Here is a 52,610-nt window from a genome sequence, read left to right as displayed (position 1 = left end):
CTCTCTGTCTCTCTTTATTCTATTTCTCTCTCTTTATTCTATCTCTCTCTCTGTGTCTTTTCAATTACTTTAGCTTCAAACTTTCAGCTTTTCAGCCTCTGCTTAACCCCCATTTCCGTTTTGAACCTTGGTGTGTGTGTGTGTGTGTGTGTGTGCAGTGGCTCCGTGGTTGTCACCTCTTAGTCCTCAAACTCTAACTAAACACTGAGAACTTTTATCACGGAGTCGTGAGCCACCCTGGGCTCCAACGCGTAGACTGTGGGAACAGGACCAGGATCTGGGAAACAGGACCAGGCTCTGTGAACAGGCACAGGCTGTGGTAACAGGACCAGGATCTGGGAAACAGGACCAGGCAGAGGCTGGTTGAACAGGCACAGGCTGTGGTAACAGGACCAGGATCTGGGAAACAGGACCAGGCAGAGGCTGGTTGAACAGGCACGGGCTATGTGAACAGGGACAGGCTCAGTGAACAGGCTCAGGCGGTTTTTAGCAGGCACCAGGCTTTGGTAACAGGACCAGGATCTGGGGGGGAGGGGGGAGGACCAGGCTCTGTGAACAGGCACAGGTTCTCTGGACAGGCACAGCCAGGTCCAGGATCCAGGAACAGGACCAGATCCAGGACAAGTCTGTTTTGCTGCACCGAGACGGAGGAGACTCGCCGTCGACAGAGGGACGCTGCTGCGTAAAAAGGCACCAGGCTCAGTGACCAGGACCAGGCTCCGTGAACAGACACCAGGCTCCGTGACCAGGACCGACGACGATGAACGATGGCCCCGATTCAGGAATTTGCGTCTGACGAAGATATGCGAACACACACAAGCCGTGTAATGGTCGAGTCGCCTGTTATCGTGTTGTCCTGCTGCACAAACTAGAGTGAGAGTGAGAGAGAGCAGAGGAGGAGGACAGCGAGAGCGATAAAGAGAGAGAGATGAAGAGGAAGAGAGCGCTTGCTGTAGTGTCGTCCTTGGCCTTGCCTTCTGTTGCAATGTCATTCATTCTCTGAGACGACGGCCCCGATTCAGGAATTTGCGTCTGACGAAGATATGTGCACACACGCAAGCCGTGCAACGGTCGAGTCCTCTGTTATCGTGTCCTGCTGCACAAACTAGAGTGAGAGAGAGAGAGAGAGAGAGAGAGAGAGAGAGCAGAGGAGGAGGACAGTGAGAGCGATAAAGAGAGAGATGAAGAGCAAGAGAACGGTCCAATGGATGCACCGGAAGAGGTAATAACCAGAGGAAGGGAAGGCTGTGAGTATGTTGTTCAAGCTTGTGGAGACAGAAGTCTCTATTCTTCAGGTCTGACCAGATGTCCACTGCTTTTCTATCAAGGGTGACTACATGACAAATAAGGCTTTTTACTCTCTCTCTCTCTCTTTCTCTCTCTCTGTCTCTCTTTATTGTCTTTCTCTGTCTTTTCAATTACTTTAGCTTCAAACTTTCAGCTTTTCAGCCTCTGATAAACCCCGCTTTCCTGTTTGAACCTTGGTGTGTGTGTGCGTGCGTGTGTGTGTGTGCAGGGGCTCCGTGGTTGTCACCTCCTGGTCCTCAAACTCTAACTAAACACTGAGAACTTTTATCAGGGAGTCGTGAGCCACCGTGGGCTCCACCGTGTTTGTTTTTCACTTTTCAGTCTGGTTTTTTGTTTTTTTCGTATCGCTGTGTGTACTTCATGTCAATAATAAAAATTTTAAAAAAAAACAGCAAACAAACATTGCTTTCGTATGTCTTTATTTTCTCACAAATTTAGCCTAACTTGCAGGGAAGGGAGAATCTGTGGCCCGGGAGCATCGAGACACGTCGCCCCGATTAGAATAGACGCTCCCCAAAGGCCGGTTTATTTCGCGCACGTCGGGCAGGACGCCAGCGAGCAGCCCTTGCAGATGTACTTGTTGCACCCGTTGCACACGGTGTAGGTTTTGCAGTCCTTTTTGGGCGGGCAGATCTCACACCTCTTCCGCTTACTCGCGGCCCCGCGCGTCGCTGCGGCGAGCGCCGCGTCCTCGGGCCCGTCGCTCGCCCCGGCCACCCCGCCGCCCCGCACGGCTTTCAAGACGGCGGCGGACGCCTCCGTGCGGGGCCGACGCTCCCGTCTCTCCATGAACGGAGCCACGAGGGCCCTCCCCAGCCGCTCAAGAAACACCCTCCTCTTGTTCCGCTTGCCTGGCAGCCAGCCGGGGTTGAGCTCTCGCCACACGACGAAGGCGTTGTAGGCGGACACGTCGAGGACGTTGTGGAAGACGACCAGGGGCCAGCGCGCGGTCATCCTCCGGCAGCTGTACGTCCCGGTGACCTTGTCGAGGTTGTCCACGCCGCCCTTGTTGCGGTTGTAGTCGAGGACGACGACGGGCTTGGCGTCCGGGCGGTCGCTGGCGTCGCCCCACGCGTGCCGCGTGCTCAGGAGCAGCACGTTCCGGCCCTTCTTGGGCAGGTAGGAGACGAGCGTGGCGTCGGGCGCGAAGGCGAACCTCGACGACGGCACGGCTCTCCGCCGGGTCGCGAGCAGCTCGGCCGGGAGCTCTTGCCTGCTTTTTCTGACCGTGCCCACCACGGTGTTGCCCCGGAGCAAGAGCCGCCGTCCGAGTTCGTAGGTGGTGAAGAAATTGTCGCACGAGACGTTGCGCCCCATCAGTCCCTCGGTCACGTCGAGAGCAACCCGCAGCCCCAAGTCCTTCTCGGGGCGTCCGCTGCTCGGCTTTCCCGTGTAGACTTGCAACTTCCAGGCGTAGCTGGATTTGGCGTCGCAGGCGACCCAGGATTTGATCCCGTACTTGGCGGGCTTGCTGGGCATGTACTGGCGGAAAGGACAGCGGCCTGTTGTTTCGGGAGGCGGAAAGGAGGAGCAGAGAGCAGAGGTGACGAGAGGCGACGAGAAGCGAGCAGAGGACGGCGACGAGAGGAGACGAGAGGAGAGCGATAGCGCAGAGCAGAGCAGAGCAGCGCAGAGGAGAGCGGCAGAGGAGAGCGGCGGCGACGAGAGGAGAGGATGGCGCAGCAAAGCGCAGCAGAGCAGCGCAGAGCAGCGCAGCGCAGAGCGGCAGAGGAGAGCGGCGGCGACGAGAGGAGAGGATGGCGCAGAGCAGAGCGGCAGAGGAGAGCGGCAGAGCAGAGCGGCAGAGGAGAGCGGCGGCGCCGAGAGGAGAAGATAGCGCAGAGGAGAGCGGCGGCGGCGATGAGAGGAAAGCGTTTTATTATTATTGTCGTTATCGCCGCTGCCGTCGTCAAACGAAAAAAAAAGGCGTACGGCCCGGCGCACCTCACCTCTGAACGGAACCAGCTGCTCGTCCACCGTCACCTCGGGCCCGGGGTTGTAGAGGAGCGGCAGCCGGCGCACCCACGCGTCCCAGAGGTCTCGCACGGCGGCCAGTTTGTCCGTCTGGCGCCTCGCGCCTCTCGTCTCGCGGTCGTCGAAGCGCAGCAGCCCGGAATACTTGTAAAAGCGCTTGAGCGACATGGTGGCGCGGAACACGGCCCTGCCGCTCTCGGCGTCCCAAAGGCTGGCCGCGGCCTCGCCCCGAGACCTGTACACGCCCGCCAAAATCAGCAGCCCCACGTAGGCTCGCAGGTCCGTCTCGTCCATCCCTTTCCAGCCGTCGCCGTGTCTTCGCGAGCCCTCCAGGTTGGTCATGTCCAGGACGATCCTCTCTACGTCCGGCGAGACAAACATGCGGAACGTCGAGGCGATGTCGCGCGCGTGGCACTTTGCGTACTCGGTGGGCCCCGGCGCGGCGTCCGGCGACGGCCGCTGCTGCCGCTCCTCTCTCTAAACGCGGGTCACTTTGACCCCAGGGACGACGGCGAGGTGAGTTTTATGGAAAACAATGTTACGTTTGGCTGTGGTTCATCAGCTTCAGCTTTAATCAACAAAGTTCATGTTAACAGTAAAATATACTGTTAACATAAACAGTAGCAAATATTAGTATATTCAAATTGTGTTATTTGGTCTTGTTCGGAGATGTATACTTTTCTTATTGCATACCTTCATGGTGCCTTTAGTACTATTTGATAACCGGATCAGTGGGTATCAGGTTTTTGTGAAGATTTGAGAGAATATAGATTGCCATTCACAAATATATTTGCTTGCAAGATTGACTTCCCTGAGACAATAACCTGTCTATACAATGTTTTGTGGCTTGGATGGCCACTAACAACCATGTGTATAAACTGCAAAACGTGTGAAGTACATGTCCTCATTACGTGCCCTGTCTCTGCACCCTGAACAAAGATTTAATGTTTTCAATGTGGAACATGGACTCTTTAATATTGTGTCATGTAAACATGATTATTAGTGTAGTATTAGTCATATACAAATGAATAATAGTGTAGTATTAGCCATGTAAACACACACAAATATATATTATATATATATATATATATATATATATATATATATATATATATATATATATATATATATATATTTGTATGTGTGTGTGTCAACACTGTAGCCTTCACAAAATAATTAATGGCTTTTGTTGATATGAAATCTGAAACATAAGATGATAACTTTTCTGAATAAAATATTCATAAAAATACTTCACCACAAACAGAAAGGGAAGGACTCAAGTAAAAAATACAATAAACAGACAATATATGTTGTGGAAATATTTATTTTTTAACCACAAGTTTTAAAATGATAAAGATCAAATTTTTTGAACAATGTTCTCTCTTTTTGATAAAAGAAATTAATAAACAGGTATAAATTGACACAAAATCTCTCAAAAGTAAATCTGATTTTATAACGAAGGAACCTTACAGGTAGGTCAATTTTTTATTTAAAAAAAGGTAAAGAATATTTCTAAAATTAAATACAAATTTGCAAAACGTGTTGTATTTCTTGAATATTGTCGATGCAACAAATAGACTAGTTTTGTCCCTGAAAACAATTGGCAAACGCTAGATAAACCAATCTAATATTCCTCTCCTTCCTCATCCTCTTCAAAGGAGTCAATCCCAACCTCTTCATAATCCTTCTCCAGGGCAGCCATGTCTTCTCTGGCTTCTGAGAACTCTCCCTCCTCCATACCCTCTCCGACATACCAGTGAACGAAGGCTCTTTTGGCGTACATGAGGTCAAACTTGTGGTCGAGACGAGCCCAGGCCTCAGCGATGGCTGTGGTGTTGCTCAGCATGCACACAGCCCTCTGCACCTTGGCCAGGTCTCCTCCAGGAACTGCTGTTGGAGGCTGATAGTTGATGCCCACCTTGAAGCCTGTGGGGCACCAGTCCACAAACTGGATGGTGCGTTTGGTCTTGATGGCAGCAATGGCGGTGTTGACGTCTTTGGGCACCACATCGCCACGATACAGCAGACAGCAGGCCATGTATTTACCATGACGTGGATCACACTTCACCATCTGGTTGGCTGGCTCAAAGCAGGCGTTGGTAATGTCAGCGACAGACAGCTGCTCATGGTAGGCTTTCTCTGCAGAGATGACTGGAGCATAAGTGGCCAGAGGGAAGTGGATACGAGGGTAAGGCACCAAGTTGGTCTGGAACTCTGTCAGGTCAACATTCAGGGCTCCATCGAAGCGAAGTGAGGCTGTGATTGAAGACACAATCTGGCTTATGAGCCGGTTCAGGTTGGTGTATGATGGACGGTCAATATCGAGGTTCCTGCGGCAGATGTCATAGATGGCTTCATTGTCCACCATGAAGGCACAGTCGGAGTGCTCAAGGGTGGTGTGGGTGGTGAGGATGGAGTTGTAAGGTTCCACCACTGCGGTGGAGACCTGAGGGGCCGGGTAGACGGCAAACTCAAGTTTTGATTTCTTTCCGTAATCAACAGAGAGTCTCTCCATCAGCAGGGATGTGAAACCTGAGCCAGTACCTCCACCAAAGGAGTGGAAGATGAGGAATCCTTGAAGACCTGTGCACTGATCACCCTACAGATACAGAGAAACAATTACAACGACTAGAAAAGACAGGAATACGAAGCAAAGCATTGCTTTACACTGATGTAAATGATCATAAAGAAAAATAGACTAATTCTGTTTTCACGCTGCTGTATTACAAACACAGAGCTCACATGATGATGAAACAACTTTTCATTTTGGTAGCATTAGCCTCTTTACTGACATGATATTTAACTTTTGAAGACACGCAAGAAACATTTGAAACATTTGCACTAACAATGCAAATGTAACATGAAACATGAAACATTTGCACCTACAGTTTACAGATTGTTAAAACGTTTCGAAGAAAGTCAAAGCGATTGAGAATAAATGTAAAAGGGATGCTCAGACCCGTTCGGTCCCCACTTTTCTTCAGCACCCTGCAGTATGACCTTCCAAATTCTGCATACTGAGGTCTGAGTGCAAGTCTGTGTGCAGACTGTGTGTCCCTGTGACGATCTGACTGTTTTCAGTGACTATGAGCTGAGAGCAGTATGGAGCCCTGTTTGAGGGCAAAGCCATTGTGAATGAAAAATAAAACCTGAAAACAGTTTCTCACCAGTTTGCGGATTCTGTCCAGGACAGAGTCAATGATCTCTTTGCCGATGGTGTAGTGTCCACGGGCGTAGTTGTTGGCTGCATCTTCCTTGCCTGAGATCAACTGTTCCGGGTGAAATAGTTGACGGTAGGTTCCTGTGCGCACCTCATCTGGGAAATTGACAGACAAAAGTTGAAGAAACCATTTTCTCTGTTGTTCACACACAACAAAAATGTCATACCAATACTAACCGATAACAGTTGGTTCCAGGTCAATAAAGATTGCCCTTGGGACGTACTTCCCAGATCCAGTCTCACTGAAGAAGGTAGTGAAGGAGTCGTCGTGGCCTCCCACGGGCTTACGGTCGGGCATCTGGCCATCTGGCTGGATGCCGTGCTCCAGACAGTAGAGCTCCCAACAGGTGTTCCCCATCTGGACACCAGCCTGGCCCACGTGCACAGAGATGCATTCACGCTGGACGGGAAGAAGAAGAGAAGTTGAAAGAGGAGGCAGAGAAAAGGAGAGGGGGGAAATACAGAGGGAAAATAAAGTGCCAATGCAGGGAAAGATACGTTTTGCAAACAGTTTAAACATTGTGAAAAATGTTTATATTTACTGTGCAGACTATTCTGAATCGCAAACAGTACCATAATTGAATTGTACACAACAACACTGCAGTTGCAGTAATCCAAACAGGTCAATTAGAAAGTCAGCCGCTTGGTGGAAGCAAAGACACATATACAGTGGAAAGAATGTTGAAGTTAAAAGAACGAGCAAAACAGATTTGCTGCAGCTGTCACTGGGTTTCATGTGACTGTGAGCAAGACTCACGAGCTGAAATGGGGGTTGAGTTCAGAGAACAACTGCTGGTAACCTTCATACTACGAAGCTGTAAGAATGAATAACTCATCTAAACTAAATTTTTTTCTCCAATGTCATTTTCTGTATCACCCACCCTGAGTGGGTGATATGTTGTTGTTAGAAATATTCAAAGATGTCTATCCAAAGTTACAGATGCTGAGGTCTGGAAATTGCTGCTCTATTCAAAAATGTTCAAATTAACACCATGAAGCAGAAAAAAATCTAGCAAATCTGTGCATTCATACAGATGCAAGTTGGCCTCGTGAAACCTTCTTGTATTCCACTCCATACAACAGCAACAACCTTTGCCATAATCTATATCCCCCACCCTGTTCAAGTCAAGCTGCTATTTTTATTCTTTCCCCAACTTTCCAATGATCAGACAGACACAGGGGTGATTGCAGGGGGGGGACTCACTTTAGAGTCTGTGAAATCTAACTCTAATCTTTTACTCAATACTTCATCACTAGAAGCTTTCCAAAGCAAAGGTGACCCTGGAACCCGGGTTTCCAGGTTAGCAGAGCTCTGTGCAGCAGCTATTTTAGGTTTCTCATACTAACCTGATACCTAACAGCAAAGGCTTACTGTTGAGGTAAACACAGACTGGCAATCCCCAAAATACTGGTCACTGCCAGGATGAATATTACACTTGAACAGCTCAAAGTTTCCTCCATTGGGAACACACTTTCTTTAGTATCAAAGTTTAAAATATAAGCTTTTAAGGCCACATAAGTTTTTTTTGTCAAAAGTATGCTGTAGTTATTGTCATCAGCACACATGTGAACAAGTAATAGTAACAAATTGAAGACAAACTGGTCTCAAGCTTCTCCTGTCCCTAGAACCGGTCAGGGTGTGTCTGTATACGACATAAACAAGGACATGTCTGAGCCCACATGGACTTGAGATTCCAGTTTTGTTGATGACAAACTAACTAATTAAATAAATACACCACAGAGAGCATGAGAAATAGACTAAAAGTCAACATGGTAGAACAAGAGAGCAATCAATTTGGTGAAAGCTTTTTCATGTTAGCAGACACAGGAACAGAGATCCCTTAATACCCCATCGCCACAGCACAATCTGCCTCTATAACAGGAGAGTCGACATAATGTACCATAAACACAAGGTGAGGATCAATAATAACTTAATGAAATCTTGTCCAGACCCGAACTGCCATGCATTTAGTTTATTATGATACGTATGATGTTGTTTGAATGCTGATTTTCTAACATCTACATTGACATTATATTTGGAAAGGATGGCACTTTGAAGATGATCCACAGTGATTTTGGCGACACTAAACATTTGTCTAATGCCATCATCAGCAAGTGTGCTGGAGGCATCTATAGGTCAGACAATACAAGACTAGAACCTCCATTGAACGCAAAAGCAACCGCCATAACATATGATGCGCACATTAACATGGAATAACATGTTCTGACCCTTCATTCTGAAATATGCTTTTGTACGACACGCATGGATAATGCAAATCATAAAAGAAAAAGAAAAAACCTTGTTGGACAGACATGTGAATTCACCCATAAGCATTTCAATGTAAAACATTTGGTATTTAGATTCACTGATCAGGTTAAATAACTATAGCTCCATACCATGCAGAGTGTAGCTCCAAAGTGTAATTTTGAAATTTAAACTAATATGAATAAATATAAAAAGATAAAAATGTTAGAACATAGAAACATTAAGAGGAACTACATTTTATGGATCAGGAATATTTGATCAGGGCGGGCAGTGTATTCAGTCAATGACACTGTTGACTTTTTCTAATCAGCACTGACAATGCTAACAAGGTGTGTTTATACTGCACTGTGCAAATACAGCACAAATGTTGCCTGTACATGATAGATCAATTCCTGACGCAGATATAAGACAACCACGGTGTATGTCAAAAAGTGTCCAAAAGTTTTTTTTTTAAAAACAATCTTATAGTACCATTTTAATCAGAGACTGCAACATGTAATGTACTTTTTCATATTTATATTAGTATTGTATATCATATGTACATATGTACGACATGAACAAAGTGAAACCAGAGTCAAATTCCATGTATGTCACACACATGGCCTATAAAGCTGCTTCTGATTCTGGGGTCAGCTCTGTTTTATTTGTCTTCACTATGAATAACAGCGTCTGTGGAAGCTTATTTTAAACTGTTGTTGTAGTTGAAGAAACCCAAACCACAGTTACAACTTCACCAGAGGCTGCTTTCAAAGTTGGAGGGCAGGGATTCGTTCCTGCAGAAACACAATCTGAGCTGACTTGTTGATGAAGGCATGATGAGACACACCTACATTCCTCAGTGACGCGTTTGTGTATACAATCACCTCGACTGGAACAATACAGATCACACATATAATACATACATAACCTGTAACATACTGAGCAATTGATCAAATACATGGAAAATAAAAGCACATTCTATATATAGCATCAATGTTTAATCTGCGTGACCGATCATCAGCACCTGCTCATCCAGGCCAACAGCATTCTCAGCTTTACTGACAGCCATGGGGTCTATTTTTGACACAAGTCCTGCTTCAAGAGGACACACGGGGAGCAGTTCCGAGTTCCTACATCTCACCTTCAATCTGGCACATTTCTTTTTCAAGCATATTGAAATGCTGCAGATTTCAATGTCGCGCTGCGGCTAAGAGGAACTGCTGAAGACATTTTCCACTCAACGTGAGAAGATAAACACACTGAACTTTGGAGTAGAAGTTTCTCTCAAGCCAAACACTGAATATACACTTACCATGGTAGCTTCTTAGTAGAATGCCCTTTGACAGAAAAGCAACTTGCAGCTGACTTTTTTTAAAATTTGTTGTGTTATGTATGTATAGCTTCTCACAGCGGCCGTCTATGTGGTTCGAGTGAGTGAGTAATGCCAGGTGGACGAGGCGCTGCAAGGCTGTAGTCCTGCAGGCCCCTCCCACTTGTGTCTTTGACGAGCACGCGCACTGTGGCCACGTCATGTATTGCAAGAGAGTGATAGGATCATTCAAATATGGAGGCCATGAGGGCCAATGTTAAAATGATATCAATATGAGCATTTCAAACACAGTGACTGGGGAAGTTCATGAGGAAATAGTGTCAGAGCTTGAATTTGGGTACTGATGAGTAGCAACAATAAAATATTTCATTTTCAGAAGCAGAATCAGAACCATTCCTTGGCAGGAATTTGTCTTGGCGGGCGGTCCATAAATTAGACAGATAATAAAAAACAATCCTCACAGTGCAAGAAATGAAACATTTTAAATTTGCAATCAAATATAAAATAAAGTGCGCAGACAAACAGATAACAGTACTATATACAAGTGTACTATATGTATGTGAAAGGACAGTAACAAGTGTATTTCAATATTTAAGATGATAATTCTCACTTGAAAAAAAAATGTAATGAGAATTATTTTCGAATTGCTTAATTACTCATTCAAGTAATGCTTATGTTATGTTAATTACCACCTCACCGATTGTAGTGCCCTTGCAGCAGCATGTCTCAGAGTTTCCTTACTTAATTGTTGCCTAAATGCTTTTTAAAGATGTATACACACTAAGCAGAACCCTTGTTTTTTCTCTTTGCATTAATATCAATCATACTAGTATATGCATCCATTTGTTTTCCAAATTATGTATTAATTTTTTTTTTTTTGTAATTTCATAACTCCCATTCTATCAATTCAAACGCCTTGGCAGTTGTACGTATATGTGTAGGCTCTTTAAGGGCCACGCATAAGGTCAGTTATCTGGTGGGTGGGAAGAACACCCTGCAAACGGATCCATAACATCGCCCCCCCCCCCCCCTTCTGACTGCCATTTTACTGCACATGCTGTCATTGTTCCCACTTGAAAGCTAGAGGTCGTAGTAGCTTCACCGTCAGTCACTCAATGAGTAAACAGTGTAACAAAGGTACGTGCTAGAAGTATGTTTTTTCTCTCCACTACAGTGGGTCCCGCAAATTGTTTTTGCATCTCTTTCAACTTTTCTGTGAACATTGGGATTGTATCAAATCTTAGTTGATAATGTGATCTATGTGTCTCCTACAATACAATTGCAAACCCTTCTTTCAACTTATGAATTCATCATGAGCAAATTGTTTCTACATCACATTTTTTGGGGGGTCTACTCTGGGTCTCTTTCTTTCTTGCCAGCACTGACATTATTATTATGACTTTTAGTGAAAAGACTTTATTATGGGGCATTATATGAGTGTTACCTTCAAACAATGGAAGTGGGAAATGCCTTTATGACTTAAGGAACACCTACGAGGGTAAAGAAGTAAGACAACAACAAGGTTCAGGCCTCCCTTGTGATATTTAACAATACTTCAGCTCACAGAGCATGAACCAGACCAAAAGATTTGAAAAGTGTTCGTAGTTGCTATATTTTGAAAAATCATGACATAATAATTGTCAACAGCTTTGTCTTCCCTACAAGGTAATAAAACACGCTGCAGGTTTGTGTGTTGCCTTTTCATTTGACATTTCTATTTCCACCATAGCGCTTTTTGTTGAGCTCTGTTAAAAGATCGTGAAACCAACTTCAGTAGTCCCATTTGTTACACATCAGTCTCACAGCCTCGGGTGAGAAACTGACTCACTTGAAAACATGGTGGTACATTTGACGCTGTGGCATCACTATTGTGTCCCTTACTCTTGGCTGCCTGCCACACATATGTTCACAACCAACAGACTTTTGACTGACATTCGTTGCTTTTTTTTTTACACCATAGCTCATGCATCTTGTGACAGTAAAGAGGAAGTCAACATGATGTGTGTGAACAACGGTGTATCTCAAAATGGTAGATTATAATGAATCAACATTCTTCTATTACAGTGGACGCCCTTAGGTTTTGAAAGTGGCTTGACTTGTTTAAGAAATAACAAACTTGCCAACTGAAACAGGCAGTTACTGCCAACTGAAACTCATGTTGAGTAGAAATGTGGATATGGGAACTAAACAACGTTTCGGGTGCGAAACTGTGTGATATCCAGGTACCAGTGTGGACTTAAATAATCACTAGTTGACTTTTATGTTGCGTGTAGTGAAACCAATTTGGCAGCCAGTTGCCTAATGTAGTGTAGTCTGTCTACCTCTCGGGAGTCTACTCTATACTCCCAAGCGGTTGCAGAACAGAGAAGGAGGAACAGGTGTCATATGTATTGTTTAATAAGATCCCAGGGTTCATTTCAACTTAGGAAAAGAGTGTGGTAAACCGGTAGCGTTGACAGGCATTGCGGTTTTAGAGATTTTGTCTCCGCAGTTTCCATAAAATACAATAAGTTACAAATAATATTTTGAGCTGGCCTTGTGTGGCTGTTCCAAATATCTTGAAAGAAAAACAACAATAATGAAACTGCGAAAAGATCACAAATTTTTTAACATTCTGGCATATTATTATATTTGATTATACATTATTTGACAATGACACAATTGAGCAATGTTATTATTTCTCAGACTCTTTTACTTATCATCAATAGCATCCTAAAAAGCAACCTCAAAGGAACAGGAGTGTCGCTTTTCTATCATAAGCTACATCATAAAGTGATATATTAGAAACTGCAAGGTGAAACACCATCACGTTACCTTTTCTAATCTGGGGTTGTGTTTCTGATTTCTGAAATATGAGGTGCACATACACACCAGTAATCACAGACTCACACAATGAATAGAGTGGTGACCTCCTTTTGCATTGTGTGTTTGTCAAGCTGAAGAACTTATCCTGGTTTCGTCAGAGGATTCTCTGATTACAGCGCAGATCAAATCTCTGTTCACCTTAAGCTGCAAGTATAAAAAAGCAGAGCACAGCTGTGTCAAGCACTACATGTTCTTACCCACACTTGGACTTTGGAGAAGAGACATAAACTATGGTAAGTTGTGATTTTCCTGCCTGAAACTTACATACACCTGTATTTATTGATAACTGGATTCAAGCAGTTGAATAAAATCATGTGAAGCAGGTCAATTGTATGAATAAACCAACAATTCGGTTAAGAAAAGTGTTATTATTAGTTTCATTATTTTAAGCAGAGCAAAATTGTGAGTTAAAAAGTATCTCTTTGACTATGTTGCTTCTTGAGAAACTCAGTAGTATACTCTACATACCGTGACACGTGTTCACACAAACCTTAAACATGAGTATTACATTGTATGGTATCATAAGTCAAGGTGCTGTGTGAAATCATCCCATTTGCATTCAAAGCACAAATAAAAGTGATCAGACACATCTTATTTTTTTACATTTAAAGTTATTTTCTTTCTGCCAAATCTGTCTAAGATACACCAAACCCTCTCTTTTGTGCACCTCCCCCCACTATCCTCTCCACTGTGGAATGTAAGTTATGAAAGGCTCCTATGTCCGTTTCTATACCATTCAGCTGTGACTATGAGAGGAGGAGGGAGAGAAATAACTCACCAAGTCACTGACTGGTGTTGTTTGTGTAGCTCATACTCAGACAGTGGCCTGCAGCAACAATAGGATTCAGTAATGTATGAATCACAGCTCTGTGATCCTAAGAGGGCTGGTGAAAAGTTGTGCCAGGAAAGAAGACTTTCCTTGTTCTTTTCATTTTACATTTCAGTGCTAAGAATCCAAAGTGATGTTTCTCTGTGTATTCTAAATTAATGGATTAAACTGAAATACTGCATGTGGCCATTCTATTTGTGTCATCTCACATTTATTGTCAGGGCTTTTACCGCTCACCATCATCATTTATTTTTTTCAACCATTGAAGCGTTCGTCTTTTACATTTAATTTTTTTAGAATAAAGACCTTCATTGACTATTCCCTTTTTCCAGATCAAATTTTTGTAATTACTAATTCAATGATTATATACAAATGATATGTGTGTTGATGAGGGTGCAGACAAATGACTTTATTAAAGAAATCACAAGCCTGCAGTCCTTGTTAAATGCATATACTGTATTATAAGCTGAACATTCTCCATGCTACTGGCAAATTCCCAACATAATTAAAAGGTTAGACTCTCATGCACACAACATGATACAATAGGCGTGAATTGCTTATAAAGAAAATAGAAAAGGGTTATTTATCCAGACATAAGCGTCTAATCTAAAACTGACGGACAAAGCAAATGAATAAAAAGGCGGAGAACATGACAGGCCGTATTAGGGACTTCCCTCTTTTTTTTCTTTTTTCTTTTTTTTAACTATATGCTCCCTCCCGCCAATGAGCTATGCAGCTGCTTGCTGTGGTTTCCTGCCTGCCCCCTCCACATCCTTGCCTATATAAACCCTGACTCTCCCTCTACTCCACACTTCTGCCTTGTATCTGAATCCTCAACGTCAGTCGAAGGACGAACAGACAAAATGGTGAGTAACAGCTTGGCTGATGACGTAGCGTTGAAATTTCCACTCTCTCTTCCCTTCAGCCTCCCTTTGTCTGTACTTCTCAGCATTATATGGATTAACCAGTCATGACGCTTTAATTCTCAAAAGGCCTCTTGCTAGGGAGTTTAAGCTTACTGATCCAACAGCAGCTGTATCTTATTAAGTGATAGTAGCTTTGAGTGGTATTTATGTAATGACACTTTTTAGGGCATGTCTAGTGAGAATTCAGGAAGGGGCATGCCGTGTGATAGTAATTTATGACAACAAGACTCTATAACTCATCTCTACTCTTGACATATCTAGGTCAGATGACAGACACCACATGAGTTGGACTGCTTTGTAATTTTTGCTGTGATAAACTTCAGCTGGTCATACAAAAGAAAAGCATATGCAACTAAAGGAAATCAAAATAGCTGAGTCTAATGTATTTGTTGTAGAATTAAAGTAATTTTTTTACTAAGAATGAGTGATTTGTGTGATCTGCGTAATCGTGGCAGTGGGGGATGGATAGAAAGAACAGAGAAAAGAGGAGTGGTCTGGCCTTTACCATGAGGAAGTTGGCAGCCATTTTGCAGCTGTTAGGAGTTTTTAGTTGGAGAAAGATGTGGAGAGAGGGGGAGAGAGAGAGAGAGAGAGAGAGATCCCTGACTGTTACACAGCACTCTGCAGCTGGACAGGATGGGGGAGGAGAGAGACTCAAAAGGGGAGTGGGTAAGGGGAGGGAGGAGATACAGGATGGAGAAGTGGGGGAAGCTTTTTCCATCTTCTTGGGACATGGCCTTCCTGTCTACCAATTATAGCGCCTATGTTTATATGTTCTATTTTTTCTAGGAAACTACAAGGAATGTGTTTTCAGGGTTTTTAAAAGTGCATTTCATCTGTAGCTACATTACTTGCTGACGTTGGCTGTTTCTTCTTTAGCAACAACAAGTGCTGACTCTGGACAATCTAACAGCTGCTTGCTTTTAAACGCTTGCTCGCTCAAGCAGCTGAAAGCTTCAACATTCCAAAACCAGTTTTCAAGAGTCAACGTTTCTTTGTCAACCAAGCAAACTGAGTCCATATGTCATACCAAATATTGTCATTAGACATGAAGTTTAAATAAATAACATATGCACCATAGACCAATAATGAAATCTAATAGATTGTCTTTGTTTCTTTTGCATTTTTGTATTACAAATGTGAACCATGAAACCACTTAACTGTATGTTCTTGTGAGCTGACCCGAGCTGACATCCACTAAAAAGGTCCCAAGACATTTGTAAGCAGTTAGTGTTGAATCAGAAAACACTTAAAGCAATGCAGTGAAACTTGCATTTAGATAGTAAATGAACATCCCATAATGTACAAGTTTCCTTTAACCAACCTCTCTCCCTTCTTTTATTCAGCGTGAGTGTATTTCCATGCATGTCGGCCAAGCCGGAACCCAGATGGGCAATGCCTGCTGGGAGCTGTACTGTTTGGAACATGGGATCCAGCCTGACGGACAGATGCCCAGTGACAAGACCATTGGAGGAGGAGATGACTCCTTCAATACCTTCTTCAGTGAGACAGGGGCAGGAAAGCATGTTCCCAGAGCCATTTTTGTCGACCTGGAACCTACTGTCATCGGTGAGTAGTGTATAACTAGTGCCTGAATAAACATGAACTTACAAATAACTTTGCCTTTATAACTCCTAATTTATAAAAGATAAGATGTACTCTATGTCCACTCTTGACAATCTGTACTTAAAGCAAAGCATTGCCGATTACTTTTTTGAATTTAATGTTTATAACATTCATACCTCTTGATCATTAGCTCTTATTCTTGTTTGCAATTTCATAGATGAGGTGCGTACAGGAATCTACCGCCAGCTTTTCCACCCTGAGCAGCTGATTACAGGAAAGGAAGATGCTGCCAACAACTACGCCCGTGGACACTACACCATCGGCAAAGAGATTATTGATATGGTTCTAGACAGGACTCGTAAACTGGTGAGAAAAACTTAGTGCTGAGGGTGCAAGTTTCTCTACATAACACTTGTTTTTTTGCACAACTAATGTTTTGTCAAATGCTTTTTACATTCTATTACAGGCTGATCAGTGCACAGGTCTTCAAGGATTCCTCATCTTCCACTCCTTTGGTGGAGGTACTGGCTCAGGTTTCACATCCCTGCTGATGGAGAGACTCTCTGTTGATTACGGAAAGAAATCAAAACTTGAGTTTGCCGTCTACCCGGCCCCTCAGGTCTCCACCGCAGTGGTGGAACCTTACAACTCCATCCTCACCACCCACACCACCCTGGAGCACTCCGACTGTGCCTTCATGGTGGACAATGAAGCCATCTATGACATCTGCCGCAGGAACCTCGATATCGACAGGCCGAGTTACACCAACCTGAACCGGCTCATTGGCCAGATTGTGTCTTCAATCACAGCCTCACTTCGCTTCGATGGAGCCCTGAATGTTGACCTGACAGAGTTCCAGACCAACTTGGTGCCTTACCCTCGTATCCACTTCCCTCTGGCCACTTATGCTCCAGTCATCTCTGCAGAGAAAGCCTACCATGAGCAGCTGTCTGTCGCTGACATTACCAACGCCTGCTTTGAGCCAGCCAACCAGATGGTGAAGTGTGATCCACGTCATGGTAAATACATGGCCTGCTGTCTGCTGTATCGTGGCGATGTGGTGCCCAAAGACGTCAACACCGCCATTGCTGCCATCAAGACCAAACGCACCATCCAGTTTGTGGACTGGTGCCCCACAGGCTTCAAGGTGGGCATCAACTATCAGCCTCCAACAGCAGTTCCTGGAGGAGACCTGGCCAAGGTGCAGAGGGCTGTGTGCATGCTGAGCAACACCACAGCCATCGCTGAGGCCTGGGCTCGTCTCGACCACAAGTTTGACCTCATGTACGCCAAAAGAGCCTTCGTTCACTGGTATGTCGGAGAGGGCATGGAGGAGGGAGAGTTCTCAGAAGCCAGAGAAGACATGGCTGCCCTGGAGAAGGATTATGAAGAGGTTGGCACTGACAGCATGGGAGAGGAGGATGAAGAGGGAGAAGAATACTGAAGGGCAAAACATCATCCTGGCTTTATTATCACATATTTCAAAAGTTATCATGAATGCAACACATTCCCAACAATACTCTGATAACCTGTGGCCAGTTATCAATATCAGTATTATCAATAAAATGTTCTCATGAATCTTTTAAATGATGAATTGTGATCATTTATGAACTCATCCAGCCTATTAAGCACACAGTCTATTAAGCAAATATTTTGTTATAAGTTACCACAACAACAATCGCCCAATAGAGACAAATAAGCATTTCATACTGCATTATCTAAAGTGATCCAATACTGATGAATTAAGCATGGCACTGTTCTTGCAGATTATACCTTTTGTTACATTGAGAATTGATTTTTTTTGCAGCAGTGTAATGCTGGATTTCAGAATGTGTATTTAAATGCAGATTCTATTTATTTACAAATGCACTTTTTGCTGCTCGGTCTTTCCTGCCTTTTTGTACCGTGATGCTAATCAACAAAGTACACAATGGGCTAGGCCGGTCTTGTACCTGCAGTTGCTTCTCTCAGCCACTAGATGGGAGCAATGTGACCTGCTCGTGAAGTTCTGTGGGTTCAATATTTAGTCCTATTGATGTTTGTTTGGTCATTGAAACCTGGCTGACCAGACTGTGAGCCCTTGTGATCCCGATGAGTCACACGCTTAAAGCCCACTTCTTTTCACTCCTCTGTTCTACTGAATGTAAGTACTGAACTCAACAGTGAGTTTATGAAGGGCTTTTTATGTATTCAAGATCTTAATAGTTAGTAGTTAATAGTTCTGTTCTTATAAAAACATAACTATAATTAGTAAAATGTGCTAAAAGTATTATTACAGAATTATTATTCAGCATCGCCCCTGTGAACATTATATTATTATAGGCCTGAATATTATATTATTGGACAATACTTATCATACTCATAATACTAAATGCTTTAGAAGTATTTTACGATAAGTTGGTCATCCCCGATTTCGCTTTTTAATGTATTATTATTCATATTTTATATACTGGCCACGTGTTTGTAGGCCTATACTAATTCTAAATGTCAAAACGTTTGCTGTCAGATAAATGCAGCTAGTATAGTAAATATATTATTTACCTTAGCAGTTGGCCAACATTTCACCACTGCTGTGGTCACACAGTGACATAAAATAATTTAGAAGAACAATACGTGATCATTTGGTTTACATGTCTTGCTAAAAAGTATACAGCGACAGTATATGTCCGTGGCGACACCACCAGAAGTTGCTGGTTTCATTTGGTTGAGGCACATTACAGCACTGAGCAACAGGCAGGGCGGGTCCGGGGCGACGTTTCCAAACTCTCGCATGTTCCATACGCTCTATTTCTCTCTCTCAGCTGATAGTGACGTAGCGCGTGCGCGTGCGGCTTAGAACGGCACACGAGGCCAGCAGGGCCGAGCGTCCTCCTGTTTTTTTTTTTTTTTTTTCTTTCCCCCGGTGGGGACCGTAGAGTAGACCGCAGAGGCACAGCGGTGCACTGCAGACACACTAGTGGTCTTAGTGGACAGTATTTTTTTGTCGGGGCGGTGGAGAGAATTAAGGAGCCCGAGGTGAGGAGGCTATATGTGCGGCTGTCACGAAGATAGGAGCGGGGGAGCGAATACCACAGAGCCGCGCAAAGCGCAGAGCAAAGCGGCTGACAGACTTCCAAACCGCTCACTAATATCCCGAAAAACCGAGACGGTAGGTCCGTGTAGCTTTGGCTAATGGCTGGTTGTGAATGCGGCTGTACCCCACTGTCAATACACGGTGTAGTTGTTCACTTGGACAGTTATTCGTCGTCCAACGTACGTTACCATAGGAACTATTGTGTCAACCGGGAAAACAACATGTTCACGGGACCCTTTCATGTTAATTCTACATATCCACTTGAATATAGACTGCACATGCGCCCTCGAGGGCATCTGCCCGTGTATGCAAGTTTGTGTAGGCCTACTGTCATGTCAGCACCAGTTGTCAGATGCCATGACGCTAGAAATAACATAGTAATTATACTTGAGTGAGCGCATGGCTGTTTCCCGGGGGGGGCATAGAAAGTTAAGTTTAGTTGTTTTATCTCAGTCTGGAAGTCCCCTTCAGCGCTAAAACAGCCAAAGTCCACTAATGAGATTGGCATGAGTCTGACTGTGGCTATAATATATTCCTACTGACTGTACTGAGGTCTTATCATTTCTTAAGGCACACCTCCAAGTGAGTCGAAAATGTATGAATACATTTTATTTTGAAAAGGTTCACATTTTAACCTTTTGAATGAATGTCCTTTAGCCTCAATTGGAGTCTGTATTAGTCGTGTCATGCCATGGTCTTTTCATGAATAAACATTAAAACAGCTCTAGCCGCATTGACTAGTATTCTCATCCTTCATGGCCATGAATATGAGACTAATCACAGTATTGATTCTCATGTGAAAAGATGTGTCAGACAACTCATCATTTCTTATCGCTCTCATGATGCATGATGACTCATTCCTCAACCTAGTGAAGAACAGCAGCTTAAAAAAATAAATACAAGTCATGCCTGTCAATTCCCATCACATGCTGGCTGAAGTTGAAATGTTGACTTCTTTGGGAAAACATATTTGAGATAAAATGTAGTTTTTCATCAGGAAAATTATCAATTGAGGTGAATTTTACTGACTGTGAAACCAACATACAATATATTATTGTCTTGTAGACACTAACTAATAGCCAGCACACAGGTGTATAGAATTACTTTGGCAGATTAGTCAAAACTGGAAAGAGCATGCTGGGAATTTCATGACGCCGTCAAACAACATTTGCGAATAGTAAAAGGTATCCTTAGATAACAGATGTAGCAACACCAACAAGATAGTGAAGGAGATGTTAAATAACTTTTGCCTGCAGGTGGCCACACAGTCCTAAGAACAGGCCTAAACAAGCAACATAAGTGAAAAAAACCCTTGTGTGGGTGATTTAATTCCAAAAAAGGTTTCCACAATCTGTATTTGTCAACACTTTGGTGTACAGAATGATAAACAACTAGGTATACATTGCCTTTCTTAGCCATTGCTTCTACTCCCCCTGTTGAAAATGGCCCCTTGCCTTTAAAGTAAATAAATAATGAACATAGTTTCTTTTCCTTTTTGGGATTTTAGGAAATACCTTAGATACCAAGGATTTTCAAACGTTTTATTATTAGACAGGAATTTGGTAAATGCAGGATGTGCGTGTCCAATCAGAGTTGAGTATATTCTGTATTCAAAAGAATTTTTCTGTCAGGGGCAGTGTGGTGAGGAGTGACAGAAAGCAACATGGTGGATTACTATAACGTCCTGGGAGTGTCCAAAACAGCCTCTCAGGATGACATCAAGAAGGCGTGAGTATCCAGGGAGTCTATCTCTCTCTCTCTCTCTCTCTCTCTCTCTCTCTCTCTCTCTCTCTCTCTCTCTCTCTCTCTCTCTCTCTTTCTCTCTCTCTCTCTCTCTCTCTCTCTCTCTCTCTCTCTCTCTCTCTCTCTCTCTTAGCCCTCACTTTTATACTTTATAAACAATAAAGGTATATTTCACTTCAATCTAAAATACAGGTTCTGAAAATATATTTTGAGTTTACATTCTTAACATCGCCAGGTTATATAAGTCTTCTTTACCGCAAGATTAGCAGTTTCTTAGTTTTATGTGTCTGGATTTTATGAACTTCTGACCACAAAAACATTCCCATCAAGAGCACAAGGTATAAAATGTCAAAATACCCAAAATACAATATGTCATTATATATGCTAACTAAATCCATAAATAGAGGTTTGAGAAACACTGGTATGATAAATACAGACTTCTCAAAAGCGTATAATGGTCTCCCTTGTGTCTTATTTCTTCAAGACTCGCCATAGTGCATTGCTTGTTGTTGTAGAAGAGACCATAGTACTAATACATTTCTTTATCAATCTATATATATATATTTGTATGTATAAAACAATGTTTGTGCTGTGATTTTCAGTTACAGGAAACTGGCACTAAAATGGCATCCAGATAAAAATCCTGACAACAAAGAGGAAGCGGAAAGAAAGTTCAAAGAACTGTCGGAGGCCTATGAAGTCCTATCTGACAGTAAGGCATTGTGTATCTGTATGTATATGTATTCAGTGTGTGTGTGTGTGTGTGTGTGTGTGTGTACGCGTGTTGTGAAATGGCTGTTGGGACTTGATTTGTTTTGATGCTGTGAGTAATTCATCTGAATCTCTGTGTTAAGATGTCTGACTCTTTAGGGACACACTTAATTCACAAAACCCATAAATCAGTTTAAACATAGAATAGAAAATAAAGAGACGTGCAGTGTCTATTGTTTTTTATTCCATCGTTAAATTGCACTCTGTTCCTACAGCGAGTAAACGTGATGCATATAACAGATATGGAAACGACAGAATGCGACACACAGGTAAATGAAACCTTTCCTTCTTCTCCCCTTGCTCTCTTTGCTTATGCCTCTCCACTTATTTCCTTCCTTATGTTTCCTGCCCCCTCCATTTCATTCTCTTGACCCCTTATATGTTTTCTTCTATGTCTACTCTCCTACTCATTTGGTTGCTCGTCACCCACCTGACCCTGACACCTTCATTTTCCAGGTACCACTAGCTCAGACTTTTCATCAGATATCCCAGGATTCACCTTCACATTCCGCAACCCAGACGAGGTTTTCAAAGAGTTTTTTGGCAGCCAGGATCCTTTTGCAAACTTTTTTGGTAAGTTATACACAATAATCATTTGGACTTCTACTATTTACATTCGGGAGAAATTACTATTATTATTGAAGTAATTGTAATTTCCCTCTGGAATTTTTAACTTTGGGAGTCTGATTGTCTCCCTTTTTGTATTCCTTCATTTGTTGAGCAATAATAATAACTCACCCCAAAAACATACAATCCCATTGCTTTACGTGAGACTAACTTCTTAGTTAGTTTGTATATCAGTAATTATAAGTGTCTTTCTCTTTCTCTCATCCAGACGACTTCTCATCCTTTGGAGGCTCGTCTTCTCGCCTCGGCCCCAGTCGGTTCTTTTCTTTTCCTTCAGCACGAGGTGAACAGTTACATGCAGAAATGTGCATGGCGATTACAGCATGCTGTACTGTTGCAATGAAATTCAAACTGCCATTTCATATTGTGACCACAACTTCCTAAGCAGTGGCGCTGAAGAACTACACCATATTTAAATCACAAAACACGCACTGCAGCGACAGCAGCTGTAAGAGCTGATGGAGAATAGTCTACTGGAATATGAGGGTACTGAGTTTTTGTATTTGTCAACATGTAAACTTTAATTTTGCTCAAGAGATGAGAGAGAAGGCTATTACACTTCCTATCTCCCTCTACCATAGAAATCATTGCTATCTGATCAAAACGACACTTGAAACAGTTGTCTAGTAACATGTTTTTGTAAATTATAGATTAAACTCCATGTTGTCAAAGCGGTGATACAAGTGTCCTAAGCTACACTACAGGGTAACCCACTGGACAGAACTCACAGGATTTATTATCTTTGCACAAACTGTGATTTTGTAAAATACATAAAAATTAATAAGTTTCTCTTATTTTCTCTTCCTCTACCCTTTCCTGATCATCTCTCAGCTGATTTTACCTCCTCCTTCTCCTCGTCCTTTGGTGGTCTGGATGGGATGGACAACATGGGTGGAGGGATGAGCAACTTCAAATCCGTTTCTACCTCCACTCGTATCATAAATGGAAAACGGACCACCACCAAGAAGTACGTAAGGCTGTTCTTAGAAAACTTCCTAAACCTGGGAAATACATTTTTGTCAAATATTTCATTTGTTTTATTCCAAGATGGATACAGTCAGGATTCAAAGTGAAATATTTTATAAAATGGTCTGAAAATTCTCATAAATGTAAAGTTTATTTTCCCCACACTTTCAAAAACCTGCCAATGTAACAGTCATCACCTAAACTGGGCAGAAACTAGGATTAACACTGTTTGTATCCAAGTTTTATCTTGCCCAGGGTGTGGTGCTATTTAGATGCAAATATTTTATAACTGCAAACCGAAAGATACAAAACAAGTTTGGCAAACAATTATTTGTTCATCACATTGTGTTTTACATTTTGTTTTAATGAAACTGGATGTTGTTGTTTGAAAAAATAAATAGACATAATGTACTGCTGTAGAGTTATCATTGTAACTTTAAGTTAGTATGCATGGGACCTTAGAAGATTAGCTCTGCAGTTATGTTGATAAGAGAAAGTACCAACACACACGTTGATGAAAAAATGTTATACACCATGTTTCTCTGTATTTGCTTTGCTTACAGGGTAAAGGAGAATGGGCAGGAGAGAACAGAGATTGAGGAGGATGGGGTGTTAAAGAGTGTCCTAATTAATGGTAAGACATATTGAATGTATCATGTATAATATGAATCATTTTATTTACCTTCACTTTTCTGTGTTGTATAAATATGTATGAATGTTAGTTCAATCAGGAGAGACTTGTTCCGAATTCAACAATACATTTATTACGTGGTATGACAATGAATGAGTCTTTAGCGATCAGACTCTATCCTGAACCAGGATAAACAAGTGGCAGTTCTGATCCGGCAGTATCCCCCAAAAGATGTTAAATAAATAAAATGAATCAATAGCTTACCTACAGCTGCAGTGAAGGCCTAAGGAAAAGGGAAGTTAATCAGGAAATAAATAGTAAGTTAAACCCCCAAAAAGATAAGTAAGTAGGGCCCCTCATCATGTTAGACCAGGAATTTAAGAAGCGGTCACGATAGACCAGGAATTCAGCAGCGATCACGATAGACCAGGATTACGCCACCTGTGGCATATGAATAGGTATGAATGTTAGTTAGTTAATGCTGATGGGGATGTGGCACCTTGCATGGCAGCCCCTGCCGTCACTGCATGAATGGGTAAATGACATAAAGTGTCAAAGCGCTTTGAGTCGTCAGAAGACAAGAAAAGCGCTGTACAAGTACAGGTCCATTTGCCTCAAACACCTGTGTTGTTCCCAGGTGTGGAGGATAAAATGGCCCTCGTTCTGGAGCTGAGCCGTCGAGATGGACAGCCCCGTCCCACACCTCAGAAGCCACACATACAAAACAGATCTCCTGGCGAGTCTGACAGATCCCACTCCAGCCCTCACTCTGCACCGACACACCGGTCACTGAGCTCCGCTCCCTTCTACAACTACGGGCCTACGGCCAGCAGTGAGGATGACGAAGAAGATGAAGACCTGCAGATGGCTTTGGCATGCAGCCTGTCAGAAATGGAAGCCCAGCAGAGAGCAGCTACTACCAACTTCATATCAGGTGCTGGGGGTGTGGGCATAGCCACGCGTGACAAAACTGGGGGCCATCAACGAGGTGGGGTTGTTAAGACGACACATTTTAATGACGCTAATACTGAAAAGGTGCTTTCAGAGAGAGATGAAGAAAGGCAGTTTAACATGGGCTCAGGGCCTGAAGCTGGGTGGGTACACAAGGGAGAGGCAACCAGGGAACCAGACTTCTCTCCTGAGTCATCCACAACTGCCACCACTACGCCATTAAGCCAGAGCAGTAAAGAGGAGTTTGAACCTGCCGTGAAAAATAATGATGGCAGTGTGAAAAAGAAAAAGAAGTGTGGATGTATTATTTGCTAATGCTGTGTGTGTGTGTGTGTGTGTGTGTGCCTTATTTTTTTTTAAATTGCCTATAGCCAGACTCTTTGTTATCTAATTGCCAGGCGATTTGAGACGGAGGCTCAACTTATCCTGAGGTGTTAATGCAGTCTTAACACCTCTCAAAGAGAGAGAGAGTCAACTTTGACAGAGTGCCAACGGTAACATTTACTAATTTGCCAAAATGCAGCTATCAGATCAAATATATTGTGAAGCAACAGAGAGGATTGTTTGTGAAAGTATGTGAATTTGCCAAATATGTAAAGAGAGGGATTCAGAAGAATTTAGATGTGGAGCAGTTGTTAGTGATTTAAATCCCGTGCGTGCGTGCGCGCGTGCATGCGTGTGTGCGTATGCATGTGTGTGTGTTGTCTGGCAAAGTGAATGTATCTAAACTGTCACAAGCCCAGTGTAAAACAGAAAATCAAAATCGAAAGCCTGCGAAAGAAGTTATGTAAAAAAAAAAAGAAAAGCTTGTGACAATATGAGCAAAAGTAGTTGAAGCACAATAATTGTTCAAACCGGTAGCACAGCTTCTAACACTGTTGCAAAGTTGCGATAGTAAGGAACAAATGCACCATTCATGTACATGTCTTGACCTTTATACCCTTACAAAATTATCATGACCATGTTTGGTCCGATTGTAGGTCGGGGGAGCAGCACTTTATGAAGTTAGAGCACGGTTTACAATGTGTAGAGGATTAGGACGGATCGTAAACCACAGTTAACTTACAATGAATCATTATATCCTATTTTCATATTTTGATCCTTTTGGTGCCTTTGTGTGTTTTAACTACTTTACTATGTGTTTAATTTGCTTGGATTACTACTAGAAATGTACCAAATTAGGAAAAAACATTTATGTCAAAGGGAATGTTGTCAGATGTCCTGAGAGAATGAATGGTTGAATTCAACTGCATTAAGCATTGTGCAAAGTTTTATAAATATGGAGCTTCGTCTCCAAATCCATGCTAGGTCTGCTTTACCTTTGACTTGTTTGAAGTGTTGGTGGAAGGGAAGTACTGCAGCAGGGTTACCTTGCTGTCAAGATCTGTTGATTAACTGCAACCTGAAGCACTTAACCTCACCTGCTCCGGTTTATTTACTAGTGTGCAGAGCTACACAGACTGTTGACTGCTGACATAAAATTGCATTAGTAGTTTAAATAAATGTGAATATTTTGCTTTCACTTTAAAAGATAACTATCATCACTGGCAAAAGTCAAGTACAGACACATTACCCTTTTTTCTTTTTTTTCTTTTTACAACATTCTAATAATTGCTGTTGTCTCTGATTTATCATTTCTCCTCCAACATTTATTGCGTATGGAGAGAGAAATAGCAGATGGTTCCTCTTGCAAATATATATACGTCTGTTTTGTTGTTCTTCTTAAAGTGCCATGTGTTTTTTTTTTGTTTTTATTTTCGGATTGTTAACAGGGAAGTAACAAATAAAGATTGAGCTGAAGAGGATAATTGGGATTTTTCATTTTTGATTTCAGAACATGGCAGTAATATTTCTACATCTATCACTAATTTCTACATCTATCACTGATTTCATGCTACTCAAGTACCATTACTACTCAACTAACAATGATACATGAAATATAAATGGTGTTTTCCTTCATTTAGTCCGAACTATAGTTCCTGGACCTGGACTTTCTTGGATCCCCAAACTTTGAAAAGCATATAGCATATAAGCATATCATTTCATTTTAAAATAAGGGCCAACAGAACTTGATCAGTATGTTTACATTTGCTTTCACTTGGTTTGTTATTTACTTACTATACTGACCCTGTATGCTCTCTCACAAGCTGTATGTTGATGTTGAAGTTTGTGCAAGACTGTGTCACGTGTTTTCAGTGCAATCTAAGTTGTTTCAAGATTGTCATTGGAACTGTTAGCTTGATAAGAAAGATTACATTTTTAATCAATAACTCAAAATTGAATGTGTCTGTTTACCAGTAAATTTGTCCATGTGAGTCAAAGAAATATTATTTTGATATCATACAGTACATTGTATTTTCTACTAGTCAAATTTTGTTCATAACTTACCGATATGCTAATATCACCTTCAAATGCCTATCTTGCATTGTTGTGTCACGTGCTCTCTTCTTTGCTGTCAACAGATCTCATTGAGACATCAAAGAAACATCTTTTTTTCATTATTAATGTGACAGAGACATATTGTACCTGACTATTTGGACGTTTTTCAGTTTGTCTTACACTCCCTGCTTCCTGTTTCAGACTCAGACTTCGAGGCCTTCACAAGCTAACCTGATTGGCTCTCGCTGTGCCCTCGCCCTGCCGTGAGGTAAAGAACCAGTGTGAACCTGAAAGTTGCCCCATGAGCCCCATGTAGATGATGATCTTTCTCAGGAATCATGTTTATACCAGGCGATGCCTATCATAATTGCATTACTGATAAACTGTAACATATAATTGTACATCTATTCCTACAGGTCAAAGGTCAATTCCTCATGATGCACTTATCGCTCTCTGCCCACGGCTACTACCTGCTGATTGACACTTAATGAAATGATACAAAAAGATACATATGTGTGTATTTCGATGTTCATGTGTGAGTGTGTGTACATAGCTCATTGGTGAGCGAAACGACTTGAAAGATTGTATTTTGAAACCCAAGGGAATAGTTCTAGTCATCTCTGCATTAACTAACACTGTTTTAGCTTAATTCTAATCGGAATTATGCCTGCACTTGGAAACTAGTGGAAACACATAGAAATATGTTTCTAGATATTTAAAGCAGAGCAAATAAAGCATTTCCTGCTGACTACTCTGTATCCGTCCGTGGTAGTTTATCTTTGTAACAAGAATTGACAGGGTTAGTGTCACAGAATTGAAGGTACAAATGTAATTTCAGGTTAAAAAAAGATCTTCTTGACATATTTTGTTTTTGGCTGTTCCTCCCTTACACTGCAGGGGTCGCTGTCTGTAAAACTCTGTAATTCTAACTATGTATTTAACTTTTGATGCACTATTCATACTTTTTTTTAATAATACATATACATAGCTTGAAATACACATGTTCCTAAATCTTAATATATTAAACACAAAACACACCCACCAAAAAACAGGTCAAGAAAAAGAACTTGAGGCTTGTTTTTAGCTTTTTTTTTGCTGCATCACGTCACAAATTTATTCAAGTCAAGTCAAAAATACATTTTTATAGATATTTTTTCATATTATCTGTCAGCTACATGAAATAAACACAATCCTCAGGAGGAATTATTTACATTAATCGCAAGGCCGTACACTTAGTAAGACGGTAAAAGAACCCAAACAAAGGTACAAAGGTGTGCAGAAAGAGAGAGAGAAGGCAAGGTGTACTTGGTTGTCAACGTACAGCATCCGTTACAAAAGGACCAGTGCTTGAAACAAACCGTCATGTTGTCATGGCAGACAAGACAAGCCTCATGAATTAAAACCTGCTGGAAATCAACACACACTAGACGATAGCATACAGTTACAACACACTCAGAGTTAAGATGATTTAAAACATTATTGTGTATTAGCCAGATGGAGGTCTGACACATTTAACAATAAACCAAGAAGGCCTTGACATTGTCGTGTTCAACAAAATAGCCAAATGACCCCTCGGTGTTGGTGGTAAATTATCTGTTGATGTTGATTGATTTTAGGGAATCATGTCCATTAAAAGTTGAAAATTAAGCAAAGGTGGAATCTAATGTAGGTCGATAGGTAAACAGTGTTACACTCCATCATTACAACCATCAAGAGAAGTGCATTCTATCCTGAAAGGGCAGAGTACAGCACCCTTTGTAGCTTCATTGTTGTCTAATTAGGTAGAAACTTTAGAGAGAAAAGATCAAATTTGTCCCATATATTGGTAAAACAATTTGATCTTCTGTCCATATTTACACCCTGCCAAAAATAATTTAATTAAGTTCCAAAAAGCTTTATAAACCCAGAGAATGAGTAGATGGTCAAATACTGCATGCTGAAAACAAGAGCAGTGACTGCTCCAAGTGTGGGCGAGCAAATTATTTTTTACAGGTATGGCCGGACATCCATGACTGGATTGTACGAGTGTGTCCTCATGAGTAATTCTCTCTGTGTGCCTGTGGATGTCCCCCCTGCGTCCTCAGCTCACTGGGGCAAGGCTTTCAAGATGGCATTCACCTCCTCAGCAACAGCTGTCAGCGCAAACTCAAACTGGTCCTGCTCAGGACGAGAGGCGGGGAACAGAAATAACAAGAAGGGAATGTATGAGTGGGAGAAGTTGTGACAGGGACGGTTGGAGATCGCACAGAGGGAGACAACTGGATTATGATGGATGGACGTCCACCTTAAAATTGCTGAAATAGTGCAAACACACAAAGACATATGGTACCTTGGTGCTGACTAAGCCAGGTCTCTGGTCTCTGATGTGCTCCAGTGAGGCTGCGATGTCAATCTCCTTGACTCCTAACAACAGAAACTGGGTTTGAGGCTTTGGAAAAAAAAAAACTCTTCTTGCTACAGAAGATAAAAACCTGCTCTCTAAACCTTCTTTCAAACAATACAAATGAACATGAATTCAAAATAGGGAATGCATTTCAAATAATCTCTAAACCTTCAGTGTGAAGATTATAGATATAGGATGTGTTTGTGCATGTTGAAACAGAAAACAAAATAAAATCAAGCTAACTTTCTCTATAGAGCCCAACTTTATAGAACGACATCCATGAATGATAGATTATAGCGTAATTAGGAATAATAATGAAAATGTCACATGAGCAGACTTATTTTACATCACTGTGACTATAGCCCCTCCTGTTGTCCACAAAATGTATCACATCAGTGTACTTGCTATAAGCAAACCCCGGCAGAAATTCACTCTCACGATATGTTGACCTTCTTCAAGAACTGAATTTAACCCTATATAAAAGTGTGTGTGTTTGTGTGTGTGTGCGAGAGTGTCTCACCTTTGGCCATGCGGTTCAGCACCATGTCAATGAGGATGTACGCGCCGGTCCGGCTCGTGCCATCACTGTGAGAGTGACAGGTACAAAGGAAATAGGGTTTTACTGTAATCTGCTTACAAACACACTCATATTGGTCATATTGTGTGATTATCGTTTGATTTGTTGTTGTTTTTTTACCCGCAGTGAACGATGATTGGGCAGGAACGACCTCTGTAGCATTTATTCACCTTCCTGGAAAAGCAGGAACCAGGGACAGCAGAGAAAGAAAGGAGTACAAAAAAAAAAATCTTTATAAATCTTTATAATTATATAGTAATATATTTATAATTATAAATTAGTTACTATGAACGTTGTAATTACGACCAACCTTGTTGACACATTTAATCAATAGACATACATTACTTCAATCGGGATTCAAGACATTAAGAAATACTGAAACAGTAAGACCAGGAATGAGGTAAAGGAAGTCAGGATAGGAACAAGTAAGTGCATGAGGTTTTGGACGACTGTGAGATGATAAAACAGGAAAGAAAAGGTGAAGAGAAAGCCACAGATTCACTGTCCCTCTTGCAGTAGCCAGTCACACCTGCCAATGCTCATTTTTGTGACTATGCAACTGGAGCCAGAGTACTAGCTGCAAACCACAAAAATGACACTGGTAGATGTTAAAATACAAACCCGTCAACCTGCACACTGGGGGAGAGGGAGAGAGAGAGAGAGAGAGAGCAATGAGGATGACTAGGGTATGGAATGTGGGACACGCCATGCAGAATGATAAAAAGATGGACGTGATGAGGGCGATCAGGAGGATTTGAACCCACTGATGTGTTCGAGTATCAGTGAGTCACCACAACATTACACCCATCGCATCCTGGTCCCCTGTTTTCTCCATCCTGTTGAAATCAAGGACACATTTTGGGGTGGTCAGTGTGTAAATGTGTAATTGTAGAGGTGCTTACCTGCGGAAGTCCAGCAGCGGTCGCGTGGAGGTGGGGATACCGTCAGCCGGCCAGCTCAGCAGGTGAAACTGCGTCAAGGTTCTGGTCTCCTGCGTCTGGACGTTCTTCAGGTAGAAACTGCGCACCAGGAAGTCTTTGCACCAGATGTGTTCCGACACCAGGTTCACCTGATCAACACAAAGAGACGGAGGGGGGAAGAAAGAGCAGGAGGGATGGCAGACAAAAAAGAGACACAAACAAAGGGTAAACTAAAGGATGGATGCAACATTTGAATACATAAGATATGTTTTCTCTCAGTTTTCTTCTCTCTCAAACAAGAAAAAGGCCTATTGTAATTACAGATGTGAGGAAACAGTTTGGGGGACACATACCATTAAAGAGGGGAATGGCCATTTTTGTTTACTAAAAAGAACATCTTATGTTGAATGTACAATATAAATGTATGGATTTAGTTTTTTCCCACTTAAATCCAAATTATGCAATTTAATTGTGTATTTAATTTCAGAGATCGAACTTTGTTCTCAAAACCACGAGCTCAATCTTAGATTAATCTAAATATTTCTTAACATAACCCTGCACTTCTTGCGTACATATTTGTTTTGAACAAAACTACTATAACCGCCGGTCAAATGCAGGGAAGCCATACCTATTGCACTGAACACGTGTTCCTATAAGAGCATTATGAAAAGACACTGTGCTAAATGTGAAATGAAGGGTTGTGAGTGCCGACAGGAAGTGAACCTCATAGATGTGGTGGAGTGATGAGCCCTCATCAGGCCAGTATCGCTCGCACTGTTTCACTCCATCTTCCACCAGAGCTGTCATCATCACTATCACTGTGCAGCCGTTCTCCCACACCATCTGCGGGTTGGAACACAGACACACACACACACACACACACACACACACACACACACACACACACACACACACACACACACACACACACACACACACACACACACATTAGTATATAAATGTGAGTAACATTTCCTGCAGATGGACTGAATGGTCCGACGGCCCAAACCATTCAAGTAAATCCTCTACATTGTGAGTGAGACAGAAAGAGAACAGAACAAAGATTACACTGACCTGCCAGAAATCAGCGACAGTATGAGCCAGTGGTCCCTGTGCGGCGATATAAGCTGGCTGGCGAGGGTCGTGATCACACTGCGGAGTTGGAAAATGGAAGGAAAGAGCTGAGTTTTCTCGTAAATGTTTTGCCAGAGGATTCTCAAACAGATATGAGTTACAGCCAGGGAGCATTATAATGTCACACAGTGATACGGTTATAAATGCATGAGACAGAAGCTTTTCTTTGACCTCGTCGACATGAATTACAATTTACAGATTAAACATGAATCAGTAAGTGTTTCAGATTCTGATAGAGAGACAGCTTTTGGCAGCTTTTATATATATATATATATATATATATATATATATATATATATATATATATATATATATATATATATATAGTATCCCTTCATACAATATACATATCGTATGAGGGGATAAATTGCCAATCAACAAACCAAAACTGATAGAAAATCATCATTTAGATTGTTTGAAGAATTCTTACAATGGTGCTGGCGTTGATGTAGTCTTGTTTATTGGAATTCACTTCACTCTTCAGTTTCACCCGAGAGTGATCGTCTGGAAAAGGAAACATAACGAGTCACTGCATTAATGACGAGGAAATAGGATTGATGTAAACATGACACCTTCACAGAGAGACAAAGCGACGATGACAGTGGCCCACTGACGAACTAACATGGGAGAGATTCAGCATGTCTGTTTTTGTCCATGTTGCTCGGGAGTTGCGCCACAGCTACTGAACTGGGATCAGCCTGGTAGGAGCACAACGCCTCCCACTCCCTCTGAAGGCGGTCCTTATTACGCAGGTGATCCTCCATATACGCCTGACAGAGAGACGACATAAAGCGTAGGCGAAAGGGATGACTTTCACAGCGGGAGATTCCTTCGCCACAGCAGGAAGTCTGGTCTCGTCAGTCAATGACTCACCAGTATCATGTGACCAGTAGAGATGTCCATGTTGGACTGGGCGGGCTCTTCGCTCCAGGATGGGGTGGAGCTGTGGGTGGAGGACGGGCTGTGCTGGGGACCGTCGCTGAACTGGGAGGAAACGCTGCTGACGCGGGACGTGTCCGTACCCCTCCGACCGCCAGCACCCGTGGCAATGGCCGAGCCCACCATGCCACTGCTGCCCCCGACCACAACGTCCTGGCGGCACAGGGAGGTTTTGGACGCCATGTGTTGCCGACATAACTCCTAAGTGGAAAGTACGTTAAATAAAACTATATACGAATCACTATGATACATGTGATGACATGTATTGTCTTTTATTTAACTCGAACCACTAACTGCTTTTGTATTGATGATTACATTTTGGTGGTTGGAGAAATCAACTGATTATTTCGACGTTAATGTCGGCATTGTTGTCTGCTGTCCGCTGTCTGTCTGTCTCGACTCTATCTGCGTGTCTTTTATTGTTTTTTAGTTGTGTTTGACTGTTGTGTACGCATTGCAAAAGCGTCAACATTTTAATACTCGTCGCATATTTAATCTTACTTCTGTTTTTAGGTTTGTTTTAGTTTTTTAACATCTGCCTCTGGGACTTCAGATGGAAAATAGCCGCTGATAGCCACATACATGCTTTTTATTGTTGTGCACCGTCCCCTTGTTGTGCTAATTGCATGTCAGTAACACTGTATATATAATGTATATCGCATATAATTATTCATCTGTCTGATCTAAGAGAAATATATGCTCTGAATAGCATACCCAATGTGGTTTCTCCCACTTTTCCAAACTATTTTACCATGGAGACATTGGCACCAAGGTGAAAACAAACAAACAGACAAAAACCTCTAGGAAATGATATAAAATGGCCTTTAATGAGTCTTGAATCTCTTCATGGGGTCTTACCTGGTAGTCAAAGTGTGTTTCTGTTCCTCCCTCTGGCCCCAGTCCAAGCTTGCCATTGGCTACTTGCTGAGTGTAGTGCCTGAGACAGGCGACAGCCATGGCCAATACCAGCACCCCTCCTACGACTGCCATGAAAACAAGGGTGATGACTGTGCCACTGGAGCTCTGGGAAACCCTGGTTACCTGGGGGAGACCCCGTGCATCTGTCCTCTGGGGAAAAGACATCATAAAGAACATAAGTAAGACATGGGCAGTGGGGAAGTACAGGAAAACATATTATCATCTCGTGCTATTTCCTTTTGTTGACATGCACATGGAGACTTTTGAGAGTAGTCAACACAAGCTAAGATACCTCTGGGACTCACCACTGGAATCCAAAGGTCACTCATCTCGTTCTAACAACACATTTGTTTGGATGTAACTCTACATGACAGCACGGTGGGTTCAGTGATGTTAAGTTATAAGGACAGAGGTCTGAGAAGTCACGATCGTACGAACCAGGAACCTGTTAGAAAGACGGCGGTGTGTCACTCCACCCCTTCTTCCTCTTCTTTTCTCTCTGTCAATACAGTTTTTACCCTGCTGCCTAATACAATTACCACGTTAATGTAAAACTGTACATTTGAAGTGTAAATCAGTATTCAAATCATGCTATCATTAAAACTGAATTCATTGAAAGGATAATGTTTTTTTTTTAATGAATTACACATGTTCCAATGTATTGGCAAGCCAATTACAATATTATCTGCAGCCCTGGGTTGAATTGCTGTGTGGGTGTGTGTGTGTGTGTGTGTTTGTGTACTCGTGATATAAATTATTAACCATTACACATCTTGTTTGAGATGCAGGCGATGATTTAGAGGCCAGGGATAAGGCATCCAGAGTGTGTTACTGTGCAAAGAATGAGGCCAATGACACCTGTGACGGTTGCCATAGCACCTTGGATCAGTAGGGGGTGGGGGTGGGAGAGATGGAGCACCATGGCAACAAGTAAAATGATGGTTTAGTTGTTATGAGGTGCAGACTCGCTGATTTGTTCCGGCCACTTGCACTCCAGGTGGCACACGCTCGGGGGTTTACGCACACAGACAAACACCCACACGCATTTTTTTCAGCACAGCAAGTGTAGTGGTGGATGGAAAATGAGCTCTATAATCCGAGATGCGTGCACTGCCTCTGTCTGTGCTGCGTCAAAGTACAGTGCAGCGGTCATAAGTAATATTTCTTGCAAAAAGTTGAGCTCCATCTCTTTATTCGATGCGATACCAAACGCAAGCTCCACGTTCGCAAACACACCACGAGTCAGTCCTTCGTCCTGTGCGTCATGTGTTGTGATTGGCACTTCAGGTCTTCCTCAACACACACCCAGCTGTTTGTCTGAACCAATTCGCAAGCCATCATTTCAGAGTAGCAGTACTATGGCCTGACTCAATCCCTCAACATCCCTGGGTCAACCTTTTAACGTCCGCCCGTGTTTTCATCCAAGTTTTTCATACGATATTTAACTTGGTTATCTGTTCGACCACGAGATAAGTCACTCTATAACTACAAAATACATCCAAAAAATCAGTTTGCAGCTGGTAGTCTGTCGGGAGTCTAATTTCACACCAGCAAGTCTGATCATCTGTCGAGCGAAGGTCCTGATGAATAGATGGAAAATGGAAGGCCACGCAGATTAGTGGCCTTGACAACTGCTCCACATCTTACTGATGGGAGGGGTCGTAAATAAATATTCCTTCGAGACAAAGTGAGTTTGTGCGTGTGTGTGTGTGTGTGTGTTTATCAAGTACCTCTCCCACACCAGTCTGCACAATCTTCAAGCCTGTCTCAGACTCCAAGAAGTTCTTTTCAGTGACTGTTTGGGTGAAAAAAAAAACACAACAAACAATTGATATTAGAGGGGGAAAAAAAAGCTGTGAGAGCGACTTCTCACTACATGTCGAGGGAGGTGGTTGGGTGTCTGCGTGTTTTTGCGCCTCACCAGCTTTAGCAGCCACTTCTGCAGCCGTCATGTTGTGATCATTCTGGCGGATACGGAACGTCAGCGCTGGGCCCACCACACTGACAACACAAAGCCACAGGGACACACACGTTGAGTGCTTCAGAACTGTAAAAACTACTCTCATTGTTTCGTGTGAAAATTACAACTCTCTAACACACTGGCACACACATAACGGTGGTGTTACCTGATGTTGATGAATTTGCTGGTTGTCAGGTGTATCTTATCAGCCAGTAGCTCCAGCAGCTTCACTCCATCATACAAACTCAAGGGGCTGCAAATTAAAAAAAGATAATTATCCTCTTTGTAAACATCATGTTGATGATGTGCTACTTGCTGCTCTTTAGTGCCAATTAATATGACAATTAGTTATTTCACATATTGCCACTTGGTGACAGCCTTTGGCATGAAGACATCTATCCCACAAACTCGGAGGGAAGTAGGTATTTCCTGACAATAATAATTGGCTCCACAGGAAGAAATGTGCTTCTTGTTTTCGCAGTATATTTGTCATAAACAGAAAGTCAAATTTGATCGAGTGCTGACCTCTGGTTGGTGACTATGTACCCATACTCCTCCTTGGCTCCTGTGCTCTCAACCAGTGGCGGCCCCTGCTCACTCAAGCCTTGTCCACCTTCAGCAGGGGCGGCCTGCGGAGGCTGGGAGGCAAAATAGAGGACGCTGGCACTCTTGGCTTGAGGTGTCGATGGGACTGAGGCAGAGGTGGGAGCAGGAGGGAGATCCGGGGGACCAGGAACAGGGGCGGGCTTCTCCGGCTTATGGGACACACTGTCTGATTTCAGTAGCTGCATCTAAGGGGAATAATAGAAGACCCATCGGTGATAAAAAAAAAAGGTGTTGGAAGGTTGTGAACACTGCTGACAACGAATGCGGACATACCTGCTTGAGGGTGATGAGGTCTTTCTCAATTGGATCTGTGTTAAGACAAATAGATGTTTTTAATCAAATACTATAATAAATCACAATTCAATCTAAAAAAAAAGCCACACTTGTTTGACAGTCACAGATTAGTTGTAGCATGAAAACCAAATGTCATACTGTAATAGTCATTTTAATTGGGTTGAATCCTTCATATATACAGATGTGGATTTCATAGCTTGATATTTAAACTCCATATTCCAATTGTATGTGTAGAAGGAGACAGTGTTTCTATTTAGTTGTTGATTTGAAATGACTGAAAGACTACCTGTTTTGTCTTGGGCTTGCATCAGCTGCAGAATAAGGGCCAGCTTGTACAGCTGCTCTTGACTGAGCTCTCTGGGGTCAACTCCGTACCTTTTTAAGACTCCTGACATCCTCTGGAGAAGGTCATCTAAGACAGGACACCAAAGTTAGCATTATCGTTCCACTTTCCGGTCAAGAAATCAAATAAAAGTGTTGTATGTGCACACCGTGTGGGTTGTCCCATTGCTTAAATCTGCTGAAATAACATTGAGCTCCTTTTCCTCACCATTGTTTCCAGACTGAGTGCTGATCTGCTGAGGAACTTTTTTATTCTGCTGTGTTTGTTGTCTTCCAGCAGTACCAAGTCTCTCCTCTAGGGTGTAGTCCTCCACATAGTCCACTGGTATCGCCAGGTCCAGGTCCTCATAATAAGGCAGTCCTGCTCATATCATCATAGTTGATGATGGCAAAGAGAATTGTTAAGTTTTTGACTTTTTAATTAATGAAATAGCTTCCAAACAGATTTCTTCTTCTCCGTCTTCTTTTGAAAACAGAACATGCTGTTTACCTGGACGAGTCATGGAAGCGGCTCCCCGTTGGCGATAAGAAGGCTGAGCAGACGCTAGGTATACAGACAACGCTTCCTGTAGCAGCTGCCTGTCACGTTCTTGCTCTCTTTGATTGGCCTGGGACCTTGAAGAAGGGCGGGCATACCCAGCTCCTGCTCCAATGAGTGATCGCTGTATGTCATCTTGGTATCTGTGCTGGAATCAGGAGTGGTACACAGATTCAGTGTGTGCATGTGTGTGATGCCTCAGCTTTATATGACACTACCGTAATAATCCTTCATACAGGTTTCAAAAGTATTTACCACTATTGCACTATTGTTCTAGGATTGCGTTTAACTGTAGAGTTGGGATTTCATTTTTTTGTTGGTTAATCCACACAGACATAATCCTGCTTTTGTATGCTAATGATGTGAGTGTGTGTACCTGGTGGTATGTGTATGGGTCCATCGAGGCTGTCTGCATGCGGAGTGGGGTCTGAGGAGGTTCGACAATCATGTAGTCCACGTAGTTGACCCCAGAAGACGCGGCCCCTGACTTAGAACTATGTTGGTGGAGAGCGTTCTGTTTGGACCTGGCAGAACAGAGAAAAACAACAAGATGGATAAGATAAATACACACGGCCTGGGAAAAGGGAGGGATGAAAGAACAGGTCCAGAAGTAAATAAAGGGTGACTCCACTAGGGTTTAATAAATGATTGGCTCTGACTCTGTCCTTTGACTCTTTAGCTCTGTGTAAAATGTGCACTCCTCACTGTATATCACTACAACTGTACTTACTGAGACGAATGAGAAGAGGAGGAAGAGGAGTTCGGCTTCGAGGGGTGGGTGGTATGGGGAACTCTCTTCAGCTCCTTTGATAAAATATACTGTGTGATGTCATCTTGCCAGGAATAACCTGTACACACACACACACATACACACACACAGACATACGGTGCAATAAAATAAGTTTAGAGAGCAAGACAAAGGTGTGTGTGAAGGCGAGAGAGGTTCGCAGAAATCAATACTGCTTCTTATGGGATCTTGAGAGGTAACGCTAAACTAAGCATTGTCATTTGAACATGTTAGCATACTGACGTGAGCATTTAGCTCAAAGCACAGCTGTGGTAGGTATGGTTAAAATGACTGTCAAAAGACAAATAAAAATCACACAGATGTTGTCTAAACCTTTGATTCTCCTCACAGTCACTTAGAAGCAATGGAGTATTTACTCCGACAGTTTTAGATCTGTCAAGAAATGCTGGTGATGACTTCATTTCCACGGATCATCTCACCTTCTAGCATGAGCTGTTTGAGGACTTCCTGCATTCTTTTCAGAACAGGAACTGACACCTGGTACTGGACCAGGTCCTGCTTAGCAGTACGACACTGACCAAACAGCCCATCTGGAATGAACACACACACACACACACACACACACACACACACACACACACGCACACACACACACTGTCAACATAGTAACTCTTATTTTACCAATATAATCTTTTGTGATGTATTTTTAAAAAGATTTCTAGGACACTCGAAAATGCCGTCGCTAAAAGCAAATGTAACAAGGCCCTACAGTTATTGACGTTTGTATCAGACTTTTAGCTTTAACTGGATACATTTTCCCCACAAATATATCAGTGAAACTGGCCTTGAGGTAAAGTCCAGTACTTTGTAGTAATACTCATGATTCTTATGTAGCCCACACCACACTAGCCCACAGCAGTGAGTCATAGATTTGAAGTACAGCCCACACACTTAGAATGCTTGTCTCTGCCTTTGACGAGGTTTTGCGAGGTTAAGCAACAAAGTTAGATACTGAGAATTTGAAATGTCTTATTTTATATAGAGCTACTGGGACGGCTGTTTAACTACGACTCTATATGTGAGTGCAATGAAAACATTTCAGAAGGAAAAGAGTCAGACTGCGATGTGATGGGAATAACGACAAAGCCGAGCAGACTACGTATTGTGTGGTGCACTGATGAGTCACCACAGTACACTGGCTAAATCTCCCTCGAGCCAACCTGCCACGGTGAGACAGTAGGCCAGAATTGTTACTCTGCACAGATTAGTGAGGATTAATGTGTTTTTATAGCCACAAAAAATTGTATAGGAAACAGAACAGCTTGCTTTTTTTTTGCCACTCAGTGTATTGAAGTAGATGATGTTTTCAACAGCTTTGTTTTAACGTACAAGAGATACAGAATATTGAACTAATGTGTGCTTCCTTTCGCGACTTTCCCCACCCAATCATTAAAACCTGTAATCAAATCACAAATACGTGATGTTGATGATGTGATATCACACAGGATATTGTATTTATTGGCAAGGAAATGGACTGGAAGGGTGGACTTTCAGTAGCTCTGCATGTGAGGAGGAGGAATGGAGAGAAGACAGCAAACTGCATGGCTTGATTGGACTGGAACTATTTCTGGAGCTATTTCAGTAGATATCACTTTTGTGCAGGGAAGTATTATGTAGTATTCAGCGTTGGACAGTGGATGTATGTTACAACAAAGAGACGTTTGTCTCAAATGACATGATTTAAACAAAATGCTTTGAATAATTAAAATCAAAAATTATCAAATGAATTGTGATTACGTGTGTGTGTGTGTGTGTGTGTGTGTGTGTGTGTGTGTGTGTGTGTGTGTTATGTATGTGCGTGTTTATTCACAGTAAAGCCATGTCAACAAAACTAGGGACAAACTGGGGACTCAGGGTATTTTAGATGGTTTATGGATTCATCAATCTTTATTTTGTGTGATTTCCATTGATACATTAACGGCATCAACCATCTGATGATCTAATTTACAATTACAAACAATTAAAAAAAGACGCACCAAGCCTTCCCTATGGGCTGCCCAGATGTGTGTGGTACACCAGCCTGTCCCACCCTGTCAACACCTCGAGGAGCTGCTGCTTGACAAGGTTAGGGTGCTACACCTGTGAAACACTGCCACTCCGGTGACAATGTATGACCTCATGCTGTTTAACACTGGTCTCAAACTCTAACAGACTCAACAGGCTTACAGGGGAGATGCATGCAACAACATCATTGTGACCTGGGCCCATGTATAAATGACCCTAGATGTATAAATGACCCCTATGCGTCACCAGGAATAATAAACACCTGCATCTCTGAATATCTTTGAAAGAAATGAAAAAAGAGGAAAAGCCCCATGTCCAACACTGACACAAATAAACAAATAAAATAAATAATGATCTGTGCATTCCATTAAGGTCACCAAGACACAATCCATTATTCCCATTGTGAGTGTCAAGCAGCAAGCAGGCAAGCAGAAAGAAAAGGACTTTCACTCTGATAAACCTTTTTAGACAAATTATTCCTCAGTGGCCACTGCCTCTTCAACGCCCATAGAGGATGCAACTAAATAAGATCGCACTGTCAATAGTGTTGAGTGGAAATTGAACATGGACATTATTTAGTTTAGTTTAATTGAAAGATTCACATTAACTGCTTATGTAGTGTTATTATTATTTAAGTTGTGCTAGAAGGCATACTCCTTCCATTCCAGCAGTGTCTAGCTGCTTTGTGTACTCAACACAGAGAGACAACATTTATATTAATACTCTGATTTAACTCATCAACAAATAAGCATGCATCAAAAAAAGTTGGAATAATAAAGCAGTCTGATAAACACCTGTAATGTAATTCCTTCTGTATTTGCATTTGAAAAGCATCAAACATGTCATCCAACAACATAAAATCATAAATATACGGACAGCTTTAGGTTACGCTTTCTCTGGGCTGAAATGTTTTCCTCCCACAAGCTACAAAATAGGCCAATAAGTATTTGTTTTGTGTCTCACAGACATATTGATTGCAGCTAATCTTCAATTGTGGGTTCTGAAGAGAGACTGAATCAGAGAGACACACAGAGAGACAAAAGGCTCATTTCAACCTTTCAGACTAAAAACCTTTGAGTTGTCGTTATTTTCCTCTCAGACCCACAGACGAGCATAAATACAGCTCTGCATCTGCTCTTGAGTGCAAAGCCGCTGATCGTTTTTGTATTCCGTCCAATGGCTGTTCATGTGCGTAAGTGCAGTTTTCAGAGAGAAGTGCGTAAGTGTGCGTCAGTGACTCATAGCTGTATTGCCACAACAACTGTGGGGGTGTCGACCTCACGATGATGTCAGTGTTGCCATGGAGACAGTAGAGCCAGGGAGGGGCTTAGATGAAGATGGGGAAAGGGAGGGGGAGAGGGCCAGGTGACAGTGAGAGACAGACACATGGGGCTGAGAGGAAAAAATCATTGACTTATGTGCACGCTGCCAGTCATGTACTGTCTGTTTGTGTGTGTGCACGTGCGCGCGTGTGTGTCGATGTGTGTGTGTATGTATGTGTGTGTGTGTGTGTGTGTGTGTGTGTGTGTGTGTGTGTGTGTGTGCTAGTGTCCAGCTGCAGGGTTAATAATTAAGTATGCTGAAAGGGTACACAAAAGGATTAAGAAAGTAGACATTTAAAAGGGAGATTATGTTTGTTTGATTGTGTGTGTGTGTGTGTGTGTGTGTGTGTGTGTGTGTGTGTGCGTGTGTGTGTTACTTACCATCTGAGCAGAACTGATCCCTTGTGCACAGTTTTCTCTCGAACAGGCAACCTGAGGGAGAAAGACAGAGAGGGCTAACAGGTACTCAGAGTCAAAATCTGCTTTACCTCACATTAAAAAAACCTAAACAAAGTGAGCTTAAGCCTGGCTGACTCATTAGAATCAGCTTCAAATGTGGTAACTAAAACACACGCGTCTTTCATATTCAAATCCCACCTACACTTGACATTTATAGGATTTTATATAATCGCAAAAGGACATTATAACATAAGGACCTGCATAAAAAAAACTGCAACTTCTGAAAACCTTGAAATACAAAATTGTATAAGTTTTAGTTGGACTATTTTACTCTGGCAAAGACATCATCAAAATGCTTTAATTAAAACTTGGACAGTCTGTCAGTGTTTCTACATAGACCTTTGATGAGCCTGACAGCAGATAACATGTTTTATGGATGTGAAATGCTGATACAACCATTAATAGGACAAGATTATGTTTAAGCTACATTGCTATTCTGTTAACTGATTTGTAATTAAACAATGTTGTCACTAATATTTTTGATGATTTCTTTGAATTAGAATTTGTAGCTGTTCCACTTATTTTAGGATAAGGCCTCACGGCAGTGTGGGAAGGAGCAGGCGGCTGACGACAGATAGGAACACAGAAGAACATGCATGTATTGTTTGGTCTATATTTCTCTTTCACAACACAAACCATGTCTCTTGCCAAAAGGAAGAATCTTTTTTTTTTTTTTTTGCTGTTTGCATGTATGAGACCGAACAAAAAAATGGTATGAAATCTGTGTTTACGGTATGTGAGGAAATAACAGAGCATTACTATCTCAAATCAAATGCAAAATATGGCAGGTGGGTAGCTGTTTGGCAGAAGGGTTGTGAATGGAACGGATGGAAAAGATTGAGAATGATTTCCTCAACCTTTGTATGAAGTGACGCAGAACCGCATTTTTAGTGACTCACCTCTCTTAACTTTGAAGAAGAAAAAAAGCTGTGCACACACAATGGAAGTGAGTATGATGCCTTATCTTTTTAACTTTGAGAGCTGAGGCTATTCTTCAATGACAAATTGAGCAGTTGTCTTGAATTTCTAATTACCCTTTATATGAAATTACACATACATTTGATAACTTCTTAAAAACAATAGAGTGTCTGGTACTGTGTTACAAAACAACATGCCCATTCTCCCAGAGACCTGGGTTCTACAATCTCTGGAGAGTGAAGTGAACCTTTGTGTGTCGCTGAAATAATGAGGTATGAGTAATTGTTGCACACAGGGGCTTGCAGACGCACACATCACCACAATGTTGACAAGACATAATGCATAAATGCCAATCTTAGCCGTCAAATACTGACTCGTTGTCCAGGAAGGGACATCTGCTATAGTGTTTGGCCAGTAAAGCAACATGGAGCTAAAACAAATGCATAAATGGCACAAATACTTCAACTATTTTGTATATTTTATTTTCTAGAATTAAACATTTTTCTACATCTAAATCTCATGTTATGTTTCTGTGCACTCAACAATGCAATGCATGCATGCACAATGCAACTTGGATGAAGAACTTAACATTACCAGAATTCTCCCAAAGCAGTAACATGCTTTTTTTTTTTTTTTTTTTTTTAGAAGAATACTTATATTTATTTGACATTGTAAAAAGTTCATGCGAGCATGGCAAATTAGCTCAAAGGTTGCAATGAATCTTAAATGCAATTTTAGCGGAAACCTGACCTGGCAACAGGTCATCTGCTCTTCAGGAAAGGCATAGCTGAGACGTCAGTGTCCGTGTGACACTGGACAGTTGGACATATGGATGGACGGCTAATCAAAGTGAACAGATGGATGGATGCATGTGTGGAAGAACCAAGATGGAAGCAAAGAGGCGTTAATGGATGAACAGACAGAGGGAAGCCACAGCGGTTTCTCTCCATGGTGCTGAAATCACAGGCACTTCCAGAATGGCTTCCCGTTGAGCTGTCCATTGTTCATTGTTCGGCGTTTCTTTTCATGATATTTCAGTAAAGCAGTTTTTTTTTTTACAATTTTTCTATTGGGTTACTGCACACAAATAATACAATTGAGGTAATATACATATAAAATATGCATACAATAATTCACATTGCTTTATACAGTAAGAGGTGGAAAGGAATAATGTTAATGGCCAGAGTTTTTGTCAGAGAAGACTTGACAGAGAGAATTGCATTGGTCTTTCTCAATTTTGGTCAGAATTATTCATTGAATTCACTACACTCTAGAGCAGCACCCTATCCTGGATAATAAACACAACAAAAATACAAAAATACAACTAATTATGATAGAAATTAGGAAACTGCTCTGAACAGAAAATACTTCGCAAATCTCCACCTCCATGTGTCAGACAGATACATACATTTTGTTCATTTTTGTCTGCAAAAACAGCATAACAATTCACTTGTTGCATCAATGTATCAATAACAAATTATGTAAATTGAATAAACCAATCAATGAAAATAAACATAATGACTTAATTGCAGTCAGCAGTATTTGCTATAGCTGCCATTGTTGTTAATATCAACCTGCTACGCTGCCCTTTCTCATGCTGAGAGTTACATGTGAGGTTAACAGTGTTCAGGCATCAGTAAATACATTTTAAATGTAGAAAACAATTAACTTTGTTTAATTCTTCAATCTTTTTCAATCTACAGTATGTGTCAGATTATAATATGTTGTTATGCCTTGTGTGTAAAGTATATACTACATACTTTTTTTTTATCTCCTATTTTATGCTTTATGCTTCTCTCAACTTGTAGTCTCTGTTATTCTTGACTTACTCCATTTATCCCCAACAACTGGACTTGGTGGCTTTCATACTCCCTTCTCAATCGAAATAACTACAAATAAAAACACAATGCTGGTAACAGCACGAGGGGTGATGGTGGCATGACATACATCATGATTCTTTCAAAGGGTCCCAAGAAAAAATAAATATAACATTCACTCGACTCTTCCTCCCCATCATTCTCCATCTCTCCTCCGCCTAAGCCTAATCTCATTATCAGCCTCTACATTTACCCACAAACCCCATTACCTCCATGGCTAATCATTTACAGGTCGTTTTGGAAGACACGTTTCGACCTCCCCACGGTTTGAATATTACAGTAGCATGACAGTGATGCCGCGGAGGATAAAGTATCCCCCGGTCGGATGAGATCACCCTGAAGTCATTAGCTACTTAGACACATTATGTTCTTCGGGGAATATAAACAGGAATACGACCGTGAATTTCCGAAAAGGACCTTGCCATCGTCAGTTTCGTCCCCACGATCATCTTACCGTATTTGTCTGAGATTCCCGGTTGGCACAGCGCGGTTAAAAGGAGCAGAGTTCGCCATGGCTTAAGGTGTTGCATGATCCCCTGGAGCCTCCCAGGTGTGGAGGAGATGCAGAGAGAAAGATGCGGAGTCCCCTTGCTTTGGTCGCCTCTGTTAAATCTCCATCATTTTGAAAACGAGTCGCAGCCGGTGTCGACAGCTCACATTGCACCCAGAGAGCCCATGTGACAGCACAACAAAAATGAATGGCTGAAAGAACTAATTCCACAGCGGCAAGGCGGGGCGTGAGGTCGGGGAGGAGGATGTGGACGAGCGACGTAGTATCGACTACACCGCTGCACGACTGCGGAAATAACGTCTGTGCTACAACCTGAAGAAGAAGAAGAAGAAGAAGAGAGCTCTCTGAGATGCGAGAGGTCGATCTGCAGCTACGTCATCACGACCTAAGTTGTATCTCCCACCTAAAAACAAGACGTCATGCGCTCATCCGTCACAGACGTGCATGCACACAAAACGTGGGGAATGCATGGACAGCTTACAGGTGAGCACGTGTTGGCTGTAAGACATGCAAGTCTCATATCTTCAGCTAATGTTGATGGGTTTATGTTGATATTTACAAAATAGAAATGTTGTCTCAGATGTACTGTAGTTTTTAATTGTATATTGTAACGTCCGCGGCAGGAAGACTCACAGACGTTAGTCTCGTTCACTTGTTGGTTTATTAGACCAAGGTTCACACACAACCATTCGGTAATGGTGCTATTCGTTAACGCTAGCCTGACTTAAGCGTTTTTCACACACTACACCCCAGAGCCAACCACAACACACGTACCAGCCCCGAAAAACCCGCCTCTCCCCCTGCTCCACCAATCACAGGCCACAACCCCACCAAACGGACGCTGCTTTCCTGTGATTGGCCGGAGAGAGAGAGATCCCTGTCCGAACATCCCCCCTCCCAAACAGATACCTGTATAGGGTCGCTACAATATGAACACTATAGTAATAGTGTTTATCTGGCTACACAATTTAAAAAACACATTTGTCTAATGAGCTTGAACTTTCCTTCCATAAATATGGAAGGATGGCAACAAGAGATAAGATTAGATAATCCTTTAATAGTCCCTCTATGGGGAAATTACAGGATTACAGTAGAACTGCTCACAAGTAATAAAAATAAGATGAAAGAAACACGTAATATAAATAAACAATAGAATGGTAATAACAGATTATTATTTTTTTTAGCAGTAACAAGAATAATATTAAATATACAGATGGAATAAAAAATATACAGACGAATCCGATATTTAAAATACAGATGGAATAAGAAAAATATACAGACAGAATTAAAAAATAAAAATAAAAAAAATAGACAAGTCAACAAGAGCAATCTTAAAGGGGCATACACGCAGAGTTCCCCTCAGTCTCAATCTTGCACATTATTGAAATCCTAACTGGAGATTCAATATTTTATTATTACTCCAAATGGATCCCTTCTGATTGGAATGGCCTTGAATGTAGCAGAGTCCAGAGACACACTTCTACTGGGGGAGTGACGTCACAGCAGTTCATGTTTTGTTCAGTTGTCCTCTTACTCCCTCTTGTGTCTCTCATGAAATCCAACAACACTACCATACATACAGAGAGCTACAGTATATATATATATATATATATATATATATATATATATATATATATATATATATATATATATATATATATATATATATATATATGTATATATATATGTATATATATATGTATATATATATATATATATATATATATATATATATGTATATATATATATATATATATATATATATATATATATTCAAAAAATATTCAAGACAAATGACAATGTCTACTTTTATGATAAGTGTAAAGCCTTGAAAAACTACATCTGTGTCAGTGATAACATTTACTTATTTTACTTTAAGCAAACTAACAATGAAAGACCAGATCCTTGACTTTGGCCCTGTTATTCACACCATCCTGCTATCATCGGCATATCATAGGCAGCATCCAATAAATGTCTGATAATGTCACAGGATCAACATCGCTTAAGCTTCCAAGAGTTTTACTGAATGTTAAGTTGTCTCATGAAACAGTGTTCATTTTACTGACAGAAGACTGGGGCAGCTTGACATGTGATAAAAGGTGACGTAGCGTTTCCATCCCGCATGAGTCATATATCACATTATTTGATTTGACGTCAAAGGTCTGTTCTCTTGGCTTTTGATATACCGTATCTCTCCTCAGATAAACCTCAAAGAGATCTGGAACAGGTTTCCCTGTATGTCTATATACATATTGTGATTTCCATGTTACAATCACACACACACACACGCACACACACACACACACACACACACACACACACACACACACACACACACACACACACACACACACACACAAGGAATGCCTATGTTGATCTCTCTGTCTTTCTCTCCTTTACTCTCTTCCATTCAGCCTTGTGCCACTTTTGTGCGACAGCTCAACCCATTGGCATGTGTGTATGTGTGTTTGGTTTGTTGCTGAGCAACATGTATAAAGTGTCTATGAAGGATGAAACCAGCTGAACACCCTTCACCTATACACACTATTTAAACCACATTAAAACATCATAGGATTTTCACCATTTATCTCTACTATACTGCCACTCTTATCACAATCTGCAGGTGTTCAATCTAATAAGTCTGTGACTTTATTGCTCGGTAATTGTTCACAAATCAACATAGAGGTGTCTTTGTGATGTTGTCTGCGTAATGAAAACACAGGATCGTCTTTATGTCTTAGTTTCCCGTGTCCCGTGGTTAAAAAAAGGATCCTCACACGTTTCACCATCATGTCATCCACACTGCTTGGCTCCACACTGTCCTAGGATTCCAAACACGGTGAATGATGATGAAGGCACACTTATGTCCTTCTTTATAAATGACATTTTAGTACAACAAAACTGGCCAAAGTATAAATCCAGGCAGGATGAATGGCAGTGATAGTATCTCATTGTGAAAAGAAGAAGGTAGAATCAAAATAATGTTTGGAAAAGGATCCATGACTCATTCTTTTTCTCATATTTTAAAGTATCCAGACAAAGCAATCACATGTGGTGTACACCATCATTGGGGTAATTAGCTTTTTCAAATTCACAATGTATTACTACAAATATGTTATTAGAATAATGCAATATTTACAAAAAGGAATAAAGGCATGGCACTGTAGGGTTCGGCTGTCCGGCATGTCCCGTTGATATTCTCAGACATGGTGCATGGTATGTCTGTCTGTTGGTAACTATTTCCGGGACCTGGATGCTAATTTAAGAGTGTCTTACTTGGCTGCAGGTCAGATATTGCTCCTGTGTTTGGCGTTGTTAGGCAACTCGAAGTAGCTCATTTTCTGTGTTGTGCTGACGATGTGCTCATCAAGTCCCATCATGCTTATATCAGGTTTCAGTGAAAACCCCCAACATCATTTCTGGTAACTGTTTAAACTAATGACTCACAAAAAGTCATATCTGAAACATTTGTAAGTGAAATCATTTATATCTATATCTATCTATCTATCTATCTATCTATCTATCTATCTATCTATCTATCTATCTATCTATCTATCTATCTATCTATCTATCTATCTATCTATCTATCTATCTATATCTATATATATGTATGTATTGCTTTGTGGTGTCTGCATCACGCTCCCAACCTGAGCCCCTGGCTATTCAGGGATTTCACCGGGACCACATGGGCCTTGTTGGCGTTGAACGAGCAAAGTCATAGTCCTGGATGGGACCGGGGTGAGTCCTGGATTCCCAGAACCACAAAGGACAGAAATACTTTCTGATAATGAGGAACATGCTCAGTAGTGCATGAGCAAATATTTAGGGACAGTAGCGTAAAGCTAGTACGGTTTGCTTACTTGATGTATGTGAGCATTATAACTCCATATTATACTTAATATATTAGATTCTAAAATTCATTTAATACTTAGCGGTTGTGCTTGGACACCATTTCTTTCATTTGATACTTGAAATCACAGTATGTGTGTCAGCATTATACAAATACATGTCAGAAAAAGCAACATTATTATTGTTATTTTTGTATTTTTGTTCGTCGTATGATTCTATGTGAAGAGGCTCGACAACCGAGTTCAAATGCTTAAAATAAAGCTGACACCAGCAGCAGCTGATAGACACACTGCTCTGTGAAACACAAATACATGCACGACCACACGCAACCCCCCACACACCTCTACGCCCACACAAAGCACGTGTACACACATGTGACACACATACGCTTCTGTTGTCTCTGATCATTTAATCTGTTCTTCAGAATTAACACAAATAATTTACAACATTACTGCAAAATATGTCCAGCTCAAGCAATTTGCACCGCTTAAAGAGAACTAGCATCTCCTCATGCTAGCTTGTGTCATTTCATTAACTATCCACGGAGTTGCTTTGGCTCCAATTCATTTTAAAAAAAAGGAAAAAAAGTAGACATCTAAATCAACCCCAGTCAGTCAATAGAGGTTTGAAATGGGCTCCCATTTTACATACTGTTTTGCTTCATTTGAAAATCTTGGTTTTATAGTAAACTCTAAAGATCCAGTCATGATTTTAATAATCTATAGACCACCCATGCCTAACAGTGTTTTTAATCCATGAATTTACAATCCTGTTTAACGTCAACATATGATGACATTTTTATTTGAGGTGATTCATATGTCTGCTGCCCTTCCCAGTTGTTTGTCATTGATTTTATGCATAGCCTGTCATCTGTTGACCTCACTCAGGCTACACCGGACCACACACACTCAAAGCGTCAGACCCCTGACCTGGTTATTTACAGTAGTCTATGCCCTCACAACTCTGACACCTAGGATATTTGTGTGTCTGATTACAAAGTGGTTTTAGTCAATCTTCTACCAGTTACTCTGCTGGATTTTTAACTATCTGTCTGTTGGTGAGTTTTCTGAGCTTCAGACTGTCCTGGACTCTGTTGCCCCACCAAAAGACAAAAGGTCAAATAGAACAGAGCTGCCCTAGCTAAACAAATCCACCCAAGATTTAAAGAGAGACTCTGGGAGAAAGGAACAAAAATGGAGGAAAAAAACAGGTTTACATTTATTTAAGGAGATTTGGAAGGATGCAATGAGGACTTATCAAATGACAACAAGTAAGAACATCCTTCTTCTAAAACTTAGATTCAGCAAAGAGATTGTCATTGCCTTACCCACTTGTTAGTTAAGTTGCATCGGTTAGAACTAGAGTCATCATCATCGACCTTATTATTATCATCATCATCATTGTTACCAGCAACACATTCACACACAGTAGGTTCCATTACAGGCAGGACAGATGGACTGGCTGTCAGCTGTGCAGCCTTTTGCTTTCTGGCAAGAGCAATGTCTGTTTTTTATAGACCAACAGCAATCATTCAAATACTCGCATACACAATATGTAGTGTGACGCTGCAAAGGACCATGCAGACACAATTATTAATATCATTTAATATCGTTCCCTTAGAGGATTAACAACCCTACTTCCTGCTAAACCCAAACCGTTAGCTTAACCTTAATCTAATCAATGTCTTTTGGTAGTCTTTTGCTATCACGGCTCACATATTGGGGTTGAGTGTGAACTGCTCAACGACGATGTGTTCGGCAGCTATTTTTACCCCACGGGGCATTTAACTGGTGAATTATATAAAATATTTTGCTAAATCATTAAATTACGATAGACAATCAGACGCCAGCACGATAAGAGTGACTTGTTTCACTCCGCGACTTTCCTGAATTGGCCTATATATATATATATATATATATATATATATATATATATATATATATATATATATATATATATATATATATATATACGGTAATTCAAATTTTAAAATGCTGCATTGATCCAATAGTGGTTTGCTGATCTGTACAGATTTGTCCACCCTCATAGAGGGTGTGTCAGTCCAGTGGAGAGCACTTATGACAAAATGGAGAGTGTGAGTGACCTTCCCGGCAGCACTTCTATCAGTCAAAGCATACTGCTCCTTATCTAACCAAGGGTAAACACATAACTCTATTCAGCTGTATAGCTACTGGCAGGGTAGTATAGTAGCTCAAACATTAAACAAGATACATCATTTTGTGGCATGAGGATCAACTAATATGTTGTGCCTTCAGGGATTAAATTAATACAGTTTAAGGTTGTGAGAAGTGTCGGTCAATAACATGTTATGGGTTGATAATATTTAGACATTTAGATAATATTTTATATATATATATATATATATATATATATATATATATATATATATGTATATATATATATATATATATATATATATATATATATATATATATATATATATGTATATATATGATGCGGTTTCTTTAAACGCTATACAACTTCCATTCTGAATTACAGCAGGTATGCCTGCTATTTCAAACATGTAAAGCTATTTTAAAATGCGTTAAAAATGGGATGTAATCTATTTAAGTCCATTGACATATAGACTGTAGTTCCCCAGTGGATTATCTTACCTCTGAATGTCTACTGATAGTGTTCATGAAACAAGCCCATGACAACTGCAGAGACTGAATCACTCACTCACTTACTCCCTCAGTGTATCTATCCAAGTACGCACATACAGACTGTCGGAAAGGCCAGCGCCCTTTCCGACAGTTGAAACCAGAACTCTTGGACAGCTGAATCGAGAGTGCATGGGCGAGAAATTAGGAAGGAAGAGCCTGT

The 52,610-nt window shown here is 41.5% G+C and overlaps 5 protein-coding genes across 11 annotated transcripts; 2 read left to right on the top strand and 3 right to left on the bottom strand.

Moving 5' to 3' along the window:
• Positions 1-1,833: 1,833 nt before the first annotated feature.
• Positions 1,834-3,714, bottom strand: LOC137783241 (piggyBac transposable element-derived protein 4-like). The gene is made up of 2 exons (XM_068573040.1): positions 3,258-3,714; positions 1,834-2,810 (listed from the first exon to the last, which is right to left on the bottom strand). The coding sequence occupies exons 1-2, from the start codon at positions 3,661-3,663 to the stop codon at positions 1,834-1,836; spliced, it is 1,383 nt and encodes a 460-aa protein (XP_068429141.1). The 5' UTR covers positions 3,664-3,714.
• An 889-nt stretch (positions 3,715-4,603) lies between these two features.
• On the bottom strand, positions 4,604-10,196 carry LOC137782678 (tubulin alpha chain). The gene is made up of 4 exons (XM_068572195.1): positions 10,060-10,196; positions 6,680-6,902; positions 6,450-6,598; positions 4,604-5,881 (listed from the first exon to the last, which is right to left on the bottom strand). Exons 1-4 carry the CDS (start codon positions 10,060-10,062, stop codon positions 4,907-4,909), a joined length of 1,350 nt encoding a protein of 449 aa, XP_068428296.1. The 5' UTR covers positions 10,063-10,196; the 3' UTR covers positions 4,604-4,906.
• Positions 10,197-14,494: 4,298 nt separating this feature from the next.
• On the top strand, positions 14,495-17,850 carry LOC137782745 (tubulin alpha chain-like). The gene is given in 5 exon segments (XM_068572324.1): positions 14,495-14,528; positions 14,531-14,637; positions 16,044-16,266; positions 16,481-16,629; positions 16,730-17,850. Coding segments are annotated over 5 exon segments (1,491 nt in total). The 3' UTR covers positions 17,708-17,850.
• A 431-nt stretch (positions 17,851-18,281) lies between these two features.
• Positions 18,282-27,912, top strand: dnajb2 (DnaJ heat shock protein family (Hsp40) member B2). Of its 6 annotated transcripts, XM_068572329.1 has the most exons (11): positions 19,087-19,411; positions 20,968-21,064; positions 21,682-21,791; positions 22,066-22,119; positions 22,307-22,423; positions 22,686-22,760; positions 23,309-23,444; positions 24,007-24,077; positions 24,712-25,008; positions 27,606-27,672; positions 27,821-27,912. In XM_068572329.1, the coding sequence occupies exons 2-10, from the start codon at positions 21,000-21,002 to the stop codon at positions 27,632-27,634; spliced, it is 954 nt and encodes a 317-aa protein (XP_068428430.1). In that variant the 5' UTR covers positions 19,087-19,411; positions 20,968-20,999; the 3' UTR covers positions 27,635-27,672; positions 27,821-27,912. The 6 variants fall into 6 exon arrangements, with proteins under 6 accessions (XP_068428427.1, XP_068428428.1, XP_068428426.1 ...); XM_068572328.1 differs by lacking the exons at positions 27,606-27,672; positions 27,821-27,912 and adding an exon at positions 25,120-26,833 and having other exon boundaries at positions 19,086-19,411; XM_068572326.1 differs by lacking the exons at positions 19,087-19,411; positions 27,606-27,672; positions 27,821-27,912 and adding an exon at positions 18,282-18,406 and having other exon boundaries at positions 24,712-26,833.
• A 566-nt stretch (positions 27,913-28,478) lies between these two features.
• ptprna (protein tyrosine phosphatase receptor type Na) lies at positions 28,479-46,294 on the bottom strand. Of its 2 annotated transcripts, none has more exons than XM_068572323.1 (24): positions 45,858-46,294; positions 42,531-42,581; positions 39,243-39,353; positions 38,746-38,863; positions 38,392-38,539; positions 37,968-38,163; positions 37,686-37,838; positions 37,422-37,547; positions 37,115-37,149; positions 36,761-37,026; positions 36,402-36,488; positions 36,197-36,276; positions 36,006-36,070; positions 34,216-34,425; positions 33,292-33,510; positions 33,041-33,188; positions 32,849-32,922; positions 32,359-32,436; positions 32,008-32,127; positions 31,267-31,433; positions 30,485-30,538; positions 30,308-30,372; positions 29,734-29,807; positions 28,479-29,561 (listed from the first exon to the last, which is right to left on the bottom strand). In XM_068572323.1, exons 1-24 carry the CDS (start codon positions 45,931-45,933, stop codon positions 29,490-29,492), a joined length of 2,793 nt encoding a protein of 930 aa, XP_068428424.1. In that variant the 5' UTR covers positions 45,934-46,294; the 3' UTR covers positions 28,479-29,489. The 2 variants fall into 2 exon arrangements, with proteins under 2 accessions (XP_068428424.1, XP_068428423.1); XM_068572322.1 differs by having other exon boundaries at positions 33,292-33,558; positions 45,858-46,292.
• Positions 46,295-52,610: the final 6,316 nt, after the last annotated feature.

Source organism: Clinocottus analis, unplaced genomic scaffold (genome assembly GCF_023055335.1).
Source record: "Clinocottus analis isolate CAN_PGR_092001 unplaced genomic scaffold, fCliAna1.0.p SCAF_12, whole genome shotgun sequence".
Lineage (NCBI taxonomy): Eukaryota > Metazoa > Chordata > Actinopteri > Perciformes > Cottidae > Clinocottus > Clinocottus analis.
Note: the sequence above shows the minus strand (reverse complement) of the source record. Positions and strands in the feature narration are given on the sequence as shown.

Bases quoted from the DNA above. Each gene is read 5' to 3' on its own strand.
- LOC137782678 (XM_068572195.1), bottom strand. The intron at 6,599-6,679 runs GTTAGTATTGGT...TCAATTTCCCAG, and splicing joins CCTGGAACCAACTGTTATCG to ATGAGGTGCGCACAGGAACC. The intron at 5,882-6,449 runs GTGAGAAACTGT...CTGTATCTGTAG, and splicing joins TGGACAGAATCCGCAAACTG to GGTGATCAGTGCACAGGTCT.
- dnajb2 (XM_068572326.1), top strand. From the start codon at position 21,000: ATGGTGGATTACTATAACGTCCTGGGAGTGTCCAAAACAGCCTCTCAG. The intron at 21,792-22,065 runs GTAAGGCATTGT...CTGTTCCTACAG, and splicing joins CTATGAAGTCCTATCTGACA to CGAGTAAACGTGATGCATAT. The intron at 22,761-23,308 runs GTGAACAGTTAC...ATCATCTCTCAG, and splicing joins TTCTTTTCCTTCAGCACGAG to CTGATTTTACCTCCTCCTTC.
- LOC137783241 (XM_068573040.1), bottom strand. From the start codon at position 3,663: ATGTTTGTCTCGCCGGACGTAGAGAGGATCGTCCTGGACATGACCAAC. The intron at 2,811-3,257 runs GTGAGGTGCGCC...CCGAAACAACAG, and splicing joins GCAGCTGGTTCCGTTCAGAG to GCCGCTGTCCTTTCCGCCAG.
- ptprna (XM_068572322.1), bottom strand. From the start codon at position 45,933: ATGCAACACCTTAAGCCATGGCGAACTCTGCTCCTTTTAACCGCGCTG. The intron at 36,489-36,760 runs GTCAGCACTCGA...TTTAATTTGCAG, and splicing joins TACATAGTCACCAACCAGAG to CCCCTTGAGTTTGTATGATG. The intron at 36,277-36,401 runs GTAACACCACCG...TTGTGTTGTCAG, and splicing joins AGCAAATTCATCAACATCAG to TGTGGTGGGCCCAGCGCTGA.